Source organism: Passer domesticus, chromosome 11, assembly GCF_036417665.1.
Source record: "Passer domesticus isolate bPasDom1 chromosome 11, bPasDom1.hap1, whole genome shotgun sequence".
Lineage (NCBI taxonomy): Eukaryota > Metazoa > Chordata > Aves > Passeriformes > Passeridae > Passer > Passer domesticus.
In genome coordinates, this window is record NC_087484.1 from 30,902,119 (window position 1) to 30,972,005 (window position 69,887).

A 69,887-nucleotide genomic window follows, 5' to 3' on the forward strand; every position below is an offset into this window, starting at 1 on the left:
CAGGGTACTTTACACTCTCTCCGGCATTCAACGACTAGAATTTGGGCTCGATATCGGAGCTTTCCCCCTTAGCTGGTTTTGGGAGATTTCAAATCACAATATGGAATCTGTCTCGATTACTCGTAGTTCTGTGAGGAGCGTCAAGAATAGGTTAGCTGCCCGCATTTCGTTATTATAGCAATCTTCACACAAACCCTTGGGCCTCCCCCCCTCGGTCACAGTGAGTCACCCACAGTATTTTACAATAGGAACACTTAAAAGTTACAAAAGGGCGAGAAGGGCAATTTAAGCTTTTAACACCCTCTCCTGTCGATGTTTGTCATTGGCGGGGTCTTCTTAAGGTCAGTTTCAGGTCTCCGGGAGGAGAGACGACCTCCCACTCCGGTGTGTCCTTTTGAGGTTTTACTCGTTTAACCCTGGATGCGTGGGTCCATCCCGTTTCTGCGGTCCGTACTGCTGTATCTGTGGTCAAAAGAACAAGAAAGGGTCCTTCCCAATGGGGGGATAATGGGGTGTCCTTCCAGGTCCTAATCAAGACCCGATCTCCAGGACGGACAGGATGAATAGAGAAACCTACAGGGGTCCCTTGCATTATGATCCCCTGCTTCCTTAGTTCTTGGAGGTTTTTGTTAATCGCTATCAGATATGGTCTTATTTGTCCATCCTCAATCTTGGGGTGTCCTACTGGCATCCCATGTTCATAGGGCATCCCATAAAGCATTTCAAAGGGTGATATCCCCGTATCTGCATTCGGCCAAGTCCTGATGTTAAGCAGGGCTACGGGAAGACACTTAATCCAGGACATTTTGGTTTCCAATATTAATTTTGTCAACTGTGTTTTAAGGGTCTGATTCATTCGTTCAACCTGTCCTGAACTTTGTGGATGCCAAGGGGTATGATATTCCCAGCGGATCCCCAATGCTTCTGCTATTTGTTTTATCACCCTTGAGGTAAAATGGGTACCTTGATCTGAGTCAATGAATTTCACCAACCCATATCTTGGTATAATCTCTTCCAATAGTATTCTAGATACCACCTGGGCGGTCGCTCGGGAGCTTGGAAATGCCTCCACCCAATGAGTTAATTTGTCTACTATTACTAAGAGACACCGGTATCTTCCGACCTTTGGTAGGTCGGTGAAGTTGACCTGGACCCTTTCAAAGGGTCGGTATGCCACCGGACGGCTTCCCATTGCAATCTGTTTCATTTGTGCTTTATTTATTCGTTGACATATCAAGCACCCTTGTACCTCCTGCTTTGCTAATTCATATATGCCTTTGCACCCAAAGAATTTCAGGAACTGATCGGCTGAAGCCCGAGTTCCCCAATGGGTCTGTGCATGTAGTCTCCCTAAAATTTTCCGAGTGTAGTCCTTAGAAACTAATTCCCTGCTGTCTGGCAGTCTCCACTTACCTTCCTTGAACACCCCACCCAACCTCTTAAATTCATCAATTTCTTTTTCTGAAGGGTGGGGAGGGAATTCCTGAGTTTCCCTTTCACAAACTGCGGGAGCACTTACTTGTAACAATGCTGCGTGCTTTGCCTCTTGGTCTGCTAGATTGTTACCCCGAGTTTTAAATTGAGTCCCAGTTTGATGCCCTTTTACATGTACTACCGCAATTGCCTCTGGTTCCCTGATAGCTGCCAGAATTTGTTTTATTAGCTCTTCATGGATGAGCCCCTTTCCCTTGGTGCTAATTAACCCCCTTTCTTCCCAAATTTTTCCAAAAGTGTGCACCACGCCGTAGGCGTATTTAGAATCAGTGTAAATTGTTCCCTTCTTACCTTTTAAGTTCAGGAGTGCCCTTAATACCGCATATAGTTCACAAGCCTGGGCTGACCATCCCGTGTTTAAGGGTCCTGATTCCACAGTCTTTCCAGTTACTCCGTCTATTATAGCATATCCCGTCTTTCGTTTCCCTTCTATGACCCTTGCCGACCCATCTACAAACCATTTTTCCCCTGTATCCAATTCTTCCTCCTCTAAATCGGGTTGGATCTTAGTCTGAAGCTGAACTATCTCGACACAGTCGTGGGCGGGGATGCTCGAGGCTTCTCCATATAGGAACTGGGCAGGGTTTTGGGCTGTTGTGGTCTTAAGTTCTAAATCATGAGAGTTAATTAGAATAGCTTTGTATTTCAGAAGCCATGCATCAGTGAGCCATTTCTCTGCTTTTTGCTGCAAAATGTTTCTCACACTATGTGGAGAATAAACCTCTAGAGGGGCCCCGAATGTTACCTTTTTGGCTTCCTCTACTAGTACGGCCGTGGCCACCACGGCTTGGAGGCAGGTGGGACATCCCCTGCTGACAGGGTCCAATAGTTTTGACACGTAACCCACTGGCTTCTTTGATCCCGCCCAGTTTTGGGTCATTACCCCATATGCAGTGTGGTTGCTTACATTTACGAATAGTTGAAAGGGTTTTCTTACATCTGGTAGGCTTAAAACTGGAGCCATTGTAAGTGCCTCCTTTAATTCCCTTAGGCTCCGTTCATCTTGCTCACCCCACTTGGGTTTTTCAATAGTTAACTTCTCATACAAAAACTTAACCTTCTCGCTGTATCCCTCTATCCATTGTCTGCAAAAGCCCAGAAGCCCCAATATTTGTCTAATTTCCCGCTTAGTTTGGGGTGAAGGCAGGGAGATAATCCCTGCGATTCTCTCTGGGTCGAGCTTTTTCTTCCCCTTTACCAACCAGTGACCCAGATATTTCACTTCGGGCTCCGTGAACTGGAGCTTGGTCCTTGATACCTTTAAACCTCTATCCCCCAAGAAATTCAGCAGGGCAATGGTGGTCGCCCTCACCCCCTCCTCCTCAGGTCCTGTTACCAAAAGATCATCCACATATTGCAACAACTTAGTCCCTTGTTCTGGGGCAAAATCGCTTAAAAGCTGTTCAAGAGCCTGGCCGAACAGGTTTGGCGAGTCTACAAATCCTTGGGGGAGGGAGGTCCATCGGAGTTGCTGTTTACGATTAGTCTCCGGATCCTCCCACTGGAAGGCAAAGTAGTTGCGGCTTTCCTCAGCTAGAGGGCAAGTCCAAAAAGCATCTTTCAAATCAATCACACTATACCAGACGTCCTCTGGTGAAACATTATTCAGCAGGGTGTATGGGTTGGGGACGGTGGGGAATAGGGTTTTAGTCCTTTGGTTTACAGCCCTGAGGTCCTGTACGAGGCGATAACTCCCATCCGGCTTCCGGACTGCCAGGATGGGGGTGTTGTGCCTCGACATACACGGCTCCAAAGTACCCTTTTTAATAAGATCCTCTATTATTGGTTTTAAACCCCACCGACCTTCGAGAGGAATTGGGTACTGCTTTACCCTGATGGGGTCCTCGGGTTTCTCCACCTCTATATGAATAGGTTCTATTTCTAATTTCCCCGCTTCTCCCCCCGTATGCCATACCTGAGGGTTAATTTTTCCCTCATCTTCTGCTGTAAGTTTGTACAAGCTTACCGTAAGCTGTGATTCTTGTGCAATTAAACTTATTCCTAAGAGTACCATCAGATCCCTCCCTAGCAGGTTGTAGTCTGCTTCTTCTACCAGTAACAAGTTCCCCAAGCATATTTTATTTTCTGATTCTATTTCAACATCCTCTATCACAGGCACCTTGAAGGGTTCCCCTTTTGCCCCAATTACCATCATAGAGTCTTTGCTCCTTGAGCATCCCGGTGGAAGGTGCTGTACCGTAGTCCTCTCGGCACCTGAGTCTACTAAAAATGTTACTTCTTGTTTCTGGGGTCCGGTCTTAAGTTTTATCAAGGGCTCTCTTGGTGTTACAGACCACAAATGGAAGAGCCCCTGACACCTCTAATCCTCCTGAAACATTTTTTCGTCTCTCATCCTTTTCTTACAATCCTTCCGAAAGTGTCCCTTCTGTTTGCAGTAAAAACAATCCGGTGCCTCCCTCTGTCTAGGTGCTGGACTCTTTATCAGACGTGCCGAATTCTTTAAGGTTTTTCGAGCCCTTTCCCCCCCCCCCCCCCTTTGGCAGGTTCTTTTTCCTGTCTTTGTGCTTCCCTGACTGCAGCCACCAGGACCTTAGCTTGCACTTTTTGCTTCTTGTCCTCTCTCCGCATGTATACCTTCTGAGCCTCCCATAATAGCTCTCGCAGGGACCTTTCCTGCCAATCCTCCAATTTCTCCAATTTCTTTTGTATATCCTCCCATGATTTTGCCACGAATTGAGTTTTTAATAATAAGCTCCTACCGGGGAGTCAGGGTCAGTACCCGAATATATTTGGAGACTTCTTCTGAGTCTCTCTAGCCACTCGGTAGGAGTCTCATCTTTTCCCTGACATTCCCCCAGTGCTTTTCCCAGGTTCTGCCCCTTCGGTACCGCCCCCCGGATACCTTGGATTGCCATATTTCTTAGATCTATAATTTTCAGCCTGTCCTCCTCTACCTGGGCATTCCAGGGCGGCCTTTGGTTAGGCCATTTGGCTTCCCCGCTCCCCCCTTGTGGGTTTCTATGCTCCCAGTCTTTGATCGCAGCCGCCCGTATCATATCCCGCTCCTCAGCATTAAACAGCGACTTCATAATAGCACACATATCATCATACGAATAAATGCTATTTCCCAGAAATTTGTCTAGTCGCTCCGCCACCCCCAAGGGATCGTCCATCATCTTTCCCATTTCCTTCTTAAAGGCCCGCACATCCCCCGAGTTTATTGGTATGTTTACATAACCAATGACCCCCGGAGCGGTTGGGACTTCTCTGAGTGGGTAAAGCCCCTGCTGCCCCCCCTCATCCCCGCTATCGTCCGTGTGTGTTTTCCGGGTCTTTCATCTCGTGCGGCTTGCGGGCGGGGACTCCTCCCCTGCCGATGGCGGTGCGTGTACCGTGTGTCCCTTGAGTGGCGCGGGAGGGGGGACAGGGGGCGGGGTGGGCTCCAACAGGGAAGGAGCGGTGGGTTCGGACTCCCGTGGATCCTCTGGCGGAGGCGCCGGTGACGCCACCAGGTGGTGTCCGGGGTTTTCGGGTTCGGGGAGGGAACCGGATGCCCGATGATTGGGGTATGGGGGAGGTAAATTTTCCAGGGGCTCCCAAGTCTTGTCCATACCTTTGAGTTGTTTATATGTTCTGACAGGATATAACGAGACGCTCGTGCATCCCCATACCCCAGCATATTCTAATTCTTCCAGCGTTGCCCCTTCCTCAAACACAAACTCCCCCAAAGCCCGACAAAGTTCTTTATTGAAAGACCCGAATATGGGCCAAATCATATGTTTCTTAATTTCTACGTGTGCCCATTTTTCCATACAGAAAAAGATTACTCTTTCTTTGGATTTCTGCCTTCTCATAGGACACTCCTCCCAATGTTCCAACATCCACCCCAAAGGGCTATATCTTGGGATGTCGGGGAGATTAGGTTTTCCATCCCCCCCCAATTTTTCTTTATTCTCTTTTGAATTTTACTCTGTTTCCCTCCCATGGTTTGTTTTTATTCCTTGAGGTAAAATTATAGTTGCAGAACTGCCTCTTTTTTTTTTCCTTCTTCTACTTAACCAGTATAAAAATAAAGCAAAACAAAAAAAAAAAAACTTTTTGCCAACCTATTAATCACGCAGAGAACCGAACCATGGATTTTTCAGTTAGCAACTTTATGAGCTCTCGTACCTTTTCCCTGGATCCAGCGAGGTTCTTCGTTCCTCCTGATCCAGCCAGTGGTCCAAGAGACCCCCAACGTGGGGCTCTTGTATGTGTGTGTTTCCGAAGAAACCCCCCTCACCTCCCTTTTTCTCCCGGGGCTTCAAGTGTGTGTGTTGCTCGGATTTTCACTCGCTTCCCCTTCGACCGACCGTTTCCCTCGCGGGAGGACGGAACTGCGATTTCAGGGTCCACACTCGCCTCGTGAAAATTTCATGTCTCATACACACACACATACACACACACTGGACCACTCTCCCACCCAACCCCGCGATACTTACGGCTCCTTTTCTCGCGTGGAGTCTTCGTGCACGTAGATTTTACAGGTAAAAATAGCCAGCTTCCACGGAGAGCTGTCTCCGCTTTCGAGAGCTCTAGGCCCGTTCCACCGTTTGGTTGTGGCTAACTTTCTGGCTACAAAAAGTTTTTATCTGGTTGGTTCCGATGGGTTTTCCCAATCTTGTCCGGCTGCTGAAAATCAGCGGGGCGCCGCCCGGATTTTGAAAGGGGAACCCTGGAATGCTTACCAGATCACGTTGGGGTCACCAAATTGTTATAAATAAAAAATGCGAATTAGCCAATTTTAATAAAAATATGAAAAATAAAATTTATTTCGCGACCATAAAAACAGTCTCGACAGCCACCACCGAAACGGCCAGCGTATCACCCCCGGGAAGTGATACGGGTGAACGTGAGGAAAGGACCAACTGGTACCTAGACCTCCCCATCCACACCTACTGCTTGCAAGGTAGCAGTTTTTATACAGTTTATTTGGCCTGCGGCAGAAAGTCTTTGTTTCCTTCTGAGTTCTTCATATTCAAGGTGGTTTCTTTCTCTGGACAAAGCCTCGTCCGGGGGTAGAATGGTCCATTTCCCTGGTTCCCGGAATCTGGCATTCAGATTCCATGTGTTGATGGTTCTGATCCCCACAGATAGGCATCTTGTCTGGGCCATCAGCACCTGGTGTCTTTGGGCGTAGGTGCTGATGAATGCTCATCTCTGGTGCAGCTGGAGTTCCCTTTGGATGCAAATACTGAGATGTCCATCTGCTGCGGTTTCGAGGTCTTGTGATCTCGTCATCCTGTTGGATTTCTCAACCTAAAGGGAACGAAGGGATTTCCCCCCCCCTTTTTCTCTCCCCAGTTTACTCTGTTCACATATATATTTTTATACACTATTTATCTCCACGAATTACTACTTATATTCCTAACACCTGATTTGCACAGACATCTCTGAGTGGGTTAACTCTTGTTCTCCCAAAAGTTTATCTGAAGGTGAGAAGACACAGTTAGAAAACCCAACCATACAGAAACCAACTTTTCAAAGCAGGTTTTGAATGTCATGAGACAATACAAACTAACGATGCAGAGCCCAGAGCTCCAAGAACTCCTCTTAGGCTAAAGAAGCAGTGGGATTTTGTCATGGATTCTCAGTATTTTGGATGAAGTGCAAAACAGGTGAGCTGGATAATCACATTTAGGCAGTGTTACAGCTCCCAGTGACCTGAATGACTCGAGAATGTAAAACAGTGAGGTGGGATGAAAGCTTTCCAACAGGGATGAAAAGTTTCCAACAGGGACCAGCAGCAGAGCGTCCAAATGGGGATATTTTCCAAGCTATCAGATGGTGTGGCTTAAGGGTTTTGTCAGCCACAGAGACCCTCTTGGTGTCCAACACATCACAAGTATTTTCTTTGAATTTTTGTGCTGCCCTTTTGAGATCCTAACAACTTTTTCCCTGTATTATAACCCCTGTGACAGGAGTTTCACCCTCAGCAGTAAAATCAAACTTGAGTTTAAAAGTTCATTATACCCATCTCATATTTAAAATTTCTTTCTACCAGACAAAGCCTCTCTTATTGCCTAACTTCTTTATGACTGTCTGCAATCATGGAAAAAAATTCCAATAAGTCACTCAAATGGAACTAAAATAAGACATCTGCAAAGGGACTTTCTATCAGAAGTGCCAAATAAATGTAAGTGAATCTTGTTAAAAATTAATCAGGGTGATATTTGGAAATTTGAAATGCAAAAGGTAATAATCAAAGGTTTTTTATTAATAAGATCTAAGTTTTTCCCTTATTCCCCACTGTTGGTATATATCTACATATGCTTGGGTGATCTTCTTTTAAAATAATAGCTTTTGCATAACTTTCTTTTGGGCAGTTATACCTTCCCAATTTTTCCAAAATTTATTCAGAAGTAGACAACTGGTCGGGAAAATGCTTTATATAATTCCTTTGAAAACTCTGCAGTACAAGTTGTCTCTACCTGCTATGTTTAAAAAAATTCATTTTAGGGAATGATATTTATAATTCTTGTTGTCACTGGTGGAAATCTATCTGGAGAATAAATCATGGAGCAACATTTCTGAGTCAAGCAGAATCAAGCTCTGCATTTCCTGCACATCCATGAACTGACCCTAATGGTGACTACGGTAGGAGTTTAGAAATGGATAAGGTCGTCACAGTGTGCAGAAATTTGGTAAAAATGCTGGTGATTTTATCTTGTGCGGATCTTTTCTCATCAAATAGTTAGCCAGTTAATTACTCACTGAAAAATAAATTTCAAGTCCCAGTCTTGCTACAAAACTAGAAATCAAATCATCACAAGCTTATCCAGCCAAAAATCCATGTGACTCGGTTAAACACATTAAAAGTAGATAAAACAATAAAAAAGCCCTCTCAGCTGAGTTTATTCTTAATTAAACGCAACACACCAACTATGCTATGCATCTCAGGAAACTTCAGGGGCTACAGAAAGCTCTGGATTAGATTACTGTGTATCATCCACAAACTCAACAGGAATTTTTTTCCACTACAAGCATGTTTTATGTTCCCCATGCATTTTCTTTAGAGGGTTAATCAGAAAATTCTGCTCACAGTTTTGTTATTTGTTTGTCCTCTCTAAATCTAAAAGCACTTCTTCTCCCTACAGAAATGTACTTGACAAGCAGAGGCACCTGTGGTATTTAACATGGCACCTGAAAAATCTCTTCAGAGGACAACATTACGGGGCTTTGGTGTACCAAGCACCACAGGATTCAGGGCCTTTGAGACACACAGCCCTTAGAGACACCCCATTAATATAGCACTGGAAGTGGGCTAATAAAACAGCCTAGTCCATCTGATATTCTAAACTCAGTGTGGTTTTAATGCAATAATTAACATTTTGTTAACCTCAGAAGTGACAGTTTGCTTGTGTCTGCTCAGGCCAGTACCCTCTGAAATCTCTTGGAACCTGTTGGAGGATAGAGACAACCAGCACATAAACACTGAAAAACCATGAGCTCATCTACTCAGCCAAGGTAAAGGTTACTCAATTCTTATTTCCCAGACACAGACAGGGAGGAGGGGGCAGAAAAGCAAGGAAAAACAGAATACTGCTACTACAGTTGGATTTCAGGGTGCTTTAACCTCCACAGTGCTGCGGTGTTCTTTTCACAGTGCGGAAGGAGGGCAGGGTCATGGCCTTTCTTTCTTTCACACATCCCAGAAAGTCTCACAATTCATTATCTCAGTGCTGCAGAAGGAAGAAATTTTGCTAAGCTTTACAGTGCAATTACAGACAAATAAGAAGGTTTCTGTGTCCTTCATTGTCTCTATCTGCACATGGACCAGTGCTACCTTGAACCTTTAAAATTTGGAAAAGATACGCTGCCTCTGGCAAGTCCATACAACTTGTAAATTCAACATGAGTGAAACGTTGGATTTACAAGTTGTATGGATGAAGGAGTGTAGGAGGATGCCCCCAATGAGAGAGGGGCAAACTAGCCTTTGTCCCCCCAAAAAAAGGAAGGAAGCCCAGAAGTTTCTCCCAATGATCAGGTGAAAAGACACCTTATAGGACCCCAGAAACATCACTAAAACTTTGGGGTCACCTAACTGGATAGAAGCCAAAAGGTCCCGCCTGGGCCATAAGGTAGAAAAAGGAGAGAACAAAGGCACCACGAGGCTTTTGTGAAGGTGTTTCTACCAGGAACAGACCTCTGTACCTGACTCGGGTTTTCTGTTTATTGTTTTTCCTTTTATTAAACCTTTCTGTTTCTAACACTGCAGCAGAAGCCATCCTGCTCATTATTTGCCTCCAAAGGTAATAGCTAAGCTATCCTTGGGTGTATTAGGTTCCCTTTTAAGGGCTCATAAAACCCTGGCCTGACAAAACAGAACCTAATACGTGGCGCCTTGGACAGAATTTCTCATATTGAGGAAGATAGTCTAGGGACTTCTTGATTACCTCAATCAAAATAGGACAATTTTCCTTGGTATTTGCGTTTTTGGGGAAGCAGGCCTGCACCTGAGTTTTTTGTCACGTTAAAAAAGAAAACTCAGAAGAAGAGATTTGAGATTTAGAGAGAATCTCAAATCAAAGCCTCATACCAGTGAAGAAGAGGCTATAATTCAGACGGGACTGGAGCATGCAACACGCAACCTCAGAGAGCTATGCAGACCAGCGAAGCTGAAACTTTGTTGCACCCAGGACCCGGGGGAAAGTCTATACCAAGAAGGACGGCCGGAAGACTCGGTGAGTTTCACCATGGGGAATCGGTTGCCAGTAGCTGAGCAGGAACTTTTTCGTATTTTAATTATAAATTAGAGATCCAAGACATTCAGTTTGACAAAAACCAGCTTAAAAAGCTTGTAAAATGGGTCTTAACGGAGTTCCCAAACTCAGATAAGTCTCAGAAACTCGATCCAGACTTCTGGGATTCAGTTGGACTGAAATTATATAGCATGGAAAAGAATAAGAAGTCCAACTTAAAGCTGCGTCCAATATTCAGGACGGTGTTAAAATTTGTAACAATGGAAAATGAAAAGCAAGCAAAGAATGCACAAAAGCAAGCAAAGATCAGGGAGAGGGCAGAATGCAGGCAGCAGGACAGAGAAGACAGGAGAAAGCGAAGTTCTGAGGGAACCCCAAAACCTTCCTTTATGCCAGCCGAGAAACCCCGGTGGAGGGGCCGGGAGGTAGCCAGGCCAGCTGCCCCCCCGCCTGCCTCACTTCCCCCATCCCGAGACAGGGGGGAGCAGGCGAGCCCTGGCCAGGCTTGCCTGCAAAACCCGTCTTCCAGAAATCCTACCAGAGCAAAGTCCTCTATATCTCCTCTCAAAACCTTGCTTTGGCGTTCGAAATCGGTGAATTTTGACAGTAAAATCGAAAAAAGCCAAGCTGATAGTACCCAGTCTGAGAACAAAAGACCACATGGCAGACTCCATCATGGCCCCAAGCCCAGCACCACCCTTTGTGGGTGTGGCTCGCCATCCGCCTCCAGCTCCCAGGAGTCCCTGGGTGGCTCCTCCCTGAGCTCCTGCCCATCAGAGCAGGGACATGCCCCTTTTGTGGGCCAAGCCCGGTCGGTGTCCCTGCCCCTGCTCCCCGCCCACAGCCCGGGAGGGCACGCCCCCTCCCTGCTGAGCGTGGGAACCAGATGTGATACCCCAGAACTGACCCTGTCAACAATGATGGCGCCCAGCTCCGAGGGCTTGCCGGAACAAAAAACAAATTATTCCTATGCTCCACAATGTAATTTCAAACAATCTAAGGAAGAGTTTAACACACAAGGAGTCACAGAAACCTGGCAGAGGATAAGAAAGGATGCAGTTCAGGAAGGAGAGTGGGAAATTGCATCGAAATTGAAGGTTTTTCCTGTGAGGTACACAGCAGGTCCAGCCCCAAGAGGGACCTGGCAACAAATTAACTTTGCTGAGTTAAAAGAAATTTGCAAAGCCTCTCGTTTGTATGGTAGAGATTCTGCTATTTCAGAAGCCTATTACAGGCCACCTTCACAGCAAATATATTCACCCCACATGATCTAAACCAGCTTTGCACATCCCTGCTGTCCCCAACAGAATTTTCTCTGTGGGAACTAGCATGGAAACATTTGTTAAACGACCTTTTAAGAGGTTATGCAGGAACTCCAGCCACTGCAAATTTGACTATAGATCAGCTCTCAGGTGAAGGAGCTAATACAGATCCTCAAATACAAGCCTGAACTCTTAGTAAACAGGTATTACAGGATATCAAAGAAGCAGCAAAAACAGCTTTGTTACAGGTTTCTGATGGCAACAAACCAGAATTAGATTTCACAGAAATAAAACAGGAAATAGATGAGCCTTATATTAAGTTTTTGGATCGTTTGAAAATGGCATTAGAAAAGCAGATTCCAATAGACCGAGCCAGAAAAGAGTTATTAAAACGGCTTGCAATTTCTAATGCAAACCCAACCTGCAAAAAGGCATTACGTACATTACCACAGGATCCTGAGCCCACCCTGACACAGCTAGTGGATGCTTGCAACCGCCTGGGCACCCCTGAGCATGCAGCAGCCATGCAGGCAGAAGTACTGGCCAGTGCCATCACAACAGCTCAAGAAAACACCCTAAAGCAGCAGGAAAAAGCAGTAGAAATGCAAACACAAACCCTAGCAGAAGCTTTAATAGCATTCAAAGGTGCAATTGAAAACCAACAAATTCCAAGGGACACGTGCTATTCGTGTGGTCAGAGAGGTCATTTTAAAAGGGGATGTCCTAGGACCCGCAGAAGGCCATTGCCAAGAAACAGTGGATACAGAGGTTTCTGTCACAATACTAACAGCTTTTACCCAGCACAGGGTTGTTCGTGCCATCTGCCGGGAAACGTGCAGCCCAGCACGGGGCAGTGGCGTGCCATGACACAAGAACCACTGTACCAGAGGCCAGAGACCACCACAGGCCACCAAGTTCAGAACTGCAGCACATCTTTGCAGGACTTCCGACCACAATGTCCCCAGGTACCAGACTGGAGCTGTCCACAGCCCAGCCAGTGGTGCTAACCAATGCCATTGCTCACACAGTGTCCACAGGACAGATGGGACCTGAACCACAACCACGTCAGTTCTTAATAGTGGGAGTGAACAGATCCCATACAGAAGGTTTTTATGTCATTCCAACTGTGCTATCAGTCACCTGTTCACAGGAAATTACAGTCTTAGCTTTGTGTCCAGACCCTCCATGCTTTTTACCCAAAGGATTAACCATAGCGCAAGCTTTCCTCCTACCAGAGTCACAGAACAACACAGCTGTCATCGTTTGGACCAGGCTCATCAGCCGCGGGCGGCCTCAACTCACCTGTGTCCTGAAGCACCTTGGACAAGCCATCACCCTCACTGGTCTGATAGATACCGGAGCAGTCCTATATTCATTTAACACATATCACACATCTGGGAAAAGAGGTTGCAGATGGTACCCTCTTAAAATGTATTCTTTATCAAGCCTGGCTAGCCAATAAAACTGAGCCAAGCAATGTGCTCTCAGGGAGATTTTCTAGCTGAAGTTATTTACCTTCAAAAGTACAAAGTAATGAGAGAAAGTAGGTTATACCTGCCTCTTGAAAAGAAAGACACATTGTCTTGGTTTGGAAAGACAGGTGTCTGCTAAGGAAGGCAGAAGCCTCCCCTAATATGAAAAATGTAAACCCCCTCCCTCTGAATTGCTATAAATTTTAATTTAAGGGGCTCTCAGGCCAAAAATATGGGAGCGAGAATAACAGTTCTTTACTAGGGAAGAAAATAAAAATGTAAAATAAACAATGCAGTAAACTAAAACAACACTGACAGAGTCAGAACACAACCTGACACCCTGTTGCTCAGGGCATTGGTAGCAGTCCAATTGGAATGGTGGCTGCAGTCCTCCTGGAGTGTCAGGTGTGATTCTGTTGGAGCAGGGATTCCATAGAAAGGTGTGGTCTTCCTCTGAAGATCCAGTGGAAAAGGCCGCTGTTCCTCTGGGAAAATCCAGTGGACAAAGCTGTGCTGGTGTTCCAGACACTCAAGATTATATCTGTGTAGGAATGCTTGGCTCCTCCCTCGGGGAGGATGGGGTAGTTCTTATCAGAATGGGATGCTGTAGTTCTTATGAGCCATGCAGTGACATTCAATAGCCAACAGCATCAGATGTCTCCTGGGACGGAGGAATGGTTGTGGAAGAGATAAGGAAAACTGCTCACTTAACAGAAGACAACTGCCATACAGATGGCAAATAGAATACAATTTGCTTAACACTCCAGGACACACAGGGTTTGTAAACTCCTATCTGCCCTGGATAACACATACAGACTCTGTGATAAGTGAAATTATAATAAATGGAACAATACATTGCTGGAACATCTGCTTTTTGTGGAAAAAAAAACCCCAGTCCAGAGCAGTAAGTTCATATTGTGCTGTGTAACCTGCAGGAGGAAATGTTTCTGTTAATACTGAGTCTACAGATGAATCAGCTTGTATTGAGGGGGATAATACATGATTTGAAACTGAAGCTACTGTCATTTTGAGTCTTTAGAAAAATATTTTATTCTGAAATACTAATACTTTCAGGATTGTTCTCCTACAGGAGTCTTCAAATAAATTGGCATGTCATATTTTCATTTCACTGCTATCCAAATAGAAATGGTTTTGCATTTTGTAAATATAGTTTTTAACCATTTCTAATTGTTAAAGTCAGCATATAAAATTGATTAAACCTTGACTCCAATTGGGTCCTTTACATAGTATAGAAATAACTCTGATCTTTCTGAAGCATTATGTTGCTGGATAACTAATACAGACACCTGAGAGAATTTGAAATTAATTCTGTTTGTATGTCAAAATAAGCATTTGCAATTTATATATACAGCCCTTTTGGTTTTCTTTGCCCATTTTTCTTTCCAAATTGCCCCAGTCTATAAGATGTTATTAGTATCGTTATCTATTATTATACTTCTTTCTTATTCCTTTTGTTTTGTTTTTCTGTTTGTTTGTGGTTTTTTGTTTTCTCAGATTTTTCAGTGGGAAAAAATGTGTTAGAGCTGCTACAGGCCTAATAATATTTAGATAGAAAAATATTTAGATTATTTTAAAATGGTGCTAAACTTAAGACACACTGGCACACGAGACAATTTGGATTCAAGAGAAACAAGTCAAAATTTACTAGATCTGATTCAAAGAATCAGATGTTAAATGAATATAGGACTAATCTACCATGCAACATTATTTCAGTCTGTCACAAAATGGAATTCAAATTATGCTATTCCCCTTTCAAAAAAAAAAAAAATTACCATGACTTCAAGGAAAAAAGTACTTCTGAGAGTTAGGCTGTATTATGACATATTTGAATGCAAGTTTAAATCCTTACATTAAACCCAAATTAATTTTGTGGCATGGGGAACACCCAGAGGAATGAGGATAAAGGAATAGAAATTTCTATGCACTTGGAACTTCCCTGACAAATCTTTGTCACCATTACAAGTGACTAAGAGGAAAATGTTTTAATTCTCTTTGTTCTCCTACCGCTACTGAGAATGGGGATGTCCATCAATGTGTAGAATCACAGAATGGTTTGGATTGGAAGGACCTTAAAGCCCAACTCATTCTATGCCCCTGCCATGGGACCTTCCACTGTCCCATGCTGCTCAGAGCTCTATCCAGCTTGGCTTTGAGCACTCCCAGCAATGGGGCAGCCTCAGCTTCTCTGGGCATCTTGTGCCAGGCCCTCACCATCCTCACAGGAAACAATTTCTTCCTAAAATCTAATGAGAACCATCTGTCATGTTAAAGCCATTACCCTTTGTCCTGTACATCTAGGCTTCCCGTTAGATAACCCTGTCACAGGCAGTTATCTAGTACTTTCAAACTCCATTTCACAATGTTTCATTCCTTGAAATTACACTTGGGTTTCTGGTAGGCTTTTTCTTTCCAGCTTATAGAATACAGATTCTCCAAGAGATTTAAAAAAGATTTCTCTAATAGCTCTATTTCCTTCCTTCATAGATACTAATTTTGCACTGCCTTGCAAGCATGAAGATTTAATTCAGAAAAATCAACTGGTCAATAATCAAGCACAGAGAATGCTGGGAGTGGGTGCTGTGGATGAGCAAGATGTTAAAAACAGTTTTTCAGAAGGAAAAAAGGAAGAGTAAAGGTCAATACAGCTCTTTGCACTGACATTTAATTTCCTCATTCCATTTAACTATGCAGATCTCTAAGTGCAATAGGGAGATAAAAACGGGATTTATGTTGTGAGACTTGAAGTTAAAGCCAAGGACCATACTAAGCCAAAATTCTGAAGCAAATTTAAAGATCTGGTACTAAAAAACCCCAAAGAGTATATAAAAAAGTAAAAGTGACAGCGGGCCAGAATGGTACTCAAACCAAACAAATAAGCCACCCTGGGAAAACACATTTTTAAACATTATTTGGATGTTTTTATCTACAATGTACTAACACATAGTTGGGCAAGACTTTTTCCCTTAGAAGCTCCTCCCCAATGCATGCAGTAAAGTCCATTTACAGCACCACAGGCATGAGCTGTTTCCCCTGAGAAGACAACAGGTCACTGGCTAGGAAAATGTCTATCTTTATGGATCAATGAGTAATAGCAATTTGATCATCCTCACAAGCTGCAATGGAAATTATACTTAGAAACACGTGTAATTAATTTTCATTACCCTCTCCCATTATCATCATTTCTCAAAAACCATCTTTTATAAGGAACTTCAAAATAAATTTCCACTCAAACCAACATTACCACTCCTAGGGAAAAAAGTAATGGGTACATAGTATTTCATCATGCCCAAATTATCTTTACCCTCTAAATTAGAGCAGTTCCTTGAAAAGTTTTTTAGGCAAAAGCCGCAGTTGTGATTAGTCCAAAGATAGAACTTTCTGATACAATGCAAATATAGACAATGCTGCTCCAAAGATTAGAGCTAAGTGCATAGAAAATAAAAGGGAAACTAAATATATTTAATTATCTTCTATTTTCTTATATTTCATAACTATTTTGGCTTTCTTTCAATAGCTATTAAACTGTTAGTACACATAGGCCCTGATGACTGCAGCTTCAAATCCTGTATCCTGGAACTTGGCCTCTGTGAGCGAAAGATCCTAGTAACCCAAATATTCCTTTTGTTCCTATTTATATTAAAGCCTTTACCTTCCACCTTACAGATTTTCTTAAAACTTTAGTATAGGTTAAATTTTAAGTCTTTAAATAAATCAATTTCCTACCTGGAAAGGTAGTGTTTCAAGACTCATGGAATGAGTCTTTTCCTTTCCAGACAATGAACAAGACCCTGTAATCACTTTATCTGTCCTTAATTTCTGTATGACAAAAGTGATAATCTGATAAAATTTTTATTTTTTTCTGAAAAATAAGTCCAGGTTTCAGGTGAAGGAATTTTTGGATTATGAAAATACATTGTTATATAAAAAAAGATGAGGAGCCATGGCTGCAAAACCATAGAAAGCAGATTTTTTTATTTTGGTGTTAAACATCACTCTGATTAGATATGGTAACAGCAAGATATTTTGTGTGAGTAAGGGAAATCTTACTTTTAGTTCAAGAGTGTCATAATACTGAATTAAAAGTTCCTGTTCAAAATCAGTCAGAATAAGTATTTGAAAATTGATACAACTAATAGAATTGCATTTGTCTTCTTACTGTTTAATTTTAAAAAAAAGAAGTTTTGTCAGAGATGCAAATATGAAAATATTTTTTGTCCAGAAATTCTGAGTTAATGTTCTGTCTTGACATCAGATAAAATTTTAGAAAGAGGAAAAAATTTAGAACCTGTTTTAGCACCAAGAAAGATATTCACAAACTCTAAACCTTGAAAGACTCATAGGAGCCAGTGATTACTATAGCTGTGTTATCTGACCTGCAAAATGTGTTTCCACTTTCTCAGGCATCAGGTTTTCCTTTATAAGATTTCAGTGGGATCCTTTAATTGCCAAACATTGCCATTTATTACATATATTACTGATTTAAAAGGTAATGTTTCAGTGCTCAGCTGCAATATCTAATTTTTAACCTAGGAAGATGAAAGTCATCTTTCTCACAACTGATGTGCTAACACACTTGTCAACAAATAATTGTCACAAAAGGCAGGCATGGCTTTGATGCTTAAATCATGTCATCCTTTACCTATCATGTCCTAGATTAAACTCAAAGCCTGATTACAGTTGTGGTCATTAAATTCAACCTAGCTAGAAAAGTGGCACTGTCTCCCCAGGCAGCTGCTTTCTTTAGGCAGAATGACTCTGAAAGGATGAGGCAAAGCACCCCAGACATCACAGAGCCATCCAATCAGCTATTACAGACAAGCACATCACATAACTCTGAGCACAATAAAATCCATCCTAACACTGAATGGCCCCTCTGCCCCTGTGAATAGCTGCTCCAGATCCTAATTCCATTCATAGTTCTTCGTAATTTCCCCACAATTTTTTTCAGGGGCATTGTAGACTCATTTTTTGTTATGCCAGCATTGTTCATCATCTGCAGTAGCTCTTCCAACCTCCATGGTGTTTATCCAAGTTTTTATAGAAAACAGGAAAATCTTCTCTCTACACTTGTTTTTTAGCTTGGCAAATATTAATTTTAAACACGAAGATACTGATTCCCTCCCTGCCCCTTTCTGCTGTTCTTGGAGAGGGCAAGAGAAAGCAGGCTTTTCAATGGCTGCCTGTGTTCATAGGAGACTCTCCTGAAATCATTCCCTCTGGGAGCAAATCTGATTCTTCTAAGGACTAAATAAAACATGTATTTCCTTGCCATATGCCATGAGAACATCCATACACACCCAAAACCTCCTCTGCAGCAGTTAAGAACAGGTTCTCTGCTGCCCTAGAATGAAAATGTCAATTATCACGTTTGTATTTCACTATGAGCAAGGCTATGCTTTCATAAGAGATTATGCAAGCACGGGGAAAGTCATTAGGATGGATATTGCCACTAGTTGTTCATATCATTTAATCACACTTCTCTGCTTTAAGCTCGGAATTATTTATCATTATTTCCTTGACAAAATAAATGTAATACATAGTTTTTTTCATTTTAAGAAGCAAGCTTTTCCTGCCAAGTATTTATCTTTGTTTGAAATGTTTCTGTTAATACTGAGTCTGCAGATGAATCAGCTTGTATTGAGGGGGATAATACATGATTTGAAACTGAAGCTACTGTCATTTTGAGTCTTTAGAAAAATATTTTATTCTGAAATACTAATACTTTCAGGATTGTTCTCCTACAGGAGTCTTCAAATAAATTGGCATGTCATATTTTCATTTCACTGCTATCCAAATAGAAATGGTTTTGCATTTTGTAAATATAGTTTTTAACCATTTCTAATTGTTAAAGTCAGCATATAAAATTGATTAAACCTTGACTCCAATTGGGTCCTTTACATAGTATAGAAATAACTCTGATCTTTCTGAAGCATTATGTTGCTGGATAACTAATACAGACACCTGAGAGAATTTGAAATTAATTCTGTTTGTATGTCAAAATAAGCATTTGCAATTTATATATACAGCCCTTTTGGTTTTCTTTGCCCATTTTTCTTTCCAAATTGCCCCAGTCTATAAGATGTTATTAGTATCGTTATCTATTATTATACTTCTTTCTTATTCCTTTTGTTTTGTTTTTCTGTTTGTTTGTGGTTTTTTGTTTTCTCAGATTTTTCAGTGGGAAAAAATGTGTTAGAGCTGCTACAGGCCTAATAATATTTAGATAGAAAAATATTTAGATTATTTTAAAATGGTGCTAAACTTAAGACACACTAGCACACGAGACAATTTGGATTCAAGAGAAACAAGTCAAAATTTACTAGATCTGATTCAAAGTCAGCTGGGAATTCCACTGAAAGATTCCCATTGCCTTGTAAATAGGCTTTCAATTAGGTCCATGGAGAGCACGTTATGTACTAAGACTCTTCATGACAACTCCAGTCAGTGCTACTCATCAAGAAAACAGCTTTTCCTGGCTTGGCTCATTTTTTACTTCTGCTTTTACTCTTTTACATGAAAATTGTAAAATTTTCCTTTAGGTTTATATGCGTAACTGTTCAGCTATATATGCTCTGCTTTTAATTTGAAACTTCTTATCATTAAAAAAGTCTTTGCAGCTACTTCAAAGTGAAGAACCATCAGAAATGTTATCAGAAGATTTAAAAAGTAGATTAATTACTACAGTTAAGACATTATATAAAACCACACCATACCATACCAATATTAATTCTAGAAGCCATTCATAGACTTAGACTCATTTGCAGCAATTTCAAAGGCCACAAATCCCTATTAATTTAAAATATCTCCCTTTCCAGAGCGATTTATCTTTCTCCCACTCAGCATTCTGATGTTCTCTTAAAAATTTTCATAATATGTTTTGCAGTTGTAGATATTATCTTTTTATTAATTCACCAACAACTGGGTTTGCTTTTCACAGTAACAGACTGCTCTAGCACTCTTCGATAAACTTCATTTATTCAGATAAAGAGGTGAAGCTCTGGACAGGAAAAGTGAATTTGGGTATCAGGCAACTGCTTAGAAAGTTTTTATTAATTAGGACAAATGTGTGATTCAACCACTGCATAAAAAATGGCACAGTGCACCAACACTTATTTCTATTATGTTTGGCTTTGTTTGCACAACTCAGTAATAGCCTCATTTCAACCTCAGGACTGCTGCTTTGATAATAAAATACTTTCATGTATAATTTAGGCCTGATGGCGGTTTCAGTTTCAGACATATGAAGCACGTTTTATAAAAGAAAGGAGATCGGTTTTCAAAATAATCTTGCCCTGCAATATTGATGAAGTAATCTAACTTCCTAATTGATCCAGCAGCCCATTACATACTTTCTACTGCTCAAGACTGATTAAGTGATAATTGCAGTTGATGTAGGTCTTACACCATAAAACTAACAGTTCATCACACCAAAAATGATGAGGCTGCAGACTGGACAATCAATTGATCCATGCAGTTTATATCTCACATTATAATATCACTGATACTATATTGCATTCAAAACCACCACTTAGCTGTCATTTTTTTAACCCTTTCCTGCAAATTGTTGCAGGTAAGAGTATCTACAGGGTCAGTCATGCTGCATTACTTTCCTCTTTCCAAATATCATTGAAAACCAGCAGTTCATAAGACCACTGAATGTCCAGGTGGCTTCCTTAGTGTGTCTTTTGAGCACATGCTGAAACATCAGACATCTTTACATGGTTGTTCGTGAACCTTGGATAATGCTGTGGGGTAGTTTTTTTAAATATTGATTCAATATAAGTGGATAAAACAAGAAAACAAATTTCAGTTACTTCCCTTTTGTTTTCACTGGCACAAAGTGCTCCTTCAAAATCAGCATAAGGATGGTGTCAGGAACACCATTGTGCCTTGTCTCCTGACTACTGAAATTCTACCAACAGCCCCACAAAAGTCAGCTATAAAACTGTCTCCTCCTTCTTGCTTTAATATTCCCCTAAGAAATATTTTCTGCACTTGAAAACTCTTTCCCCTCCCTCAGAGATTGTTCTGAGCTGGTGCAGCATGCCAGTGCTGTGTGAACCTTCTGTAAAATGGGAATTACAAAAATTGAACCCTTAAATCACTTGTCAGCACTCTCCTCTCCATATTTTCCTGCGGTTTGACCATAACCACAGATCCAGGTAACTCTTCTGATTCCATGTTTGCAATTGTAAGTGACTACTTTTAGGATGTTAGGCAATTCAAGGAAAGGAGGACTGAATGTTAAATAAGTGATTGTATAAGACAAAATGGATTTTTCAAACAGAATAATTAACCACTGTGGTATTTCATCGACCTGCTTTACACAACTGTCTCATCTGGAATAGTCTGCATGTGTTGATTTGCATTGTCAATGTTTCAAAGCTTCCATTCCCTCTAAAATGTTAAGATCAATGGAATGGAGCTGAACCAGCTAAGAATTGGACCTAAGAGCTTTTCAAGTAGCTATTTTTCTCCAAAAAGCATAGGGTATATAGAAACTCATTGATTCTCAAAATGTTGGTAATACTGCTTGGCTGCAGATGAGGAACCATTTTTATGTAATTTAAAGCATGGACTGCATGTCTGAATCCAGGCTTTTACCCACAGAAACCAGCTTTTGGAAGGTAAACGTACGTGTCTGCTGAATATTGAGAGCAACTAGAGCTCGTACGTATCCTGCTCACAGGATAGTGAAAATCTCAGGAGAGATTGCTATAGAACAGACAAGAAAACCAAAAGCAATAACTGAGCTGGGGAACTGAAATTACTTATTCTGCATCTTGGGCCTATTCAATCAGTAATGAGTCTCATTGCTTTTTTTCTTCTTAAATAGATTTTTTTTTCCCCTTTATTTAATTAGTTTTAACTTATCTCCATAGTTCTGAAGTGGACTGCAAAACACTTCCAGAAATACCCATGGCTTGTGTTAAACCAGTTCAGCTGGGATAATCCTTGCTTTAAAAAAATTCTATCACTATGTAAACAAATGATTCCAAGCATCTTGCACATTTCAAGCAAATAACAAACAGGACATGCTGCTGTGGATGTCTGGCTAGTGCCAGGACAGGGATTGGGAGTGCTGCTTGCCAGGCTGCAGTTTACAGTCTTTTCAAATGATCTCAAGAGTCCCTCACTTTCTTTGAGGTCAACTCACTCACAATTTACCCAGGAGTAAAGTTTGGATAAAGAAACCAAAGAGGCTTGTCCGAAAAACTCCTGGAAATGAGCATTGGCCTGTTTTCTCTTCTAGGAAGAAATTGTTCCTCTACAGCATTCAAGGGATGGACTGCTCTAGTAAAGCGCCACTTTACATAGTCTTGATTATTGGATTATTATTTCTGGGCTCAAGATTTAGGAGAATTTGATATTCTTCTATGTTGAAATAACAAATTTTAATGCATTTACTAGATTTCCCAAACCGTTTGATTAGGCTGGCCCTTGCTGGACACAAGCCTTGCTAAAAAGCAAATGACCCCAGTTTAAACAATTCTGTAGTTTCCTTTATTGCCTATTCTCTCACATCAATAATGGTTTAGATCATGTTATAACCCTCAAGTCTCTACACTAAAACCAATCCATTTTTGGATGCAATTTCACAGTAATGTCACTGCCTCAAAAGCCTGCTGCATCTCTATTGGAAGCCTGCCCTATTTATTTTGTTTTGAATGCAAAGAAGGATGAAAGTAAGATTTTTTCAATTGTAATCTGAATATATTTTTATTTTATATGCATTATATAAACACATCATAATGTGTATATATATTATGTATATGATGATATAGGATTAGATACACAATTCCTGTTAACACAGGACAACCATTAACAAAGAGACATTCATGTCCCCTATGACCTTTATTCCAAATAGAGAGCACATTCATCTCTGCTATGTATTTTTGTCCGTATCACTGACTTTTCCTGTGACCTTTGTCTTACTTAACCTTAGATACTTTTGCTTCTTCCTCATTACTTTCCCCTCTTGGAAGTCTTCCATAAATTTCAGATAGAAAACCACTAAGAGTTAAATATCAAATACTGCTGGAATGCTAAAGCTTCAGCTCTAAATTTGGAATTGAAGAGATGGAAGAACTTGCAGAATAAGGTATTTTTGATTATCACAGTCTTTGCCTGCACATACATAACAAATGTACTTGACAAACCAAGTATGAAATTGCTACAGGCAAGGGGCATTAACAAATTGGCAAATCTGGTGCCTTAGGGAAGTAACCAAGATGAAGTCGCCTATCCGAAACTGCTGTGCTGTCACTGTCTAAATATAAACTTTCTTCAAGTGCTAAACTGAAGAAGGGTGTAAACTGAAAGTGTAAACTGAAAGTGACTTGCTGAGAGGGTGCTGACTGAATACTCTGAAGGAGACTTTATTTGTGATGGCAGAGCAGTATGTTGGCACATGCCAATGATATATTCAGGGGACTCTTCTTGGTGTTTAGGAAGAGTATTTGTCAAGTCTGTCTTGTGGTGATGGGTGGAGTATCTTGTCAAACTCACTGGTATCTAATATAATGAACTATTTATAAGGCCCAGGACACTGAACTATAAATAGTCTGTTTCTGCACAACCCACATGGCCTTCTCCTGCCTCATTCATGGAAGTACAAACTGTTCATGTGCTCATTTTCCTCATAAAGGACATACTGAGACTGATATAAGATTGATATGCAAAGTAACAAGGCAAAAGTACACTTTCAGATCAATATGCAAAACTTGTCTACCTGGTAAGAAATGGCTTACTGTGCAAGACTTTTAAGAAAGAAGATGATGGAGCAAAGTTCTAAGCATTCTAACTAGAATTTTGGTGAGCAGTTAATTGTACTTACAGCTATGTATGATGATCACCTTTAGCACTAACAAAACCTAAAAAATACTTTACCACAGCTCATGGTGGTATTGGCAAGGAACGTGGCTGCCGTCTCTGTGATGCAGCATCAAAACTGGCAGGAGATACACAGCTGCTCATTTATCAGAGATTCCTGGGAGATGAGAGTGACCTGCTTGGTTCTACAGCATTAGTGGAAATTTACAACTTCAGACAGATTGCAGCATTAGTGTTACAGACTTACAATGGCAGAAAATTCACACTGCTAAGGTAAGAGCACAGATACTTTCCAGATTTGGTGTGAATTAACAGTTAAAAAATTAGGAGATGCATTTCCTGAGAAAGGTGAGAATCGCTGCATTAAAAATTTCAGATAAGATTAGGCACAGTCGAGGAAACAGGCAATAGTAAACACTGTTCAAACGTGAAAAGAGAATCATATCAAAGAGGGATATAAAAATGCAATTTTTGTAAGTAATTAACAATTCGGAGGGAAGCAAGGCAGCAGCAATCTTTCAGTACTTATGTTCATTTGTGATTCTAGCTGTATAACCTCATTGTTTGCAGCATTTTGATCCTTTTGGAACTCAGACAAAATGTCCTCAGTAGGCCTTAGCAATGCAGTTTTCCATTTCCTAATTTGATTGCTACTCAGTAAGACAAAATCTCCTCCAAAAGACACTAAACCCAGCATATCTACAAAACAGACATTCAAGATTAAAGTTTCTCAAAGATCATGGCTATCATGTTTTAAAAGTTATATTGCAGATAACGAAATTCATTTTGAAACATAAGTTACCTTGTTAGTAACTAGCAAGGGACCTCAACCATTAATTGGAATTTGAGGCCACTGAACTCTGCTCTCACCCATTCTGCAGAAAACCTGAAAAAATTCCACTGCAGTGGGGTTCTCCGTCAGTGAAATCAGTGCCACCAAGAATACTGGCAGGTGACAGAGTCCCCTGCAAAGACTCTTATTCAGGTACCCTGTGCTCGGGGCCTTTCAGCTGCCATTTTAACCCAGGGACAATAGTCTGAACACTATTAAGTCTTTGAATAAAACCATTACGAACAAAAGTTGCAGTACACATTGCATTACTTCCTTCTTTCACCAGACAGAACTCTTATGGCAGAGAAATCCAAAGAGCCAAAATAACAAAACAGAAGAAAACTTTAACATTACATTATACTTGTTTACAGAAATATAATTTCTGGCACTTCTGGACTACTCCATATTGTAACATGTTGCCAGTGCCAATCCCAAAGCTTTTCTAATTTTAGATGCCTCAAAAAATCAGTTCATAGAATGATATTTCTTCCACATAGTTTTCACTTTGTCAGAAGCCAAGCCAGATTATTTTGCTTAGCCTTAATTCACCTCAGCATGATGCCAAATCTCAGCACCTGATCTCATTGGAGTGGTCAAGAACAGACCTGAGCAGTGCCAGCCCATTTCTAACACAATAGGGACTATTCTAATTCCTACTAGAAAAAGGATTCATCACTGAAGCATCAAATATACAGCACTGACATGTTCTAATGGAACTTGGGAAAAGGAAAATTTGTTACTGAATTTGCTGTGCACCATAAAATAACTGCTGCTGTCAATGATACAAAAGCACAAGCAGAGGTTAAAGTGTGCATATTCTGAGAGCAAGAGACCAAGAGAGTAAACATATGGAACTATGGTAAAAAACAAACATGTGAAAGAGATGTTGCTTTTTTTTTAAATTACTTCAGTACCTGATTAAGCAGTTCTCTATTAAAATCACGGTCACAAGCCAACAGTTTCAGTAATCATCAAATGATCTTGTAGAGCTCTGAATTTTAGAGAGTGCTGACTATTCCACCAACTGAAAAATAATTAGACTTCAAGATGCCTCAGACTGCCCACAAATTAAGGCAATAAAAATCCTCAGTGTGTTTGTGGAAAAAAATATTTTTCAACATGTATCTGTGCAGAGTTTGATGAAAATCAAAAGCAGCAGCTGATAGTCTCTGTGTTTATTATATACAATTAATTAGCAACACCAGTGTCCTTACTGGATACTAACATATCAAAAAATAGCAGCATATTTTGTGAGTGGCAGTTATAGTAGTTGAGTAAATCCCTATAGATCTCTCTCCTCTGTCACAAAAACTTGAATCTTGTTCATAGGAAAGCACTTACTGAAGAATGTATTTATTCTGGCAAAATCAATTTCAAATGTTTAGAGCTCTGCAAACTCATATTTTCTCTTCACTGTGTTGTAATTGCAGAAATGAATCTGAGAATGGTGATTACATGTTTCTCTAACTCTCTGACCATTTTCCTCTGCCCTGATGCACAGCATGTTTAGGAGAAGCATCTATTAGGAATTTTGTTGTCCAGTTTATGTGAAACCTTCTAGGGATGTATATCTAGACAATTTGGGTGTTTGGGGTTTCTGGATGGAAAATCTAAAAACTAAAGAGCCACTTGTAAGATGAGATGCATGGAGGGCAGCAGTATCTTATATATTGTATTTCATAAGGAGATGTAGAGTTTGACCTCATCTAGGCAAAAAATGGAAAGGGTCGATTAGCGAGAATTTGTGGCAGCTGCAGCAACTGATTAATTCCCTCAGCAGATTCTGTTTAAACTCTTTTCTGAGTGTGTAAGAGTTCCACATTTCTTAAGAGAATGGCATCATAAACCTTTTTTCCTCAGAAATACTTACTACCTTTAGTGATATTAAAGCAACAGTTCAGTGCCTTACCCACACAAGCAAGGACATGTGGCTTTCTAAGAAAGCTGTCAGGGGTTTCCTATTTCACTCCCCTTGGAGAATTAACGAAGTCCATGTCACTACCATTGACAGTTTAACTCATGCTTGAAGCACTCAATTTTCTTAGTTCCATTTTCTTTACATAATCTTGCTTGGAGAAGCAAACAAAAATATAAAACAAACAAGCAAGTTTTAGGCTTCTCACAGGAAAAAGATATTCTTTTGATACTAAGCTAAACATAATCAGCTTGTTTACTGAGAGTCTTGCAGTTAATTCCTTTTGACAGCTAACACTGTTTGAGTGGACCAACAACAGCACCTTTCACCAAAGTGGTTAAAAATTAATAATAAGCCAAAATAGTCTATGCTAAATAAGTAACGAGTGTGAAACAAGGTATAAATAATAAACCATTTAAATTGACACAAATGAGATGGTGACAAGATGGACTGTGTTCAGCACTGCAACCCTGACCCATGACCCTATAAACAATGTAGATTATTCCCATTTAGGGAGCACTCAGAAATTAAGCTCTCTGAACACATAACATCAGAGCAGCAGCACCCCATAATTTTACCGTATGGCCAAAGACTGGCAACAGGATTAATATTTTTAACCTTGTATAAACAGAGCATAATGTTTTCTAGCAATCGTCAGTGGGAAGTCTCATAGGAACTGACACATAGCTGAAAAATAAAAGTTCTCCTTGGGCTGGTTAAGCAATCTATTAAGCTATGAGTTCAGTTCAGGTCATACATGCAAATATTGATCAACAGTTGAAATACTGGTTGGCAGATCTAAAAATTACATTAAAAATGCCAGAAGCCAGAACTTCCTTCAGAAAAGGCCCAAATAAGATCTTCATTACTTTAAGTACTTCAACACATGCAGCAGAATGAAGAAGGCAAAGGCCAGTGTGACTTATTTGAAATTACTCCAGGATTCAGTCACAAGAAATTCAAAGCTTTATTGCTGGGGTTGATTCAGCAGAAGAAAGAAACCATGGCTTAAGGCTGTGGGAAAATCCTTTCTAGTTGATATGAGCAAAAAACTCATTCCCAAGATCCCACCCCTTACCTCCCCGCCCGCCTCCTCCGTTCAGATATGCAAATTGTTGCTAGGAAGTTCTGAGTTCTTCCTGTTACTGTTGGTTACTTTTTGCTGCAGCAATTGTAATATTCCTAATTGTTCTCTCCCATTGGATCCTTCCCTCAAACCCTGCCTTATAAATATCTCTGTTTTACCCTGGACTTCTTTTCTGGTTCGTTTCTAGTACAGTGCATGCTGTCCTGTTTCTTGTTTTTGCCTTATTCAAGTTCTGTTTCCAAACAGTCAGATCAGAGTAGTCTCTCTCCATAAAGTCGCCAGAGCTGATTCCCAAGGAAGCCACCAGTCAGACAGTCTGTCCAGGCAAGGGCCGGAAGGTTTCACTTTATGAAGCTGCATAAGACCTGCAGCTAATCCTTTGATTTATTTAAATTAGTGAAGCCCTTGACTGGTAAAGATGGAAATGCAATAGACTAAAATTCAACTCAACCCTCTCCAGCCCTTTAACAATCAGTAAACAGCAGTTAAAAATATGGGAAAATGCAGGCAATGAGCATTAATGTGTCCATTACTGACAAACCTTAGTCTGCTTTCTCTGTTGCATCACTAGATGGCTCATTTGAAAAATTATTTTTTGTCAAACAATTTTTTGTCTTTATTAAAATATACCTTTTTACTGAACTTCAAGTATTTTAAGGAAGCATTACCAGTTTTGAAAGACTTATTTGGAATAGGAAGACATTCAACACTGTCAGAAAATGTAACAATTTAGGCACAATGGTAATCAGAGAACTCTGGCCAAGATTCTGTTCTGTAATTCAGTATTTTGGGAGAGAAGTGCTAATTTTATGTTTTAAAAGTAAAAACCTCTAATTTACCTGTGATTAAACTGGGAACATGTCTTTTACCAAAAGCAATAGTCTTTTTCCACCAAACTCCATTTCTATTGAAATGATCAATGGCATATAGCTGGATCAACATTAATTTGCTGCTAGCCTTCCAAATCAACATTCCCTGGTAAAGGTATCATACAAATATTAGTATTTTATTCTATATGTCTACATTCTTTAATTAAACATCACTGATAATATTTCATAATCTCAGCCTCTTTTTTTTTATAACTAGAAAGTCAATTTTATGTATCTCCCATACTAATAAACTGATATGCTATGTCTTCAATTACCAAAAAAGTTAATATAATCTAATATTTTTCCTGATGATTTGGACCCCAAATTAAAGAAAATAAAAAAGTGGAAACCATAGTATTAAGTAGGTCCCAAAAGCAGATGAAAGACTGAATGATGGAAGAAAATAACACAATTTTGTAAGACAGTCATACAACTTACCAAGAGCTTGGCTTTGGGAGAAAGCAGCAGATGTTTTTATCTAAGAAACAGCCAAACTGATCAAATGAATACAGCTATTCAGAGATATATGTGCTGAAGAATGAAACGAGATCTATGAAGACACAATAATGGGTCAGAGATCAGAGCTCCCATCAGCCACTCTGCAGCAGCACCTTCACTGTACTGCTCTTCAGTGCTGCCCTTCTCAGTTTGGATTTATTTTGACTTACAAGAAACCAGATGATGCCAAAAGAAATTACACTTTTCTCACAATTTCTTTGTGGTTTTTTTTTCTTCCTAAGCAGTGATGCATTTTTAGCTGCGCAACAACCCCATTTTTTCTCTACAAAATACCTGTGGCTTAAAGCACCTTCAGCCACAATAAGAAGATAGAGTAGGGCAAGATGCATAAGACATCATAAAGATTAACCACAGCAGACCAGCAGCTTTTGAGTCAGCTCATGAAAAGCTCTCAGAATAAAGAACATTTTCTCCTTGACCTTTACCTGCTGTTGATTGTGTTTTGCCTTGTGGTGAACATTGGTTAAACCACAGCCTCATTTATCATGAATTCTCACACAGACCATTCACAGAGAAGAACTAAATGCCAAAAATGAATTGGTCTTTTTGACTAGACACCTGGGCACACATTACAACAATGACACCTAAGGTAGATCCCTGCTGTTATTTGGCTTTAGCCATGTTCCTCTTCCATCATTTTGTCATAAACAGAGTACCTGCTTGACAATTTTCTGAAGGTGGCACTTAAAAGAAATATTGGAAAAGTTGCTAAATACTGAAGATTAAAACTTAACATAAATTTCTTGAAGTTTGTTACTGTCACACAACACTGTGATAAGAATAAATCATATAAAAGTGTAGGGAAAAAAGAAGCCATTTATATACTTAATTAGTTCACAGACTGTAGTCTATGATTATCCTTTCCCAGCTGGCTGCCCAAAAGAGCAGACTTTTATCTTTCTTTCTAAGTGCTAAGTCATGGATGTGAGAGGCAAAGTTGCAGTGTTTTCCAAAGATCACCTTTCCAAATAGCATCACAAACAGGGACAGAAAATGAAATGTAGGCAGGGTCTGCTATCCAGGCTTAGAACTGAAGCAGAAATAGGGAATTCTGTTCTGTGAAATATCAAAGAGTGAACCACTCAAAAAGGAGGTTTCAATAACTTCTTCCCTCACCAGCAGGAGCATAGAAGGCCTCCATCATACTAGAGGACAGCGTTTTAAAAGCTCTAGACCTTCTCCAATATTTGTGCTTGATCCTGAGCGTAACCCACCAAAGCACAGCATCACTTCCTCTTGTCAGCCTGGTCTTACACCTGCTCCCACCAGCTGTGCTTGAGGTCACGACAGTGCTGAGGCAGAGCTGCACAAAAGCCCTGTGACAGGGCCACTGGATCCTCAGTGCCACCAGCTTCACTCCACAGATCCTGTTTTACAATCCCACATTCAAGCTGATGTAGCTACAGCCTCTATCATCCTCCTGAGCCCTGCTCAGTGCAGTAAACCCAAGCCTAACAACGTTCTAACCAACGGTTTTCTACCAGTTTCTTAAGACTGGGATAAATTAACTATAAAACAAATTGTCAAACATGCCGTAACCTGGACTAGAACAGGCTTTTGCAGGCTAGAAATGTGAAAGGCACCATAAGCAAGTCAGACTTGGAGCTTCTTTTGAAGTGAACAGAAAGCTGGGCTGAGCCACAGGAAGGGCCTGCCTTGGGCTACTGCAGGAAGGAGGGAGGATTACCCTCAGGAGATAGGTATTTCCTTCAGGGTCTGGAAAAGAATAGACACCTAAAGTTGGTGAAATATGTCCACCATTTGCAGAATCTGAAATCTTTGGAGTTGAACCTTAACATGCCCTGTGCTTAATCTGGTGAGTTCAATTTTTATTTTAGTAATTTTTTAGTTTAAGTGTAGCTACAGAAGCAATGAGTTTAATTAGGAGAATTAAGAGCATATTGTTGGACAGTTTTTAAATGGAAATGAAAAGCAGAATTCATCAGCAGATTAGTAAAGTCAAGCTATCTACTTAGTTTTAAAAATAACATACATAATAAGGCTTCCCTACTTTTTCACACAGCTCCTACACCATGCATCCAGTTCCCTTTGAGTTCCCTTGTTTAGTGATTGCAATTGTGGTCATCATTAAAAATAGCCTTCCTCTTTTGTTTCTGTGGAGCTTTTGGGAGTTTTGTATGAAACAAGCCTTGTTTTAAGTTGAATGCCATTAGATGCAGCTTTCCACACTGTGACTTTAGAGCCTAAGTTTATAATTTATGAAAGTGATCAGCTGCATGATGTTCCATTATATTGCATACCTAAATTGGATCCTTTCCTATAATAACCCACAATTTCTAGTATCTAAACTGCCTTCATACTGACTTGCACTGATTTACTGGCATGTCATTTATACCACTTATGCCACCACTAAATTTGGCTCAAGCAAAGTTCCTGCAAGTGGCAGCCCCATTCATGAAAAGGCCACTAACAAGAAAATTATTGGTCATTTATTGCAGTCTAACCCTGTGCCTTATCTTGGACTGGAAGTGTACTTTCATTACACTTTCATTAATATAATAATGGCAAAATAAACAACTTGCTTTTCAGGTAATGGTTATGCATGCATGGGCTTGGACAGTAAATCTTTTTCTAGTTTGTGTAAATAAAAATGATGTGAAAGCACTGGTAGCTGTCAGGACTGTTGAGAAAGAGGTGCATTATCTGCATTTCTGTATGTACAAAGGAATGTACAAAGCATATAACAATCAAAGAGTTAAAGCAAAAAGGTGTGAAGCAAAAAGTGTTTTCAGTAGGAATCTGAAGTGCCATGAAAATGTGTCTTAGCAATATTCCTGTTTTTGATGGTGTGCAGTCTCATTTTATTTATGAGATGGAGTGTGAAGAAAGATTGCCAGCAACCTGATTTGCATACCAGCATTGTTGGATGTGAAATTTTATTTTAAGGATGTGATGTGTCTGTGCACAAGCTGTGGAGTCAGAGCCTGAAGAGAAGTGGACAGTTACAGGAGAGGATGTGGCTGAGAAGAGTTAGAGGGAGAAGGATCAGAATTGCAAAAGAGATGTCAAAGCAAAGTGGCCAAAGGACAGAGTAGCTGAGTCAAAATCATCATGCCAGCAAATCGGGGGAGGATGAGGAGGAAGGAGACAGGAGAAGACAGGAGTCAGCTGCAAAAATTCCCTGTGTGAAGGGGAGGTGGAGTAATCAGTGCTGGACAAGCTGTTCTGGGGCTGTGTGATTACAGTGCTTTAGCAAAAGTTTAGGGTGGGAGAAGCTGCACCTTCTTTTTGAGCTCTTCCCCTTCTCTGAGGGAGTCTGGTGACAGGACAGGTGTCACCACTGCAGCTACACATGCTGCTGGTGGGTGAAACTGTATTCCTGCTTGTCTTCTTCCTCTGTGCTGGTGGCTGGTGCTGGAGGCCTGGCTGAAAGGTCAGGAGAACCCACTGCAGCTGCTGCCCTGGGCTGGTCACGGAAATGGGCCCTGCTGGGAGGTGACTGTGACACCTTGATAAGGCCAAAAAGTGCAGGAGGAGCTTGGTGACTCCTATAGGTTTGGTTTTTGTTTGGTTTGGGGTTTTTTTAAGGCAGCATTTTGACTGTCAGGGTGGGTTAGTTCTGTGTTAATACAACTTGGCACTTCCATAACTTGGCTCTTTCCTTAGCACTGCTTGGCATAACACTTCCAAAATCGCCCTGGAATTTAAATTTCTCTCTCTCTTCTCTCCCTCTCCCTCTCTCTCTCTCTTTCTCTAACTTAGTGTCAATGATAAGGTAATATCTGTCTCCTGCCTTAACTGTGTTCTTATTGATGCTTTACATGCCTGGGAAGTGGGAGTGCTGCAGCTGGATAAAGTAACATGATGGGACATGCATTGCTGCTGCACCTGAAGGCTATAGGAATAGGTGACTTTTCTCCTTTTCTTGAGTGTGGTTGTTCTCTTTGGTAGTTACCTTGTGGAGAGGTTTGTTTGTCCAGGTTCCTGCTGCTGAGTGGGGTAGCACTGCACTTCCCTGGAGCCTTGTTTCCGTGTCTGTCGGCTGTAGTACCTGTATAGATGGCCAAAGTGCTGTGAAATGTTGACCTCAGTAGCTGCACAAGTACAATCTGTTTAGCAGGGCAGAAGCCATGGATTGTGGATGGATTTCTTCCAATTCAGGCTGTATAACACACCAGATGCAGAACACTCTGCCTGCGTTCTGCCTGATTGCTTATTTTGGTTGTTAGCATCCTAGAACTCTCAATGGAAGGACTGGGCAAAACACCATTCTTCTGCAGGGTAATTATTGTTTCCAGAGGACAAAAGCCTTGTCTTCACTCCATGGACTTCTGCCCTGCTTAAGCACCTTCAGGTTTTGTATTTTTCATTGCACGTTGGCTTTTTTAATACGGAGAATGTAGTGGGGGAGGAAAGAAGAAACTGCCCCAAACCCCTCTCAATGAAATGTATGTGTAGCAATAAAAGTCTTCTAGGAAAACCACTTCTTGGGGTGCAGCAGTTTAACCTCTTAACCTTCTGTTGTCCTGCAGCTGACTTTGGGTTCTGTGCCCAGATCACCCCTGAGCAGAGCAAGCGCAGCACCATGGTGGGGACTCCGTACTGGATGGCTCCCGAGGTGGTGACACGGAAAGCCTACGGCCCCAAAGTGGACATCTGGTCCCTGGGCATCATGGCTATTGAGATGGTGGAAGGAGAGCCCCCGTACCTCAACGAGAACCCCCTGAGGGTAAGAAGCCCTGGTGCTGCTGGAGCTGGGTGTTCACCACTGTCAGTACTTGTTGGTTAATTGCATCTGCATTAAAAAGAAAATGAAATGAAAAAGCCAACAAGTTTCAGCAGTACAAGAAAATTCCTCCAGAGGAAGACAGCTGTGTTGAATTTGCAGTCAGCCTTACCCTGACTCCCCATCCCTGGAAGTGTCCAAGGCCAGGTTGAACGGGGCTTGGAATAACCTGGGCTAGTGGAAGGTGTCCCTGCCCAAGGCAGGGGGTGGAACAAGCTGGACTTTAAGGTCCATTTCAACCTAAACCCATCTGGGATTCTGTGATAATACTTAGAAGATTTGCCTGCCTGTAAATAAAACACAGGACTTTGACCTCAGGCCTCTGTGGTAATCTGGGGAAAGTAAACCCAAGACATTATGGAAAGTTCTGCTGTGTCACAAACTGATGTTTTCTTTGCTAAGGTCAGTATCTGTTGCCAAAAAGATCTTGAACATTATTTTGCTACTAGCAAGAATAGGTCATGAGTGCCCACACATGTGGCATTTTTACAGTTCTAATCTGAAGTTGAGGAGAAGTAGCTGCAGAGCCCTCTCATCTGAGGGCTTGCCACAAGGCAGGTCAGTTTGACATCTTTTAAAGCTTGGTTTTGGCTATACCTTATTCTTCATTTTACAGGCTTTATATTTGATAGCAACTAATGGCACACCAGAACTCCAGAACCCTGAGAAACTGTCCCCAATATTCCGGGATTTCTTGAACCGATGTTTGGAGATGGATGTGGAGAAAAGAGGATCAGCCAAAGAATTGCTACAGGTGAGACTCCACTTCTTCTCACAGTGAGGTGCAGAAGGCAGAGTCAGGTCAGCCTGTAATGAACCACTCCATAGACTGGCACCCTTTCTTCTTTTTTTGTGTGTTTTCTCCTGGGAACTGTAGTGAGAGCAGTTGGTAGGAAAGATTTATAATATACTCCAAAGTTGTTCCATCATAATCTGTGAGTTCACTCTGCCACTGCCAAAGTGTCCAGTAGTTTAGAAGCTCCTTTCAGAGGATGGCCATTGATAGCATTTGCATTGCTTTTCATATTTCTGCTGGTCTGCATCAGTGTTCAAGCCTTGAAAAGAAAAGTTTCCTTTCTCCCCGATGGGTTTTGCCCTACGAGCTGAGCAGCTGGAGCAGTGACACCATTTCTCCTTTTAGTTTTGATTTTAAATACTTTCTGTGCACTGGAGAAAGGCTGGTTTGTTAAAGGAGATCTGCTTGTAGGCAGCATTGTGTGAAGGTGTGGGAGAATCACTGATGCCATTCCTGGAGAGGGCAAGGAGTAGCTCTGAGGCAGGTAGTGTAGAGGCTTTCCCAGTAAAGCCAGCTGCTGCTTCTTGCCTCTCTCTGATTATGTCTTATTTAGATCTTTGTTTTGCTCATTGCAAGTGCAGCTTCAATACTCACCTTTTCCAAAACCAGTGAGATATTCCAGGAGAAACTCCATTGGGCAAGGCAGTGTGATTCCAGCCAGCTTGGGATTGTTTTGTCCTTGTAACCATCAGGAGAAACACATGACACAAATCAGCAGTTAAAATGCAGATTCATTGCTGCCTAGCTCTGTGGAAACATGAATCCTGCTGCAAATCAAACCTTTAAAAGTGTGTCTTTCACGAATTCCTCGTGTTTCTGTCTTCCTGGCAGCATCCCTTCTTGAAACTGGCCAAACCTCTGTCCAGCTTGACGCCACTGATCCTGGCAGCCAAAGAAGCAATGAAGAGTAACCGCTAACATCCTGCCACAGCCTTCTTCCTTTTTTGTTTGTTTGTATTTTACAAATCTTTATAATATATGAAATTGTTACACTTCGGGGGGGGGGAGGGAAGGGGTTTTGTGGGGGTGGGAAATGTCTGCAAAAGGGAAGAAACTCATCCAGAAGACACCCAAATACATTGTGGCGACTCTAGAGATCCCTGTCTGGGGTCCAGAAGGAATTGAGGGCTGAATTACTGGCCTTTGTGGGGTTTTTTAATTCTGATTTTTGTTTCCCAGACAGCCCAGAAATACCACTTGCTGTGCCCGGGGCTTTAAGGGGTTTTACTTCGCTGTAACAGCTCCCATTGTACCCTCTGGGTACTTTCAATACTTGAATGACAGATTCAAGCTTTCAGAGAGCAGTACTAATTTTACCTGCTGATCTCTTTGACTCTCCTCTTCCTCCCCTCTGCCTGCAATCCCTGTGGGAAGCTCCCAGTGACTAGATTCACGGCAGGTGTGGCGAATGTGAAGGTACATTTTGCCCCTCATTTCTGTTTTGGATTAGCTGTCGCTGTACTGTAGAATCAACAACTCGGTTACTTAAGGAATCGTAATGTATGGAGATTCTTTTCACTTCTTGAGATGAAAAAGGAGAGAGAGAGGGGGAAGAGAAGTATTCAGCTGTTTCTCATACCTGTGCTCTGTGGACATTTTTTTAAATCAAAAATGTGGCCTCTTTGTAGAACCGTAATGATCGGTCAAGTCTTTGGATGTGGGTTATGGATCTGTAGGTTGGGGTCAGATACTTTATTTATGATCAAATGATCAGTTCTAGTCAGGGCAAGAAAAAATTCCAGCTGTCTTCCTGTCTGCTCTTTTTTTCCCCTGTTAGACTTGCTGGCCAGAAGCTTGAGGGATAATGTGCTTGGTGCAGTGGGTGGTTCACAAACTTGTATCTGTGCTCTGACTTGGGCTTTGGAAGTTATGCTGGTGCCTTTGACTTTTTTTATTTTACATTTCCCTTCTTTGTATCAAATACATTTTTGTATATGTTGTAATTTCCCCCCTCCTCCCCCCGCCAAGCAAATAATGCATCAACCTATGGAGTTGTCAGAGTTTAAAGTATTAGAGCTATTTTTTCCAGTTTTGTATGTGCTCCATTTGTACTAATGAAACCAGAAGAACAAATAAGCAGATCTGAGGACACTGACGATACAGGATTTTGGAAACATGATCTGAACAGATGATGATGAACACCTGGAGGTGCCAAAGTTGTGAGATGAAGCAGAGGGGAAGCAGTGCTGTCAGACCATCATGGGGCCTGTTGGACTGGCTGGTGTCACTCTGATCCTTGTCACTGAGGATTCTGTGCTGGCCAGGATGGCTGCAGCCAACCCTTGCACACAACAAAAAGTGCCTCTTTCTGAAGGACAGCGACAGCCTGAGCGCTTGAGTTCCTGGGGTGTTGCCAGGGTTGAGTTTAGCAGAGCCTCTGCTCCTTCTAATGCTACAGTCTATGCATTTCAACCTCCCCAAGTGTTTAAGGAAGAGCCAAGTAGTGCCAATGTGCCAAATGAGTCTGTGAAAGAATAACCATGACTTTAGTGGGATTGTATTGCATTCCCAGTGGGGCAGGGCCTGGGACAGACAGAGCTGTGGTTGGGTGTGGACAGAGGACCCTGAATAAAAATTTTTGCACACTTTTCCAAACATTGCTGGCAGGAGATAGAAGTGATTTTCAGAGAGTTTCAGTATCTCTGTAGAGAGAATGACATTTTGGGGACTGGTAGCCAAGGTATGACAAAACAAACTTCCAGGTGAGAGTGGCCGGGCAGGATGGCAGAGGCAGTTTGGGGGGGATGGTGGAGGGAGCAGGGCTGGGGTCTCACAGCTCCTGGGGGTCCTGTGGGGCCAGCAGGGTGCCTTGTTGGGCAGGCTCAGCTTGTGTTCTGCTCCTGTGTGGTAGTTAAAATCCGTGTTGGGTTAATTATCTTAACTGTTCCTCACAGGGATCAATCTCTCTTGCTGTAAGTGTGACAACAGTTATGGCTTTAAATTTTAAATTCAAGGAAGTGTCTCATGCCAAGTAAGGTAGTCCAAGTGCATTTGCCTGGAAAAAAAAGCTATTATGAGCCATGGGCACTGTAATCACCCTGTTTTGAGTGTGTCCTGGCTCCCTGGTCAAACGGAGCAGTGAGGAGGCTTGGCTGAGGAAAAAACCTGTTGTACCAGTGGTTCCCTCTTTGTCCATTGCTGGCAATGGACTTGGTGAAACTCCTTGTGCCAGAGTTAAAATGGGAGCTTTTCTTTCTTTCATCTTTTTTTTTTCCTTTAATGGCACAATCTAGATAAATTTAGCTTTTTTAAATAGAAAACAAGAAATCATAAGTAATTTTAACTTATTAGTTCACTTTTACTGGTGAATGAGAACGGTTTAAAACATATGTTGCAAAATTTGTCCAGTTTACCCTGCTTAGGAGACAATTTCTGAAGATTCAGGCATCCTAATGCACAAAACTTGGCCCAATCCCAAGTTCCCAAATTGTGTGTGTGACCTGGGACGGTGTTCAGCTCCCAGCATCTCCCTGGCCCCATGCAGCAACTGTTCTGTGCTGAGCTTTCCATGGGGATCAGAGGTGGGGCTGGCAGGAGAGGAGAGCCAGGAGAAGGTTTTTGTGCTGTGCTGTTGTGTCTGGAGGGCCAGGCATCACTTTTCTGAGGGTGTCTGCGAGGTGAGGAGCTCCAAGGCGTGGGTTTTCCCCAGTGGGAGCAGAGCAGAGCCCTTGGGTGGGTGCAGGGCTGGAGGAAATGATGGGAAGGGATGAGTTGCATCCAGATGTGGGGATTCCTGCGCATCCCTCTCGGGTGCCCACCTGATCCTGAGTGGGGATCAGACATGCACACAATCCCTGTGAAGTGTCAGCAGGGCAGCTTGTGGCTGAGGTGCGAGTGTGCAGGGAGTGTGAGATTCCTGGGATGTTGTTATCATACAACAAACCAGAGTTCTTATTGAAAATAACCATGGGAATGAGCACTTTGCCCTGCCTTAGGTGTTAATGAGACTAATTGGAGCCTTCCCCCCTGGCTCTGTGCAGGGAGGTGAAAAGGTTTGTCTACAGCAGATGGGTCCCGTTGTCAGAGGGGCTGGGGAGGGAGCAAAGATAATGTGATTAGGGGTCTCTCCAGCTGGAATTGAGTCAATAAATCTCTCTGGTCTGTTTTTCCCTCTGTTCCTTATGCTGTTGATGGGAATGGAAGTAGGTGCAAGCTTTCTTTTTATTTTTTTAACTGTCTTCAGATGTTAATGTTGCCTTTTGTGTAATTTAATCCCAATATGTTATTTAATTGTTACTGCAATATTAACTACTGTATTTGTTGACTTTGTTTAATAACTGTCTTTCAGGGCTAGAAATAAACTTTTAAAAAACCTTTGGGGCTTTTTCCCCCCTTTTCCCTGTCATGAGTTTATACCTTTGATAACAAGAGTATCTGAAAGGGTTCATGTGTCAGTGTTTTACTGAGATTAACAGAATGTATTTGTAATTAAGCTTCTTATGAATGCTTTAATGATGGTGGATATAATTTTATGCTAAACCAGCCTTATTCTTTAAAGTTTTATTACTCATCAGTGTCAGTACCAGCCTTGTGTTCCCCACAAGCTTTGCTGCGTGTGCCTCCCAGAAAAACTCTGGATCGCTGATGGGAGGAGAGCAGCTCCAAAACACCCTTGTCACCCACTGTGGAAGAGATCCCTCGCCCTCCATGTGGAGGGAGCAGAGCAAACACCAGCCTGGTCCATCCCAGCTGCACCTTCCCCCTCTGGTGGCCAGTGCTGGGGTGGGACCGATGGGCCCGTGACCTCTGGAGATGTGGTGATGATTCAGGAGCTGCTCCAAAGAGCTCTGCTTTGTTGCACCTTGGGCACCATCCACTGTCCTGCTCATAAACATTATGGCACAGGATCCATGGGAATGGAGCTGTCCTGCTGCCTGCTGGAAGATTTGGCTCCTGGATTTGCTCCATCACCAGTGTTGGACCATGGGAGTGAGGGCACCGGGTGCCGACAGCTCTTCGAGGACTTGGGATGAGATCCATGGTTCCTCTTGGCCTCCAAGGCTGCAGAGAGGCACTTCTGTTTTCCACTGGACCTACAAAAAGGCTGTGGGATGTTGCCTGCCAGTCCAGCCAAGGACAAGGAGGGATTTGCTTTGGGGTTGAGGCCGGGTCAGTTGGCTCTGGATGAAGTTCCTGCCTCAGCTGTGGATGGTGAGGACTTGGCATGGCCTGTGTTCTCCTGTGCTGCTGGGAAATGGGCTCTTCCCCTTTCTTGCATGTTGTACAAGCTTTGCTGGTACACTGACAAAAGGAAATGAAGAAACCACTCATCTCCAGCAGCTGCTTCACCCAGACATGAGAACGTTGGTTGGCTCAGAGCCTGTCTCTTCAGGGTTACCAATTTGTTGTAGTATCTTTGTCTTCCTATATGATCCACTCTTTGTGCATTTAAACTGGTCTTCTTTAACACTGCATTTAAGTGATTTGGCATTTAATTTCTGGGGGAAAAGTGGACAGGAGGAGAAGGTGCTTAGTGGGACTCAGGACTGTTGGGATTTTGGTCCTTGAAGGAGAGCAGGGCTTTGGCTGATTTTGGCTTGCATGGCTGAAAGTTTCAAGTCCTTGGTAAATCCTCCTAAGTCTTGTGTGAACTTGCTCATCCCTTGCACTGACCCTGAGACTTGGACCTGCCTGAGGCTATACCCAAGAGTAGCCCCCATTTTTTGAGATCAGCCTTTTCAAGATTGTGTATTTAAAACATTGTTCTTGCAGGCAGTAAATTTGGGGGCAGCAGTTCCTCCCTTTCAGGGCTGCTGTTCACCTGCAGTGAGTCACTGCAGAGCTGAGCACAACTGTTTGGACTGCACCAGGAGCACGCTGGTTAAAAGCAGGGTGGGTGAAAAGTGAGGATCCTCATTAGCAGCATTCTCATGGTGGTGCCTGAAGAGCATTGTTGGGTTTCAGTGCAGTTCCAGAGGTTCCTGTGCTGGAGCACTGTGCTATCCATAGATCTCTGCTCCCAGGGATTTGTACAGCTGCATTTTTTCCCCTTTTTAAATATAACTTGCATTTTACTCCCAAGATTATTTTTAATACAAACAGCTGTCCTCAGTCATGTGAGAAAGCAACATGAAAGTTTGCTGAGCTCAGCCAAGCTCTGGCTGTTGCTCTCCAGATGTGTGGAGGAAGCAGGTTCTCTAAGAGCTGCTTGCCCTGCTTTGAATCCAACCTAAGGACAGATTTATTTTCCTTGAGGGAGGGAATACCACCAAGTGAGAGCAATGACTTTGTGACTTTTCTACTTGCAGCCTGTTAGGAGGGAGCAGGGCAGCACCAACACAGGTTGTCTTGCTTTTCCCAGCTGGTGTGTGCAGTGGGAATGTCCTCCAGCACATCATCACTTCAAATCACAGAATTAGAGAGTTTGGAAAAGACCTTTAGGATCATCAAGTCAAATCCATCAAGATTTCAAATCCCTGTCGACCTGAGTGTTAAAACAGCCCATAGGGACCAGTGGTTTGGGTTTTCTAATGGGATTTTCCCAGTGGGAAGTCAGGAGTTGCTCATTCTCTTTCAGGGCTCCCAGACTTCTGCTTTGGAGCTTTGTTGAGTCAGTGCAGAGGAGGGAAGAGCAGACAGGCTGTGTCAAGGCATGGATGAGTCTCAATGCATGGGGTCCAGGTCCTGGTGTTCCCTGGAGGGCTCGTGGGCGGTGAATCCAGCTGGGTACAGCTGTGGATCAACACTGAGGACACTGGCAGGACTCAGGGCAGCTCCTCAGAATGGTCTGGAGGGGAGATGTGTCCTCACCATGTGCAGGGCTGGCCTTCCTCAGGACAGGTTCTTCTGGGGTTCCTTGAGGTTTCTAGAGCCAAGGATGACCCATCTTTGTTATTTTTTCCTCTCAGTGAATGCTTATTCTAAGGATTTGGGTTCTTTCACAATGCACAATTAATTCTTGGATCCCCTGGAGCATTTTTCCTGCCTGACCATGAAGGGAAACCTGCCCCAGGTTCCTGCTGCCTTGTCACAGCAGCTGGGGACATGTGGCTGCTCCTGGAAAGCTCTAATCCACCCTCTGCCCAGTGAAACTTCCCTTAAATAACCTAATAACCTTATAACTCTTTTTTTTTCTCTCTCTTTTTTTTTTTTTCCTCTGTAGCTGTTGCCTCTTTGAGGGCAAAAACAAGGGAGCCAGGGTGGGTCTGCTCAGCTCTTGTGACCCTTCAGTGTTTTTGGGGAATGTTTATTTTGCTGAAATCTGGAAGTGCCAACTTGTTCCTGTCCAGTGGCTAAACTTAAATATCTGCTTTTTAAGCCCTGAAAGCATGTTTGGTTTAGAAGGACACTGATGTTCCAGCTACAGAAAAGGGGTTTTTGGAGGGAATATTGGAATTTTTATTTAGTTTTGTTCCTAGAAGAGCAGCCCTGCAAAGCTGCATGGAGTCTGCTGTCAGCACTAACACAAATGAGGGAATGAGCCCCTGCCCTTGTTTAATCCCATAGTTATCCTTGGAATCAGCAGCTCCCAGCTCCTCTCTCCACCCTGGGTTAAACATCCCACAACTGTGCCATGGGCAGAATTTTAAGCAATGGGTGGGAAATAGTTTTTAAGCCTTGGAATGTTTATTTCCTAAGGCCTAGCTCTTACAATGGTTGAGAAGAAGGGCAAAATCCATTTCTGGGGGAAGGAAAAGATGTTGGCATTTCTTTTCCAGTTTTACCAGTCTGTGTCCTGTGATCTGGTGGTTCTCTTCCAGGGACTGGATTCAGGCTGGGTCCTTGTGAGGTTTTGTTTCTAAAGAGGAAACTCTACTGGTTTCTCTTCTCATGGGAAACACAGGAGGAGGGAGGGGAGGTGGAAAGAATTGAGTTGGATTGTGATGTGAGGTATTTTATGGTTGGTTCTGCAGTGTATGGTGGCACTTCTGCTGCAGATCAGGGAAATGACCCAGAAGACACATCATGTGTTGTTTACCATGGAATCCCAGAACGGTTTGGGTTGGAAGGGGCCTTAAACCTATTTCTTTCCATCCCTTCCATGGGCAGGGACACCTTCCACTAGCCCAGGTTGCTCCAAGCCCTGTCCAACCTGGCCTTGGACACTTCCAGGGTTGGGGCAGCCACAGGCGTTGGAGCCAAGCAGAAAGAAAATAAAGATTTTGTTCCTTCTGGAAGAGCTGTCTGCTCTGGGGAGCTGCTGTGGGCTCTCAGGTGTGAATGCCAGGGCTGGGGGCTTAGTGCCTGGTGGAGATAACACCAGGATTTGCTGGGACAAACAACTTGGTGGCAGCTCCAGCTGCTGTGAGTCCAGCAGCTCCCTGTGGCACTGGCATTGCCCTGCAGGGGCCACACATGTGGCCTTTCCCAGGCCTGTCGGGCTGTGCCACGTTTGCTTTTGCTTGGCTTTATAAAGAGGAGGTGCAGGAGCTTCCTCTGCTCCTTCCCGGACTCTGGCCCCAGCACAGCCTTCGCTATGGATGGCTTGAATGTCTCCATTGCTTTTTTCTTCCTGGTTTTTGGGCTGTGCCAGGTGCTCAGGTGGCTTTCCAAGAGGCTTCTGTCCCCTGGGACGCATGGCTGCCTTGCCAGGGAATTTGCTGGCTCCTTCCAGCTGTGCACGAGCTGCCTGGAGCTGAGGATGCTGATGGACATCGGCCCCTGGGGTGGTGGCTTTGGCCTGGACGTGCTCCTGACCCTCCTCTTCCTCCTCTCCGCTGTCCATGGCGCCTCTTTGGACGGAGCATCCGCCAGCCCGACCGTGTCCCTGCAGGAGTTCCTGCTCCTGGAGTCCAGCCTGGCAGCCACGGCGGCCAAGCTGCTGGCCCAGGGTGGGGGTGCAGGGACGGGCTGGGCTCTCACCCGGCTCTACTGGTCCTGGGAGCTGAGCCAGCTGCACTTCATCCAGAGCCTGATCGCGCCTGAGTGCAGCTCCTCCATCCGCGCCTCCCTGCCCCACGCTGCCTTCGTGGAGGGCCCCTGCTCCTTCCTGTTCCACCTTGTCCTCCTCAAGGTGCGACAGAGTCACCCCCTGTACCGGGTCCCTGCGCTGGCAGCCACTGTCACCTTTCTGACCTATGCAGGTGAGCAGTGCTGGTGTTTCTTCTCCCCAGTTATTTGGAAAAATACCTCGTTTGTGGGGGTGGAACAGCCCCCTGTTTTTCATCTTCCAGGACTGGAGAGGTAGGGGTTAACAAGGTAATGACTACTAAGGTGTTTGTTTTCTATTCCTTGGGGAGTGTTCATTTTGGGATGAAGATGGCTATAGCTATGATATTTTATGAAAAATCCTTTGCTAGGATTTTTCCTTCCTGAGGAGCTGGGAGCCCCAGGACAGAAATGTAAACAATAACTATCTGCTGCTAAGGAATGCAACAGGTGCCTCTGTGACTGGTGCTGTTAGTTGTTTCTAATTAAGAGCCAATCACAGATGCAGCTGCATCAGACTCTGAGAGTCACAAGATTTTGTTATGCATTCTATTATTCTTGTTCTTTCAAGCCTTCCGATCTTTTTCTCTCTGTTCTTTTAGTATAGTTTTAATGTATTTTAATATAATATATATCATAAGATAATAAATCAGCCTTCTGAAATGGAGTCAAGCCTTGTGTCTCCACACATGGGGAGTCCTCAAGAGATGGCAGTTTGGGCTCCAGGTGAATTTTGTCTCACAGTCATAGCTCAAGACTGGGATCACCTCCCTGGAACCTCCCCTGCTGCAATCCCTCGGTCCTGCACTGAGCTTTCCTGCTTCCCACAAAGCTCGGGGTGACCAGGGTGGGATTTCCCCTGTCTGAGAAGGCAGGCAGGAGGGCTCTCAGCCCTCTGTCAGAGTTCCAGAGGATGCAGTGGGACTGTTGGCCACGTTTCTCTTCCCACACAGCCGGACCGTACACGGGGGCCTTCTTCAACCCTTCCCTGGCCACAGCCACCACCTTCCACTGCTCGGGGAGCAGCTTCTGGGACTACATCCAGGTGTACTGGCTGGGGCCCCTCGCAGGTGAGATCTTCCCAGGGGGCAGGAGCTGGCACAGGGCAAGGCAGAAGTGCTGAGTGTAACGTGGACTGTTCTGGCAAGGGCTGAACTTGGGGGTGCCAGTGGCAAGTGTCACTTTTCATCCTGCCTCCTTGACTCTGGGGTCATCTCTTTGCTATCCAATTTTTAAAAATCCAACTTCTGCGTGGTACAAGGGCAGACACCTCCCTGAAGCCAGAGTCTGGGGGAGGTTTAGCAAAGGTGTTTCAGGGCAATGGCAGGCTGAGCTACGCTTTGAGGCTGTCCCCAGCTCCGGCGTGGTCATGGGGAGTTGGATGTGAGCTGAGAGTGGAGCCAGGTGGGGGTCAGGCTCTGCCACCAGGTAACTCTGATGGGACAAGAGGAAACGGCCTCGAGTTGCCCCAGGGGAAGTTTAGGTTGGGTATTGAGAAAATTTCTTCCCTGAAGGGTGGTCAGGCACTGGCACCCTGCTGAAGGCAGTGGTGCAGACACCATCCCTGCAGGGATTTAAAAACCTGAATGTGGCCCTTGGGTCATGACCAAGGGTGACCTTGGCAACACTGAGGGAATGGCTGAGCTCGATGGGCTCAGAGGACTTTTCCAACATTAATTATTCTCTGCCAGAGAACTGGGGTGGTTTATGGGTCAAAACAAGCATTTCTTAATTTAAGGACAGAGTGGTAAATTCTCCTTAAAGCAGTACAGTGAGGATCCCTCAGCTCTCGGGGGGATTTCAGCGGTGGTGAGCTGCCTTTTGGTCACGGTGAGGGTTGTGACAAGGAGCCAAACCAGCTGCTGAGCTGTGGGGAGGGTGGAGATGCTCCACACAGCACTCGGAAGGGGTCTGTGCTCTCATTCCAGGGATGCTCGCTGCCCTCCTGCTGTTCCAGGGCAACATCCCACACCTCTTCCAGAAAAACCTCCTCTACAGCCAGAAGAGCAAGTACAAGGTGCCCAAGGGAAAGGTGACAGCGCAGGTGGAGGGTGACAAACCACAGAAGAAGAAGAAAGGAGGGAAGAGCAAGTCGGAGCCCCGTGCCTGAGCCCAGGGGTCCTGGCAGCCCTTTTCCCGGGAAAGGGTTTCCCGGTGTGCAGGATTTTGCAGCTCGTTCAGTCCTTAAAGCATCACAAAGGAATCCTCGCGGGATGCCCGAGCCCCCGAGCTCCTTTGGGAATTGCTTCAAAAGCCTCCCTGGAGAGTTCGAACTGTTTCAAGCCCACACTGCTGCCTCAGAGAGAAAACACGGAACACTTTTGCATAAATTGCCGGTTGTCTTGTACTGCCAGGAATTACAGAGAGCTGGGACTGTTCCACGGGCAGGCTTGAGCAACCCGGGGTTATTGCATCGTGCAATGCCTGCAATAACCTCACTGGGTCTCTTGCAGCCCTAAAAACCAAGGATAAGCCAGTAACTGCCTTGGGCACGGCATGGGGAGGAAGCAGGCTTTGATCTTTTCAGTTACTAATGGAAACTTGTTAAAAATTGGTGGGGTTTGAGTTAAACTTGGCCTGAAGTCCTTGAAATGCACAGGCTGAACCTGGCAAGTCTTGGAGAGGAATTAAAAGTGCTCCAAGGCAAGAGAATTCACTGGCCACGGGAGAAGCTGCTTCTCTGGGGATGTGCTTAGCCTGGGTTTGGGTGCTGTAAAGCATCAAGAGATGGTGTACAAGGGGTCTGTGGTTGGAAAAAAAGGAAAAAAGAAAAAGAGAGCCAGGCAGCTGCTGGGCATCCCTGGGCTCTGCTCCATGACTACGTGAAATACTATAAAATTACAGTTTGTGGGGAAAATTAAAAAAAAAAAAAAAAAAAAAAAAAAAAAAAAAGCCGTGGTTGGCATTTGGGTGAGTGATGTCATTCCTGCTGGGAGACATCCCTGAAAATGGGAGCCACTGTGATGCCCAAACCACCTCTGCCCTGCTCTGGAAAGGGGGGAAACAGCTCCTGGAAATGGGGATCCTGCCCCCCAGGCTGTGCTGGGGCCAGGGCACCCCATGGGAGCTGCACCCTGCGGGACAGCACAGGGAGATTGTGATGCTCTGGCTGTTCCAGCAGCGCTGCCCTGGATCAGATTCCTGACAGGAGTGACCTGCTCCTATTTCCTGAGGTGCAAACAGGGAATAAGCAAGTGGCACTCAATGGAAACCTGGAGTGGAGGTGTCAGGTGCAGATTTGGTACCCAGTGTCCCGCCCTGCTCCTCCCTCCACTCTGCTGTGTCCATGGGGAGACAACCCCAGGGTGCTGCATGGCCTCTGGGCTGCCCATCCCATTGATTTCCTCTGGGATTGCCCTCTGGAGGCACCTGCAGGACCCCCAGACCTCTGACGCCATGAGCCCACCCCACATCCCAGCAGGAGAAATGAGGGAAGGGATGGACACAGCCATACATGGGTGTGCCCCAGAGATGAAACTGCATGGAACCCCAAAGCCATGGAGCAAAATTCCCAAGCGATGCCCTCTCCTTGTACCTGGCTGGATGCTTGGCACTGCCCCAGGAAGGGGACTGGGAGCAGTCTGGCTTTTTCCTGGTTAAACTGAGCAGGAGGCATTTGGGTGGGAGCTGAAACCTTTGAGACTCTTTGTACCTGCCCCAGATCCCCCTGGACAATTTTTTCAGAACCTTTTTTTGTTTGGAAATCGTGCTGAAAAGCCAGCGATGGGGCCTCTGTTTATCCCAGACGATTTTCTGGCTCTGCTTTTAATTCAAGGAGAAATGCAGGGTGAGAAAAGTCAGGCTGAGCTGCCCTCCAAAAACCATTCCTGTGGGATCTTTCCCAGGGCACAGGATATTCCTGTGGCAGCTCAGAGTGGTGGGCTGGGGTGCCTGGCTGCAGAGAGGCTCCTGAGATGTCTCCCTGTCACACAGGGGTGGAACTTGAGTCTGACACTGCAGAATAGGATGCTGATCCTATAAATTCAGCATCCAAAGGCAACCTGTAACCACAGAGTCAGCACAAAATAATGCTGGGGGCTCCCATTTTTCTGGTTTGTTTTTTGTTTTGTTTTTGTTTGTTTGGGGGTTTTTTTTGTTTGTTTGTTTGGGTTGTTTTTTGGGGGTTTTTGGGGGGTTTGGGGGTTTTTTTTGGTTGTTTCTTGTGGGGTTTTTTTGTTTTGTTTTTTGGGGTTGTTTTGTTTTGGGGGCTTCTTTTTTTTTGTTTGTTTGTTTGTTTTTTGTTTTGTTTTGGTGCTTTCTTGGGTTTTTTCCCCCCACTTTTCAGGATGTATTAGGACATCTTCAAACATTTGGGGTGTGCTTCTGGGGCTTTTGGGGAGGTCGCCTACTGGGGCAGACTGATGTAATTAGGAGGAATTTAAGGAGTGACAGTGACCGTTGTTATTTTTAATTAAGAGGCTGCTTTTCCAGCATGGCAACATCAACTGAGCAGGGGTGAGATGCAGCAGCACAGACAGACAGACAGACAGACTCGTTCCCACGCTGTAACTCAAACCCACAGCTCTTACAGCTTGGCCCTGTTCTCTCACAGGGTGCGGGGCTGATATTTGTGCTGCCCTCCTGGACCTGCTCCTCGCTGCTGGAGCCGGCGCTGCCCTGAGGCTCCAGCTGCTCTCTGGGGGGAATTCCTCCTGGAATTCCAAAGTCCTGTCCAGCCCCTGGGACCCGCTGTGCTGCCCGGAGCTTGTGCAGGGACAGGAGCGGAGGTTCCTGAGGGGCAGGGGCTCCTGAGGGGCAGAGGAGCAGAGCGGGGCAGGGACAGAGATGCTACTAGCACCTAGTAGGGCCGGGCCTCGCTGCCCTCAGCAGATGGAGGAGGATTCCGAGGCAGGAGGGCTCAGTTTCGGGCGGCCCGCAGCCGGCGCAGCGGGACCCGGGAGGCAGCAGGCCGGGGGCTCTCGGGGGGCGGCGGCGGGAACTGCTTCTTGTACAGGAGGCTGCTGTACTGCAGCTCCGGCGTCACCAGCCGCCGGCAGGTCCGCTCCAGCTCCTGAGGCAAGCCCTGCTTGAGGTTGTAGCCCAGGATCCTGGCCCCGCCGTGCTGCAGCGGCCGCAGGGAAGAGTCCTTGATGTCCTTGGGGGCCACGCTGCCCGTGCCCTGCAGGCAGGCCCGGGCCAGCTCCGCCTGCCGCCGCCGCAGCGCCCGCACCTCCCGCCCCAGGCGCTCCCGGCCGATGTGGCGGTCGATCCTTTCCCAAAAAGTCCTGTTAAAGTGCGTGTAGATTTCCCAGTCCAGCCTGTTCCAGGCCTTCAGCTTCTCCACCACGGAGTCCGCGAGTGGGGACTTGGTGCTGCTGTCCCTGATGTTGAGCGGGAAGGAGACGACGCTGTCCAGGTCCCAGCACAGCATCTCCTTCAGCAGCACCATGGACTCGTCGAAGTATTCGGAGATGAGCAGGAAGTCGAAGGACGCCTCGATGGCCCTCAGCATGAGCTGCACCCGCTCGGGGGACACGTCTCCGTCGGGGTTGAAGCCGAAGTCGAAGGTCATGAGGTTCCTGGCGTAGTGGCGGTCGCCGCTGGCAGGGTCGTAGTAGCGCCAGGGCTGGCTGAGGAACTCCTGCAGGCTGCGGACGCACGAGAAGGCCGACGCGCCCTTGTAGTACACGAAGGAGGACTCCATCAGCTGCACGGGGTTCCTCAGGATGGAGAAGTACACGGCAGAGCTGGGCACCACTTTCTGCACCTGCGGGGGAGAAAAAGGAGGGTTTGAAGGTGGGGCAGGGAGAAGGGGTCTGCTCGCCCGCAGTGCTGGTGAGCAGAGGCAGCTGCTGGGGCTGGAGGTGGGGTGCTGGGGAGGATTTCAGGGTGCAGCCCATCAAAGGAGCTGTGGGGAGCTCCAGGAGAGTCACACGGGGAGAGCAGTGAGACCAGCTCCCCACAGTGTCACAGCTGTGTGGCCAGGCTGGGATGGAGATACTGCCCATCTCTTTCCCTCTCCCCATGTTCATCTGCCCTCAGGTGGCACCCTGAGGGTGGATGCTGGGCACGGCTGACCTGAGCTGACACACTTTGGTTGTTCTCCTCTTGCAGCTGGTCCCCTCTGGGCCTGTCCAGGGAGCAGGACATGTCCCAGCGCCCACCAGACAAGAAAGAGATGAGAGTTGCTGGCTGCAACAAATGCTGTCTCCCACTTTGCCACGGCTCACAGCACATCAAACCTGCTCACGGAATCTCTCAGGAGGTGCCAGCAACATGCCAGATACCCGTGGGCAATCCCGACTCTCTTTAGTTCCTTTCTGCAGTTTATTTGCTCGACAGCTTCCCCTCCCTGTGCCCCATGAGCCCCTCTCCCCATTCCCTGCCTGTGCCCCCGAAGGGTGGCAGCTTTGCCCGTACCTCCGGCTGCAGGAACCGCATGTGGTGGCAGAGGATGTTGAAGCGCCGGGGGCTCAGAGGGGAGAAGCCCTGCACGAACCTGGCCAGGAAGTGGTGGGGGTAGTAGAGCTGGAAGCCCCCGCCCTGGGGGAAGGCGAAGGTGAGGTTGTGTGTCTCCCCGAAGCGGAACAGGATGTTCATGACGGTGCTGCTGGCGCTCTTGTGGACTTTCAGGAAAACAATGTCAGTCTTGGGCTTGCATGTCTTCCCTTGAGAGGTGACTCCTCTGGCCTGCTGGCCTTCTCCAGCTATTACCTCCTTGACCTCAAAGGCTTCTGTCCAGCTTGGGAGAAATCCTATCTTCAGGTCTGTTTTGTAAGAATCCTCTGCCTGCAGAGGTTGAGCTGAGTTTGGGATGGGCTGTGTGAATGAGATGCCCCACTCAGGCTGGGGAGAACCCACAGGTCGAGGCTGAGTCTGGCTCTGTACCTCCACCTGCACCATTCCAGGGGGGGACATTCCCTTCTGCTCCCCTGTGCTCAGCCTGTTTGCAAAGATGATGAACTTGCTGGTGACAGCTTCTGCCAAATCTGCGGCGACCCTCCCGGGAAGGCTTGGAGGAGGACTTTCTCTGGCTGCTTTTTCCAGGCCAGGAAGCTGGGGTTTCAGCTCCGTGGGTGACAGAGGGGCTCTCACCTTCTCGCTGCTCTCCCCAGGCTGCTGCATCCAGCGCTCCTCTTGGCTGCTTCCCGGGGGGGTCTCCTGCCTGAGGTACAGATGCATCCCAAAAACATCCTCAGTCGAAGCAGGGGCTGGCTCAGCTTCCCTGTGCCCCTGAGGGGAGTCATCCTCCCACAGCAGGTCGGGGCTGTGGAGGGCAGAGCTGAGCTCATGGCCTGTGGTCTGCTGCAGGCCACGCTCCAGCTCACACTGACAGCTCCTGTGATGGGGAGAACACAATGCTCAGCTGCAGGAGGAAAATGCAGAGGCAGCTCCTCTGCAGCCCAATGAACCCCCTGACCCACAAAGTCACCCCAAAACACATTCCCTCCTTTTCCTGGGGTGGGTGGCAGTGCTGATGGGCTTCACTGCTGCCCTGAGGGGTGGGGGTGGGTGTAAGAACTTGGGCTTGATCATCTTGGAGGTGCTTTACAACCTTAGTGATTCTACGAAGAGGAGAAGGACAGGTCAGCAGCGATGTGGCAGTGTCTCTGTCTTGCTGGAGCATGACAGGACAGTGGAAGGGGCAGAGAAAGAGGAGGCAAGGAGAAAGAAGAGCTGGTGGTCTGGAGAAGCTGGAGGAATGATTGCAAATAACCCCAGACTGGGAGGACTGGGCTCAAGGGCTGTAGGGTTTGATGTGAGCCAGGACAAAGCCCCAAGCAGCCTTGTCTGACCCCAGGGTGGGCTCAGCTCTGGCCAGGGCACAGGGGTGAGATGTGGGACCCCCAGAGGGCCCTCTCTCCCCTGGATTTTCCTCCCTGCCTAAGGAAGACCCTGCTGGGTGGTTTTCAGGAGGGCAGTTCTGAGCCCACCTCAGTGGCCAGCAGAAGGCTGGAGAATGAGGTGCAGGTGTATAATTCTGCTCAGGACCTACCCAGGAGGCTGCAGCTTCTCCACAACCTGAAGTGTGACCAGGAGGAGGACGAGGAGGCTGAAGGAGATCCAGAGCCGACCTGGCTGGCACCTGTAGATTGCACTCAGCTTCCTACAAGGAAACAGATATTTGAGCCCATTTGTGGGGAGGAAAAACCAAGACCAGTGCTGTGTGTGTGTGAGGCAGGCGGGAAAGGCGCCTCGAGGCTTTTTTATTTTTATCTTTCTTTAAGGTAAGGTCACGTTTTCAGGGGCGGAAATGATGCAGAGGCAGCGATAACTGGGGAACCTCAGAGGCTGTGCCCCAGCACTGCAGCCTCATGGAAATTTCCAGATGGGCCACAGGCATTGTGCTGAAAAGCAAACAGTGATAACCACGGAGTCCCTTGTCTGCTCAGGGACGCCTTCCTGTAGCAGCCTGAGCTCCCCCCAGGCAGCAGGAACAGGGCACTACCTGTGTGTTCCCTGCCCTGCCATGCCAAGAAGGATCAGGATCTTGTCTTTATCAACATGGACAATAAAACTCTTTTTTCCCCTGCTCTCCCCACTCTCTGCTGTTGGACTGCCATCTGCACAGGCTCCAGCTGTGGCTGCAGATGTGATGCCACCATGAGGGTCCCAGCAGTGCCTGGATTTTAGTCTGATTTTAGCCGTGTCTACAACAGCAGTGTGATTTCTTCAGGCCATCAGAATTCTGCTGTCAGGCTTTGGGTTGTGTATGGTGACGTTAAGGCCATGGAAATGCTGCCACAGGGCTCCTTCTGTTTGTAGGGCTTGCTGCAAACCCTGATGGAGCTTGATTGTAGCTTTAATCTTCAGTGGAATGGTCGAGGGGCTGAATTTCCTGGAAAAAAGGATTTGTTTGTATTTTTCTTTTCACAGAAAGATTGTCCAGTCCCAGCAGATGTGACACTTGGAATGATGGGTTAGTGGTGGCCTTGGCAGTGTTGGGGGAAAGATTGGACTTGACGATCTTAGAGAGCTTTTGCAACCTGAATGGTTCCATTATTCTGCTGGGTTTTCCCCAGGGAGCTCACTGTTGCAAAACAGGAGATGATTTGTCCTGAGGATCTGGTTAAACCCTTTGGGATTGGGCTCTGCTGTGGGGGAAGTCCAGCCAGTCAGCCCCAAGTGGCTGCTCTCCCCTCTCAGGGAGAGTCACAGGCAGCAAGGATCTTAATGGGAGGAATTAATGACAGCAGAAATTTGGGCAGAGCCTGCTTGGAAGCTGCATTCCACCAGGCAACCTGGGTTCATTGGCATTTCTGCCTTCCTGCAGTGGTCAGCTTTGGACCAAGACAGTGGGACTGGGACTGCACAGACCTGCTGTCCCAGAGCTTCTTCACCTCCATGGTGCTTTGCCTGCTGCTCTGGGCAGTGCTGTGACACATGGGAGCAGAGCTCTCTTGGTGAGACAGCAGTGACACAAACGTGGGCTGTCTGAAAGGGTCACGTGCATCCCACGGGTACAGGTAAGGAATTTAGGTTTGCTACTGAGAAACTGGCTTTGTTCCAGGAAAATCATCAGCTGTCATGATTAAGTACTGTTTGATAATGACAGCACTGCTTGCAGTGGTTGGATACTCAGGGACACAGTTCTGCCCTGCTGCCAAAAATGTCCCTTCACTGAGCTGAAACTCCCAGCTCCTCCCAGGAGGATTTTAGTGTCTGCAGTACTCAAGACTGGAAAGGCTGGGAGGTCTTAGGCCATGGCAGTGCTACTGAGGGTTCAGAAGGTGTCATTACTGCACGTGATTACTGCCCATCACAGCATCCCCAGTCCCCATGGCAACCTGCAGGTATCCACCTGGAGGCTCTTTGCCACTTGAGGAGCAGGCTGCCAAGCTCAGATGAGACTGAAGGTGGCAAATGCACGTGTGGGTCACTGCCTGGCCATGCCAGTAGCACAAGGAGACCCTCGTGAGGTCAGAGATAAGCAGATGTGACAAATGACAGAGCAGAAAAATGCCAGATGCTTAAACAGAGCTTAAAATGCCATGAGGTGTTAAAGAGGGAGGGTTGAAGCAGAGAGCTGAGGCTGCCCCAGAGCTGGTGTGAATAGCTGGTGTTGAAATAATTTGTGGAAGATCAGAGAGACCACAGAGGGAGAAGGCAGTGAGGAAGGAGATGCTTCAGAATGAAGTGATTCCTCTGGATCTGGTTGGAGATTCAATTCAGCTCTCCCACCACTCCAGGCAAGGCTGGTCATCATTTTGTCTGGCTGACCATGGTGAGACAAGCAGCAATGAGGGAATGAAGAGCTGCACCACTGTGACATTTAGTGATACACACAAACTCTTGCAGGAGCACCCAGTAATGAAGGCAGAACAATGGAACACTTCCCCCCAGGCAGGGCTGGGGGCAGCACCCTCTGCCACTCCCTTATCTGTATCTGGCCTTGCTTCCACAGAGGTCCTAAACTTTCAACCTGTGAGAATCTGTGAAAGATCCAGGTCCTGTGGCTCTTTTGAGGTGGTTGGTGTGTTGGTGCAACACTCAGCTGAGAACACACAACACGTATTGGCCTGACATGTGTTGGGGCTGGCCAGGCTGGCACAAAGCCACAGCCTTTCCTTCCTCCTCTGGGCTGGCTCTGTGGGATACATGGACATCAAGGAGGGTGTGCTGAGAAAGTGGCAGTGCTCAAATTGCCAAGAAGTTGCACTGAAGGCAGCAAAATATTCATTAAATGGCACATGGTGCCTGAGCAGCCCTTGTCTTGGAGGCTGGAGCAGGTTGGCAAGAGGTGCCTGAACAACAAACCTTCAAAAGGCTCAGCTGCCCTCCGTGGGTAGCCCCTGCACAGCCTGCTCTCCATGTGCACACTGGGATGGGATCAGGGATGTGCATCTTGGGGCAGAGTTAAACACCTGAGACCAGAGCACCAGGAAGGTGTCCAGGCTGCACTTGGAGCCCTGCAGGGCGGATTGGGCTGAGAGAACCCAGCTCCTGCAGAGTCTTTGGAGATGCCTCCATCTGCAGGTAGGCTACAGCTAAAGAGCCCCCTCAGACCAGAGCCTGGGTGCTGTCACCTCCAGAAGTGACAAGAAGGGTGCAGAGCTGGATGCAGCACCCCAGAGATGCCTTTGGCTGCAAGGGCTCAGTGGAAGAGTCAGAGCAGCTGGATCCCCCTATGCTGGCTCCAGCAATTGAATCCAAACCTGATTATGGTCAAATCTTTGCAAGGGATGGTGCTTCAGCTGTCTCAGTGCCAGCCCCAGAAGGGGAGAGGGTGTTCTTAACAGGGCTGCAGACTTCCCCTCTGTTATTCCCCCCTTCTCCAAGCAGATCTTCCCTCCAACCCATGCTCCTTCCCTGTCCAACCCAGAGACAAAAGCCCCAGCCAGGCTGGGTCTGTGGCTGGAAGTTTGGCCCTCAGGGTCCCAGCCAGCTGCAGGAGCTGCAGGAGGTGCTGAGGCTGAGCTCACCAGGCAGGTGAGTGGCAGAAAAAGATTTTACAGTTTTGCTGTGCCCAGGTGTTCTCCAGGCAGTGAGTGAAGTTGCACAAGGAATTAATCTACACAGTATGTACACCAGCCACAGCCTGCTCCCTCTGACCAGTCACTGGAGCCAGTTTTTTTGGTAGTAAATGAGAAATTGGGCAGGATGCTCAGGTAGCACAGCAAGGGCACAATGGCACTGCCTGCCTGTGTCAGTGCCCTACACTTGACAGCTGGGTTGGGAATAACCCTGAGCCCTCTCACCCTGCAGCTCTCCCCCAGCCAAAGGGCTCTGCTGCAGAGTCAAGCCTTGCCCTTCCCTCATCCCTCCTGTCCAAACCAGAGCCTGTGGAAGAGGGCACCTCACCCTAGGGGCTGCCATGTGAAAAACTTGCACAGAGACACATTTCTGCTCCACATCTACTCCTCTGGTGAGCCCTCACTTGGGATGCTGCAGGAGGGATCAGCATCCCAGTGCCCTGCCAAGGTCTGTGCCATTCTCCTTCCTTTGTGGCAACAGCCTCACAAAAGATGCTGTTTTCCAGCTGCCCTTGGAGCATCACCAGAAGGGAAAATCCCCATCACCCCAGACTGCCCTGCAGTGATGAGGAGCAGAAACATCTGCCTGCCCATTCCCATCACCACTTCAACTGTTTCCCAGCGTGGAGGGATCTGCAAGGACATCAGCACATCACCTCCAGGGAGGACAGAAAGACAGTTTTACTTAGGGAAATAGTATTTTACTTAAATAAGTAGGTAAAAATATTCCACTTACGTGATCAAATACCTCTTGAATTTCAGCATGGTGAGCTGGAGCCTTGGCTGGGAGCGGGTGGTTATCACCCGCCTGGGAGACTGGAAAGCAAACACCCAGAGCCTGGCTTGTGTGCTGTGGCCAGAGGCCCCTCCCCGGGGGGGGCACTGGGACACAGATCCTGTCAGACCTTCCCACCAGTGCCCTGTGCCTGCCCCAGGGAGTGCCCAGCCTCTGGGAGGGTGAGTGGCACCTTCACCCCTGCCACGTCACACAGAGCATTGGGCACACTGTCAACCCATGGCAGTGTCCCTGCCTCACTCCTTGGTTTCACCCATGGCTGTTTGTGTTCCACTCTGACCCTCTCTTTTTCTTTCTCATGTCCTGATTTTGCCTCTTGACAAAGCTGAGGGCAGAGCTGGTTGTGCCTGCTGAGCTCTTGGCAATCCTGATGTCTCCAGGTCGGTGCTGCCGAGGCTCTGGGGTGGCTGAGTCACCCCTGCATGGCAGGGACCTTGTCCTCTCCAGTGCACCATGGCTCCATCTGGCTGGGCTGAGGGTGTGGCTGCCCCCAGCTCCCTCCTTTGATGGCTTGGGGAGCACGGGGGGCCAGTGTGAGGATGGCACATAAAGACATTGATGTGTGAAGTGGTGTCTGGAGAGGTGAATGGGATGAGGGGAAGCAAAGCTGTCATCCCCTCATGCTGGGCCTGTGCTGTGCCAGGATGACCAGCCCTGCCAGGAAGTCAGCTGGCTTCCAGGACCAGTGGGAAAGTGGTCACTGGGTCTGCTTCTGGGCAATGTAGGACAGCTCAGAGGAGGACAGGGAGGCTGCCCTCCACGATGGAGGTCCTTTGGCCATATCCTTCCCCTTCAAGGCTCATCCCAGGATCCTGCACAGCATCAGCCATGCCTTTGTGTGATGGGGCAGTTTGGCAGGGACTGTGTGCTTCTTCTGTTTGGGCACAGACTCCTGGAGTGGTGGGGATGTGGAGAGGGTGGCTGGGACATGGGACACGAGGGCCAGTGGCTCCAGCTGTGTCACACACAGTCTGCAGGAGCAGGTGCCCCATGTGCCAGCTGGCCCTGGAGGAGAGCACCTGGCCATGTGTGCTTTCCTTTGACCCGTGCCCACAGGGCTCAGGAAGTGCATAAAGGGTGGATAAGTCACTTCCAGCCTGGACCTTGGCTCTCTGGAGGGACAGGAGGGCCCAGCTCCCTCCTTCCTTTGCCAGCAGGGAGGCAGCGTTCCCCTCACTCACCCTGGCACAGGCAGGCGCTGCCTCTCCCCGTCCACCTCATCAAAACCACAAGTTTGCTGTGGGGCTCTCGTGTTCTCCACCCATCCTGGGCTCCAGCTCTGTGCCCAGGCTGCCAGCTTCCCTGGGAGTCTGGGCTGCCTGAGAGCCAAGCAAGAGCTTGCAGGGATCAAATCCTCTCTGGTGCAGGGGCTGAGGGTCAGGGCTTCTCTCCTCTGCTTCCCTCTGCACAGCCAGGCTCTGTGCATTCCAAGGCTGCTTGGGGTGGATGGTTGAGGGCTCTGTGAGCATCCCCCATGCAGGATCTCCAGGGAAAATCCTATTGCTGCAGGGCAGGGGACACCTTTGCTTGGGAGCATCCAGAGGCTCATCAACATGAGGGTGTCCAGACAGGCTTGGTCTTGCTCCTCTTTGGTTGTTTCCTCTTGCTTGATGGTCACTGGTGGGATTTGCCACTGCTCAGCTCACTTGTTTCCTTAAGGACAAACCCATTAGTCCATGGTGACCTCATGGAGGTCTGGTTTCCAAGATATCCTCTATTCCTGTCTCCAGCCTCTTCGAGGGCACAACTGGAGGCACCTGTGCAGAAAAAATTCAAGAGGCAAAGCTGTTTGTTCCTGCAGGAATGTGGTGATGGGAATCACGGCGTGTGCTCTCCACTGCCTGTGTGCTTCCTGTGCCAGAGGCTGCATCCGAGGCACCTCTGCAGCTCTCTTGGGATCCTTCTGCTACCCCAGACCTGCATCCTACAGAGGCTGTGCTGGACTGACCTGGGCAGGAGCAGTGTCCCAGGGCCTTTCCTCTGAGACTGCACCTGGTGGTCTTCTCCCTCGCACAGGTGCTGGAGTGGGGTCAGGACACAGCCAGGTAAATGCACCTTCTGCAGCTGTGTCTCAAGAAGCAAAGGTGCCCTTGTAGGAGGGACTGGGCACCTCCTCAGGTGGAGGTGAGCTCGTTCACTGCTGACCTCAGCAAAAGGCAGTTTTGGGGTCCCAAAGGCTCCAGTCCCTTCCTGTCCCCTGAGCAAGATGATGAGCAAGGACATGGCCTCAAGACCCTCAGGACCTTGCCACTCTCAGGCAATGGCTTTCCTGCTTGGCCTGCTCATGGCCCAGAGTAGCTGCTGGTGGGTTTTCCCCAGGATTGCTGAACAAGCTGCATCTGGAGAGCAGCCATCCCTGGTGCATTTGTACGTGGGGTGGAGGTGAAGAGGAGCATGTGGGAAGGTGCCTCTCTGGTGAAGAGGAAAGGAGACCTGGGAATGTGATTGCCCCTCCAGTGAGGAGAAGAGCAGACCTGTGACCTGGATTTCCAGCCCTGGGCTGGACCAATTGCCAGAGCAGTGGATGGTGCAAGGGAGAGCCCTGGGGTTTACAAGGGCTGTAACCTCTGCCAGCCATCTGCCTCCCTTCATCCTCCTCGCCTTATTCCTTTGTCTGCTGGATGTGGAGCAGTCCCACATGAGAACAACCCAGCAGAGAGCTGTGTGTGGGTTTTTGTTTGGGTTTGCAGAAGGCAGATTCTGTTTGCCATCAACCACACTCCCTGCTGAGCCCCGAGGGGTGAACAGCCGCCTGCAGGTGGGCGGCACAACAGGGCTCCTGGCAAAGGTGGCAGCCAGCAAGGACCTTCCAGGCAGGAGGAGGGGAGCTCTGTTCTCCTCAGAGAGCTTCCTTGTTCTCCTGAGAGGGCTTGGATGGCAGGAAAGTGCTGCAGAAGTGAGGAGCAGGAGAAAAGCCACTGTTGGTCCCTGGGACAATTCCTTGGCTAAGGAGGAGTCCCACATCCTCGTGTGTGGTGGTGAAGGGAGGCAGCTGAGCCTGGAGGGTGCAGGCAGCCAGGGAGGAGTCTTTGTTGGGAGCAGAGTCTGGGATCCTGGGGAAGATGAAACTGGTGTAGGGATTTGCCAGCTGGAGCAAAATCTGGGAGTTTCCTGGGTCTGGAATGGCCTGCAGAGGTTTCCTTAGCAGGGGGTGGAGAGTGATGGAGCTCCTGCTGGAAATGGCTCCTTGCTTTGAACATCTGCAAAATAAACAAAAACCTCAGGAAGAAGGAGTCCATGCTGCTTAAGTGAACCCATTAGCTGGAGCAGGTAAACTGGAGAGGTACAAAAAGTCATATCCAGGGTTAAGATTATCCTGGGAAGGTCCAGGATTTAGAGTGCTACTCATGAACTCATATCAGAGGGACTTGAAGGATCCCTTGGCAGTGCTGTGATGGTGGGGCAGACCTCAAAGAAGCCTGGCTGGTACAAGGGGGCGAGGAGCCATCCCACAGGGCAGTACCAGGGAGGCACTGGCTGCATCCACAGTGGCAGCCCAGGTGCCTGAGCCCAGAGTCTCCTGACTCCACACTTGTCCCTTTGCCTCCTGCAGGTAGCCAGAGTCTGAGGACCTGCAAGGAGGTTGTTGCCCCTGGGATAAGACAGGGAATTAATGCCTGATGTGGGACTGGGTTCCATTCCTCCCTGCAGATGACCACAAGGACCCTGCTCACATTGCTTGTGTTTTTCCCCTGTATTTAATTATTTAATTTTTCTCTTTATATTTATGTTGTGTTTGTACATGCACTTTGCTTAAACAAGGATTTATCTCCATTGTTTTCTGCCAACCTGTGGTCACTTTGTCACTTGTACCCTGGCAGCCTGGAGCTTGCTGGATCTTAAAGGGGGATGAAAAGACATGAGGACTGTGTGTGCCATCCCAGCAGGAGTCAGCTGGCAGTCCCAGATGCAGGCACAGACTGGGGAAGCTGAGTTCTGAGACACTCCAGTTTCCTGGGTCTACAGTTATTCCCACAAAACTCACATGGAGAGAAACTTGAGAAAGGTCCCCTCACTTGCAGTAAACCATTTTTCTGTTTGCTTTTCAGACCAGTTTCCAGACAGACCTGTTCCTGGACTGCCCCATGATAATTTCTGGATGACTCTCTCTGGGGTATGCAGCACTCTGCTTTATCAGCAAGGTGCAGTTTGCTCTCCCAGTCGTTCTCCAATCTATCAGCCCTGGGCCTCCCCTTCCGCCGCCGGGCAGCGCGCTCCAGCAGCACCCACCTAAATTGATCTTTAGTTAATTTTACACTCAGCACAGACAGCGAGGCATGCCCATTTCCCATTAACTCCAACAGCTCTCCTGGACACTGAAGGGAGCCTGGCCTGCAGTGGCCATGCCCATGGCTACCAGCTCTCTGACAGGATGCTCCGGGAGAAAATGCATCCAGCTGGGAATTTGGGTGGTGGGAGCTGAGTGCAGGAGCAGTGCTGTGGCTGCTGGGCTGTGTGGGACCTCACTGTCCTGGGGACCTTGTGCCAGAGACAAGGCAGAGCCTGTGCCAGCACTCGGCAGAGCTCCTCTTGGCTGGGAAGGCTGAGGAGCAGCTGGATAAATGTGGCTTTAGGCAAGGACTGCGTTGTTGCTCTGGCTGTATGGTTTTGGCTGGAGTTGGGACTTTGGCCGTAATCATACTTTTATTTGTTCTTTAATCTCAGTCACCTTATCAGAGCCTTTGAACAACCAAACACATCTCTGTTCAGCTGGAGAACAGGCTTTGCTGTGTCTTTTCAGTTGGTTTTGATTGCTTGCCAGAGACCTCCAGGAGATTAAGTGATCCCTCACAAACCTGGGCTTTGCCTTGAAGCCTCTGGAGGCTGCAGCACTTGGGTGCTGAAAGACATCTGTATTTTAGGGGGACTGACATTGGACCAGATCCCTCAGGGCCTTGTAGGATCCAGGATCTGAACCATTCCTGAGACTGTCCATGTTGTCTTCATCAAAGACATCAGGTTACATGCCACTGGCAGGACTTGCTGGTCTGTCTGCAGAAAAAGGAATGGAAGTGGGCATCCCAACCATGGGGTGCCACGGGTTCTCCTCAGCAGAGGTGGGATGAGCCTCCCCTTGTCATTATTTTTTATGCAGTTTTGGGCTGTTCAGAACAAGAGAGACCTAGAGCACCCAAAATGGGTCCAATGGAGGATGACAAAAATGCTGAAGAGCCTGGAGCCTCTGGGTGCCTAGGAAAGGCTGAGGGAGCTGGGGCTGCTCAGGCTGGAGAGGAGCCCCAGCTGAGAGGGACCCTCAGCCCTGGCTGGCCCTGGCTGCAGAAGGGGCAGAGCTGGGCCCAGGCTCTGCTCCAGGCTCAGCAATGGCTCCAGAGCCACAGGCAGGGCCTGAGCCCAGCAGTTCCACCAGGACACAAGGAAGAATTTTCCTGGGCAGTGACGGAGCCCTGCACAGATCCCAGAGAGGGTGTGGATCTCCTCACTGGGGATATCCCAGAGCTGGCTGCACACAGCCTGTGCCCTGGGCTCTGGGATGGCCCTGCTGGAGCAGGGAGGTGGCACCAGGTGACCACTGTGGTCCCTCCCAGCCTGGCCCATCCCGGGATTCTGTGGGGCAGCTCCCATGGGTGAATTTCATGCAGTTTAGTTTGCTCCCATTGCCTCCTGTCCTGTCACGGGGCACTGCTGAGAGCAGCCTGGTTTCCTGCTTTCATTCCCTCCCATCAAATGTTTATACACATATTCAAAGTCCCTCCAAGACTGCTCTGCTCTGGCATGAGCAGCTCCAGCTCTCTCAGCTGCTCCTCACATGAATGATGCTTCAGACCTTCATGGCCTTGCACTGGACTGGCTCGAGTCACTGCATCTCTCCTGCACTGGGGAGCCCGGGGCTGGCCCCAGCAGTGCAGGTGTGGCCTCACAAGCCTGAGCAGAGTGGGAAAGGAGGCTGCTGGGGCCAGGAAATCTGTGTTCGACCTAGGGATGGCCAAGGATGTCTTAAGGACTCTCCATGGCCAGCGGGAGCCGTGTGCTGTGTCTGACCCCGAGGAGTGGGACGTGGTAAGGGCTGGGTCCAGCCCCAGCTTTGCCTCAGCCAGAGCTTGCTGCCCACAGGAAAATAGTGGAAATGGTTTTCAGAGGAAAGCCTGGAGAGAAAAGCTGCATTGATCGAGGGAAACTGGGTGGAGCAGGTGTTTACAGAGCAAATGCCTTTTGAAACGTATCAGCAGGCAAACAGGGTGGGGACCTCACGAGCTGATGCCCCCTCCTATTTATGGAAAGTGTGACAGGATGTCCAGATAAATATGATGCCTCACCTGGCGGAAAAAACAACAAAACAGTGAAATCTAGGAGAGATTTTATGGTTTCTAGGAAAGTTCAGCATCTCCATGTGTGTGCAGAACAGATGCTCCCATCACAGGACAGACAGTGAGGGGCGGGAGTGTGACCAGGGGAGGGAACGGAGCTGCAGAAGTGTCTGGAGCCCAGGGCACAACCAGGACCCCTCTCAGCACTTTCCCTTCTCTTCACTGGGCTCCACAGTTCATCCTCCATGCACAAGGGATTCCAGCCACGCCGGGATCTGTGAATCATCACCTCCCTGCCGTGCACACCCGGACACGGCGCTCTCGGCACCGCCCTGGCTCCTGCCCGGCAGCCCCGGGGCACAGCCCCTGCCCGGACAGAAGGTGGGAGAGCAGCCACCACCAGAGCTCGGCAGAGTCAGGCCCTGTGTTCCTCCCACCCGAGCCTCTCCTGGCAGTAGCCGGCGACAATCTGGATTAAAAGTCACCCGCGAGCCCTGCCCCTGGGGCAGCAGCCAGGGCTCCCGGCGCCTCAGCTCCCCGAGCCCAGCTGGGGCCGCTGTGCTGAGCTCCACAAGCCCGGCCGTGCAGAGGGAGAGCTTCACCCCGGCCCACGGGAGCCTCCCCGGCAGGAGGCCACGGGCAGCTCTCCTCAGCCCAGACTCTCCCAGCCCTGCCCGGCCTGCACACGGCAGGCTCCAGAGCAGGCAGCTCCATCCCCTTCCCACCCAGGTCCTTACACTGCTCGGGCTGCAGCCTGAGCCCCCAGGCCACCCACGCAAACAGGGGCTCTCTCCTGGAGATGCCAGGGGACAAAAGGCCCAACTCTTGCCAGAACAGCCAGCTCCTTCCTTAGAGAGCAGCCTTGCTTCCATCCCAAGCTCTTCCTAACACCTGAACATCTCTGGGAACAGACTGTTCCTTTCAAGCCCAGCAAGAGCCCAAGGCAGCCTTGCTTCTGCCTCCCCCAGCTACCCCCAGTGAGTCAGAGCCACACAACAGTGACAACTCCATCAGCCACTCCCCCTGATCTGTGCCTGCTGTGGAAGGAGAATTAAACTCTTTCAGACCAGAACAGTAATTGAATCAGTTTAATATACAGTCAGCATATTGTAAATGCACTTGAAACTTACAGTATTGCTAACAGACGTGGCCATTGAGCCCAAGACCACCTTTCTAGAAAGGCACAGAGAGGCAGGAGAGTTGGGGCATTTCCCCAGATTAGTTGCAAGTGAGAAGGTGCACATAAGACCTTCCTCCTGGAAGCACCAGATCACCAGAAACTTGTGCTCTTTGAGAGGACTGCTAATGTGCTGGGATAAGTGCATGCACCTGGAGTGACAGCCAAAGCCTCCTGCTAGCCCTTACGTCAGGAAACTCTTGCTGGCTTTTGCATATACTAAAAGAAAAACAAAAAGAGGGGGAGGAAGAGCAGAAGAGGCTAGCTCTGTGTGCATGAAGTGTTCTTGGTGAGGCAGGAGTGAGGGAGATGTGTGACATTGCTTTTGCGCTTGGCAGGGACAAGGGCTGTTATGTGCATTGCTTTGGACACCACAACCACCCTGGGGTGAGTGAGGAAAAAATGCCCCATCTTCCAGTATTGTCACCATGGTTTCTTGCACCAGCAGGGCAAGAGCAAAGTCTGGCCAGACCAAGCACCTGGAGTGGGGACAATGGTGTCACCAAGGATTTGGGTCATCTTCTGTGGCAGTTGAAGTGGCACCATGGTGGTGGGGGGAAGCCTGGAGACTTTTGGCTCTGCAGAAGGCACTGTTCACCAGGGTGGGTGGGTGTGTCTGGAGATGCTAATTCTCAAATTTTGTGTAAGGGTTCTCTTCCTTGAACAGGCCTAGAAGAGAAAAGAGATTTGTTCAGACAGCAGCTCCCACAGTGGTCACAGCCAGCAAGAAAACCAGTCCTGGGAAATAACTCTTTGTCATTTAAGCATCCTCAAGCCTCCCAGCTGCAGTTCTCCCAAAACACCTGCTCTTACTTGCGCAGGGCCCACAGTCAGCAGTGTTTCACTCTCCCCTTCTGCACAAGAGGAGACATCCATTGAGAAGCTTGACCTGATGGCAAACTCCTCTCCCAGGCAGGCCATGCACAGTCCAGGTCAAGCAGCCTGCCTAATCTTCCAGAGCTCTCCCCTCTACACAGCCCTTCTGTCAGACTGGATTACAAGCAAAGAGCCCAGACCCAAATTAAATTAAAACTGTTCTTAGACTTGCTTCCCTGCTCCTGCATCGAGACTGGGAAATGGCAAGGCAGGGTATGGGGCTGACTTTTGGGCTAGCAACAAGCCATGTGCCATGCTGTTTGATCCTTTCCCAGCTCAACACTTCTGAAGAAGAGCCACAAAGGACAAGATTGCAAACTCTGGGGTCAGGCTGCAGCAAGACAACCCTGACATGGCAAGACAGACCCAGAGCACAGCCCTTCCACAGGCAGATGCTTCCCATACCAAGAGCTCCTTCAGGCACAGCTTTGCCTGCTCTTTCTTTCCTAAAGGATCCAGCCCATCCAGAGGCCCTGGAATCTCCTGCCTAACCTGGACCTGCAGTGGGCAGCAGCTGCAGGCAGAGGAAAGGTCTCTAGTTTTCCCTACAGCCCCTCCAAAGCCAGAGACCACCAAGTGCAGCATGCATGAGCCCAAGTGCTCCACAGCCAGACACTGGCAGAGCCCCCGGCAGCCCCAGTGGGCAGGCTGGAGGGACAGCGCAACTTCCAAGTTGATGTTCTCCTCAGGCAGGTCCAGACCTGGCCCAGGTCTGTGGGACTCACCTGAGGGGAAGTTCAGCCCCAGGAGGGAGGCTGTGCACTCCCATCCCCAGGGGACTGAGACACCACTGCTGGCACAGAGGAGCAGAGGGATTGGGGTGGGATTGGTGCCTGCTCTGTGCTCCTGCAGCTGTGGGCATTCTGATTCCTACCTGGCCCCACACCTCAGACTGCTGGCTCACCACAGAATTACTGGAGGGCTGTGTCTGAAGGGTAACAGGATTATGATGGTGCTGTGTCTGCCAGCTTCTGCTTCTACCTTCTAGTCAAGCTCCATCAACTTCTCCCACGTGGTAAGCTTGGAGAACACATTCTGGAGAACATTATACACTTCCTCTTCCCTGCCCAGGAAAAATAGCCCTTGTATGGGCTCACACACCATGACCCCAGCATCTCTACACTTACTCTGAGCCAAGAGAAGCAGGGACCATATTTTCCCTGCTGGCCAGGTCTCATCTACAGCTGTAACCATGGCAAGGAGCACAGTTACAGAGGCTGCTTCATCTAAAGCTTAGTTTGAATCACTCACGTCAGCACTGTACCGTATTTTCTTCGGATTTCATCATGCTGTGATTTCATCTCTGCTCTCCTGCGAGAGGCAAACAAAAAAGCCATGAGTCAGTAACTGGTGGTACAAAAGGGAACAAGAAGAGCCAGAGCTCCTTGCTTATTCCCAAACAAGGGAGCTCCAGGCTGGCAGGTTTGCTCAGCCTGCCACCTCAGGGAGTCTCTGGGGACCACCAGAGCCCACACATCAGCAGCCCTCAGGGAGCTGCATACACAAAACTTGTGATGCTACATCCACGAGTCACCCCGGCGTGACACTCCTAATGAGGCTTGTGTGTGAGCTAGGGCTGAAGCAGCCACTGACTGCATGTGCTGAGCCCCACGTGCCTCCTGGCATCACATTTGATGGCACAGACAGCAGCCAAGTCATCCTGCAGCCTCAGGGCCTGTGGTACAAACTCACCTCTCCTCCTGCCGCACCCGCCTCTTCTCCCGCTCCCTGGCTGCTCTCTCATCATCCTTGTCCGGCCTGGTGGACAGAAAAACCCCTTAGTGCACTCAGCACTCAGTCCTGCAGCAGCACACGGCTGCATCTGAGCTGCTCCACAATCACGGCACCCCCCAATACTTACTTTTTGCTCTTTTTCTTACAACAGCAGCAGCAGACCCCCAACATGATCAGAAGTGTTCCTCCCACCACGGACATTGCAATGATCAGGGCTTCAAAGTTCACTGAAGGATTTGACAAAAACGTGTTTAGCTCACACAGACACAATATAGGGTTACAATATAGGATCACAGGATCATTAATGTTGGGAAAACACTCAAGGATCATCAAGTCCAACTGTTCCCCCAGCACTGCCAGGTCTTCCAGTAAACATGTCCCCAGGTGCAACAGCTCTGTGTTTTTTGAATGCTTCCAGGGATGCTACCGCTGCCCTGGGCAGCCTGTTCCACTGTCTGACCACCCTCTGAGTGAAGAATCTTTTTCTTACTATCCAACCTAAACCTCCTCTGGTGCAATTTGAGGCCATTTCCTCTTATCCTACAGCCACTTTCTCTGATCTTGTTTATGAACATACAGCTACTGTCACCAGCAGCTTCAGTCACTGGGCTGGAGATGTGCAGCCACCTGGGAAAGCAAATGGACATTGTTAGCTGTGGATAACAATGTAGATAAACCTATGTAGACATAACAAGTGTTGGTACCCACAAATAAACACCAGCTGAGCACATGTCCCTGCTAACAGGAGCGCTCAGTTACTGGCAGGGAGAAACGCACTCAGGTCAAACTCCTCTGGCAGAAACAGGAGCAAAGCTATCTTAATCACTAATCCAGGTAAAAAGTAACCATTGAGGGAAAAAACCCAACAACTGAAGGCTTCAGGGCTAAGGAATCATCTCTGACAGGGAGGAATTACTGTCCATGGGAGCCAGCCTCAGAAGACATCTCTGATGAGATGAGCACTTAGCGGCATCTGAAGTCCTTGGGCAAGAGATAAACTGAAAAAAAATCTGTCAGGTTGGGGCCAGCAGTGCTGCTCAGGCAGCTGAGGGCCAAGTCCTGCTTCCTGCACCTGACTACCACGTCTCCCCAGGGCTGGGGGGCTCTGCTTGCCCACACACAGAACAAAGCCTGCTGGAACATGGCGAGGCAGCAGCCGTGAGCCCTGGTCCCTGCTCATCCCACTCAGCTCCTGCAGTAATGGCAGTAGAGACACCAGCCAAAACTGACACATCTACATGCCAAGGATTTCAGGCAACAACAAAGAGGAGGTTCTTCCAAGTGTGGTTCAGGCTGTTCACAGAATTGTGCCTGTGGAAATATTTGTTTAGGAGCCACTTTGCACACGACAGCCAGGCTACAGAAATCTCAGAGCACCTGAACCTGCTCAGAGCACTTGAAGGTCATTTAGTCCAACTCCATCTTCCACTAGACCAGGCTGCTCACAGTCCTATCCAACCTGACCTTGAACGTTTCCAGGCATGGGGCATTCAGCACCTCTCTGGGCAACCTGTGCCACTGTCTCATCACCCTTATTGTAAGAAACTTCTTCCTTTTATCTGTTCTAAAGAGATCCTCTTTTAGGTACTCCAGCCTGAGCTGACTCCAGCAGTGTCAGTGCTTCTGAAACCCTTTTGGGGTTTCAGGATGAGCCTGGGGTTCAGCTCCCCCCTTCCCACACAGAGAGGTCTGAGGCAGAGCACCAGGCACTCCTCCAGCTGATGACAGAGGCTAAGTCACACACACCAAAAATGCAGAATCACATAAGAGCTAATCTCCCACAGGACTAATCTTCTCTATAGCGAGTTTTGCAAGCTAAGGAATGTGATCTTCGAAGCTACTCACATCAAAACTAGCACTTCAAGGTCTTACAGAAGTTTCAGAAAAGCATACCACAGGGCTCACAAAGAGGAGATTCTTCTTCCACAAGCATAAGAGCAGTTTGAACTCTTGTGGGCAGACAGAGCCCAGCCTCAAGCACAAAAGATAACAGGCAACGGCAATTCAGCACCAGGCTCCTCATCAAGGGGGTGGGTGAGTGCAACCAGGTCCCAGCTTGCTTCCTTCCTTCTCCAGCCCCCAAAAGCTGGCTTCTGTATTGACGCCGGCAACTATTTACAGACACGAACGGAACGGGACCACACCTGAACAGCGTCGTGAGCTGTTTATTTAAGAAGCATCAGTCTCATTACATGGCTATGGCAATGGATCGATGCGAGCAGCTCGCTATCCAGACAGAAGGCCAAAGAAACTTAATGTTACAACATATTATAAGATAGTTTCAGACCCAGTTTCAGCCAATTACATAGAGCAAAAGCATATTGACAGTCGTTCTATCCAACCACATGAAGCACACATAGCTTTGGTTAAAACAATAGCAACTTTTTCTCTCATACAATAGTTCATTTATAAAAGACAAAGCACAGAGCCCTATTCATATTTAACCTTCTAAATATTTACTAAAATATACCTTTTTGCAACTTAGAAAGCCAAACTACATAGCTTTATTGTTCTATTTCTCATGTCTTCGCTACTGCTGATATCTCTTTTCTGCTGCTTAAGCATTTCACTATTCTTACTGTCTCTGTGGCCTTTCTTTTTCCCACCTTTTCTAAAATCCTCTAATCCCATGGATTCCCACATGTATGAGCATGAACATGCACTAAGCTTAGTCTAAACAAGGCACCAATCTCTCCAGAAATCCTTCAGAAAACAGAGCAGCAGGGAGGAGAGGCAGCTGCCCACCAGAGAAAGCTCCCAGAGGAGACCTGCATGTGCAGGGGTAGTTTTAGAAGAGGTTTTTTCTCAGGTGGGTAAGAGCTGAGCAGGACCACGGTACACTCAGCACTAGAAGCACACACAGGTTCCCAGAGAAGTCATCACACCTCTGGTTCCAGGAGCCCACCTGGGACAGCTGCCACGTGAAGAACCAGAAGCAGTGCACAGAGTGACCTGCCAGCTGCAGAGGAGAGATCTGGGATTCAGACACCAGGAGGGCTGCAGAGGCCCACAGAGAACCTGCCACTCCTGTTCCCAGGCGCTAGCCATGTCTGGAGCCTCCATCACACCAAAGCATAAGGGATGTATTTTGGAGTAGCTAAATCCTCACAGGTCCTACTTGCCAGAAGGCAGGGAACTGCTCATACTCTGCTTCCCCGCCCACGCTTCAGGAAGTTTGCAGAACCTTGACTGCCTTCAGCCTGTCACTGCTACACTGGCAGAGAGCTGGGAGGCAGGGGAACCTCCCACAGCAGCAAGCACTGTCACAGCCACCAGCCAGGCTGGCACTCACCCCAGCAGACTCCCCAGCGTGCCGAGCGGAGCTCGCACAGGTCGGCCGGCGGGAGGATTCTTCGGACGGGGTACTCCATGCACCTCCTGCTGCTGGCACACCACAGGCACTAGGACACAGGAGCAGGCAGCGTTACTGCTGCACTGACAGCGTTACTGCTGCACTGACAGCGACCCTCGCTTTGCTTGGCAGCCACAGCACAGGGCCACCTCTGCTGGCTCATGAGACAGCACCCAGCAGCAACAGGGCGCTCAGGAGTAAGAGCTGTGTGAGCACAGATCATACCAGGAGAGGCAGGAGAGGGGAGTGCAGAGCTCTCGAGCAAGTAAAGATGCTGAGAATCCTTCTCCTGGCTTAGAATTGTAGACTGTCCTGAGCTGGAAGGGACTGATAAGGATCATTGAGCCAACTACTGGCCCTGCCCAGGACAGCCTTAAGAATCCCACCATTAATAACACAAATCCTTTACGTTTATTTTTGAGATAAGAAGAAAGCCTTTGAGACAAAGCGCTCTACACACACAAAGCTGATGAGCAGGAGAGGTGTGCATGTGCCCAGCCACTACAGACCATCTGCAGAGCTTTGCATGCTCCTCTCCTGGTGGCTCCAATCCCCAACCCCAGCATTCAGTAGGGGTTTGGTCAAACTGGTTCTGGCTACATCAGCTGCAAGATCTGACTCAAGTTCAAGTGTGCTGATATCTGTGATAAGGCAGCAGGGACTGGCAGGACACCAGCACACATCCTGCACCCAGCCAGTGCCACGGCCCAGCTGCTGGAGGGGAACTTGACCAGCCAGCCCAGCCCACTCAGTCCCTTCTCCAAGCACATCGTCCATCCATCAGGAAGCAGCTCAGCAATTCCATTACTCTAATCAAAAAGCACACAACAAAACCCACCCAGTTTCTAGCAACCT

General features: G+C 47.0%; 3 protein-coding genes and 1 long non-coding RNA gene across 4 annotated transcripts; 2 read left to right on the plus strand and 2 right to left on the minus strand.

Moving 5' to 3' along the window:
- Positions 1–6,236: 6,236 nt before the first annotated feature.
- LOC135278494 (uncharacterized) lies at positions 6,237–10,913 on the minus strand. Its single transcript, XR_010345989.1, has 2 exons — positions 10,735–10,913; positions 6,237–9,176 (listed from the first exon to the last, which is right to left on the minus strand). It is a non-coding gene; the product is annotated as an uncharacterized LOC135278494 (long non-coding RNA).
- Positions 10,914–32,393: 21,480 nt separating this feature from the next.
- Positions 32,394–38,863, plus strand: LOC135278262 (serine/threonine-protein kinase PAK 2-like). Its single transcript, XM_064384811.1, has 4 exons — positions 32,394–32,874; positions 33,500–33,696; positions 34,370–34,507; positions 35,381–38,863. Exons 1-4 carry the CDS (start codon positions 32,829–32,831, stop codon positions 35,465–35,467), a joined length of 468 nt encoding a protein of 155 aa, XP_064240881.1. The 5' UTR covers positions 32,394–32,828; the 3' UTR covers positions 35,468–38,863.
- Positions 38,864–42,954: 4,091 nt separating this feature from the next.
- Positions 42,955–46,439, plus strand: LOC135278263 (aquaporin-12-like). Its single transcript, XM_064384813.1, has 3 exons — positions 42,955–43,572; positions 44,371–44,487; positions 45,346–46,439. Exons 1-3 carry the CDS (start codon positions 42,966–42,968, stop codon positions 45,525–45,527), a joined length of 906 nt encoding a protein of 301 aa, XP_064240883.1. The 5' UTR covers positions 42,955–42,965; the 3' UTR covers positions 45,528–46,439.
- Positions 46,440–48,275: 1,836 nt separating this feature from the next.
- LOC135278281 (galactose-3-O-sulfotransferase 2-like) lies at positions 48,276–55,738 on the minus strand. Its single transcript, XM_064384836.1, has 4 exons — positions 55,568–55,738; positions 51,354–51,464; positions 49,778–50,696; positions 48,276–49,124 (listed from the first exon to the last, which is right to left on the minus strand). Exons 1-4 carry the CDS (start codon positions 55,594–55,596, stop codon positions 48,276–48,278), a joined length of 1,908 nt encoding a protein of 635 aa, XP_064240906.1. The 5' UTR covers positions 55,597–55,738.
- Positions 55,739–69,887: the final 14,149 nt, after the last annotated feature.

What these genes read in the sequence shown, in the direction of transcription:
- LOC135278262 (XM_064384811.1), top strand. Translation starts at nt 32,829, where the DNA reads ATGATGGGACATGCATTGCTGCTGCACCTGAAGGCTATAGGAATAG. An exon ending in TCAACGAGAACCCCCTGAGG is followed by an intron (nt 33,697 to 34,369) that starts GTAAGAAGCCCT and finishes TTCATTTTACAG; the next exon opens with GCTTTATATTTGATAGCAAC. An exon ending in CAGCCAAAGAATTGCTACAG is followed by an intron (nt 34,508 to 35,380) that starts GTGAGACTCCAC and finishes TCTTCCTGGCAG; the next exon opens with CATCCCTTCTTGAAACTGGC.
- LOC135278263 (XM_064384813.1), top strand. Translation starts at nt 42,966, where the DNA reads ATGGATGGCTTGAATGTCTCCATTGCTTTTTTCTTCCTGGTTTTTGGG. An exon ending in CACCTTTCTGACCTATGCAG is followed by an intron (nt 43,573 to 44,370) that starts GTGAGCAGTGCT and finishes CTTCCCACACAG; the next exon opens with CCGGACCGTACACGGGGGCC. An exon ending in CTGGCTGGGGCCCCTCGCAG is followed by an intron (nt 44,488 to 45,345) that starts GTGAGATCTTCC and finishes CTCTCATTCCAG; the next exon opens with GGATGCTCGCTGCCCTCCTG.
- LOC135278281 (XM_064384836.1), bottom strand. Translation starts at nt 55,596, where the DNA reads ATGCTGAAATTCAAGAGGTATTTGATCAC. An exon ending in TTCAAGAGGTATTTGATCAC is followed by an intron (nt 51,465 to 55,567) that starts GTAAGTGGAATA and finishes GTTTCCTTGTAG; the next exon opens with GAAGCTGAGTGCAATCTACA. An exon ending in TGCGGTTCCTGCAGCCGGAG is followed by an intron (nt 49,125 to 49,777) that starts GTACGGGCAAAG and finishes TCTCCCCCGCAG; the next exon opens with GTGCAGAAAGTGGTGCCCAG.